This window comes from Phaethon aethereus, assembly GCF_964289735.1.
Source record: "Phaethon aethereus genome assembly, chromosome: 19".
In the NCBI taxonomy this organism is placed as follows: Eukaryota; Metazoa; Chordata; class Aves; order Phaethontiformes; family Phaethontidae; genus Phaethon; species Phaethon aethereus.
The window spans coordinates 3836857-3907985 of record NC_138595.1 but is presented as its reverse complement, the minus strand read 5'-3'; the positions used below and the strand labels follow the sequence as shown (position 1 = coordinate 3907985).

Here is a 71129-nt window from a genome sequence, read left to right as displayed (position 1 = left end):
TTTAGAGTTTGATCTTAAGAAAGAATTTTGGAGAAATACAAAAACCTACATTAGAAATTCAGCTTTAACCCAACTATGGAAACAAATCCTTTTCGTGCCACATCTTGTTTTACTCATTGTTTAATTCTCTTGCATAACCAATTAAAATCCCACCTTTGATTGATTTAGAAATATTTAAAATCTTAAAAAAAAAAACAAAACTGGAAAGGTTTATGATATTTTCCAAAAATGTTGGCTCCTGCTATTTAGGAAAAAAAAAACAACCAAAACAAAACACCAACAAGCAACTGAGTACTCCACCGCACTTAGCTTAGTTAGCCAACAGGGAGTTATAAAATTGCTGAAAAGTAGAGTCACAGTGAAAAATACTGTCTTAAATAAGGAAATCAAAAGTGGTAACTTTCAGTTAGAGAATATTTTGCAAGGAATACTGTGAAAAACAGACTAGGCCTGCCTTTCAAATCAAAGTTTCAGACTACATCCACAGCTGATCAAAATGAAAGAAAAAAAAAATAAAAACAATTACCTGTAACCTAGCTATAAACCCAAAAATTGATATCCAGAGGGAAGAGCAGCAACCAAGTAAACTTCAAAGTAATTTCTCTTCTGTGCTACAAGCACCTGGTTTTAGTAGATTGGCGTTTTTTCTTTCTAGATCAAGGGAAGGTGGGGGAGGAGATAAGAGTTGAAGAATAAAACCCTTACCCTAGAGCACCAACTTTTCTGGTCTTCTCTACAGCAGCTAGGCCATTTAAGCCAGAAACTCCCACATCAGAATCTGCACCTTCACAAGGTCTTTCCTCTGGCTTAGGCAGTGCCTCAGAAGCATTGCTGTTAGCCAGTGGCCTGGGCGAGTGATGCCGACTACTCAACTTTGAACTCCCAATGCCACCTGAGAAAAGAGGGAGAGAAACTTAAAGCCTTATTTCAAAGGACTAAACATCCAGTTGTTTTACATCACGAGTTCGGTTCCAAACACATGTATGCAGAAGCACACCTTCCCCACCCTCACCCTTTAAAACCTTACATTTTCAAGTCAACATACGGGCAACACATACCATTTGATATCCACTCTCTAAAAACACAGAGCTTCTGTTTCAGCTGCCATTTCTGATGGGAGACTCGGGTAAGTACAGATTAATCCTTTCCCATCTTGTGTAGTTAAAACTTATCTCCTAGTAGCACAGACACCCTCTACACTGTCCTTTTTCCCAGCTATAGATCCCAGCAGTCATTTGGCTGCAGGAAGGTAGCCTTTCGAGACTTGGACAAGGGTGACACTGGGCACAAAGGTTACAGTTACACTGTGTAATGACTTGATGGTGTTTTCCAGTTTCTCACCCAAGCCTTCTCTCTCTATTCAGCATTATAAGAAAACATTGCGATACTCCATTCCTTCTCTAACACTTGAGAGGGGCAAAATACCAATTCCTGTGTTAGGTATTTCATTTCATTACCACTTGAGGAAGGGCATCGTAAAACTCAGGAGCGGCAATATCATACAATTCTCTCAGCATGTGTATCTGGAGTTTTCTTGAATTCCCTTCAAGTCAAATCACAATTTAAGCCTGGGTCAGTGCTTTTTGATCTATGAGTATCACTATAAAGTTAGCTCCTGAAATATCTTCAGAGAGACCAGAAGTAACACATCAGAACGTATGTATGTGTGTGACAAGTCAACTGTGTGGCACTGTTTCACAGCAGATCAGCTATGAGAGGTACAATAAAGTTAACTAGCATTGAGAAAGGATCCAGTCAAGTGCCAGGGAAACTTCAGTTGCCAGTAAAAGACTTCTTGAGAAGCTTTTGTACAACAGATGCTAAGATCACACAAGTAAAGATGACCTTGTTTACCTTCAGAAGTTTGACTGTCTCCCTTTAAACGAAGATTACTGTCCCCACAGTCCATAGCTCTTCGCAAAGACAGACTACCTGCTGCTCCAGAGCGAATAGGTTTGGGTGAATTACTTTTCTTACTTGCGGCTGCAAAAATATTTTAAGATGTGACAAGCGTTCAGTCAAACTGCTGCAGTATTCTGTCTTTACACTTGTTTTAAGCAAAGTTAAACTCCGTATTAGTTTCATTGCTCATTAATTCCCAATCCTGCACAAAACTCCTTCCACATCCTTCCTGTCAAAGACATGGGCCGGAGGGAAGCTTAGCTAATTATGGATGCGGCCAAGTCTACACAAATAACGTTCGCTTGCCTTACTCCAAGACATCCTTCAGAAAGCCATCATCCAGATTCCTTCAGCCATGATGAAAGTGTGAAGGGTAAGGATAGCCAAAACCATCCCTTCAGCTCTTGAATTCAAAGTCCAACGTAACAGAGAACCTCGAAAGCAAGAGTGAAAGGCAGGTTATGGGACTCACATTGTTTACCACTTCCGAAATGAACCATTCTCTGAGCACGTGACAGTGTGGATCCTGCTACAGAAACTACTCTAGGTAGAGGAATGGAGGAATAGTAACTGGAAGAGCAAAACACCAAGTCCTGCAGTCACCACACCGCATAAAGGTGGGGGATCTAGGCTTCAATGCAAGTCAGGAGGTTGCTCCTCCTGCTTTACAGAGCACTGCACCATTCCTCTCCTTCCAGTGCAGAATGAAGTGACTGCCCAGTGACTTTGTAACCTTTGAGGGATGAGGCATTTGCTAAGGAAAGAGGTGGTATTACAGAAAAGCTAGCACTTCATTGGAAGTGGCTTGATCCTTCCATGGCTTATTTATGGCACAATTCAGGGCTCCAAACTTCTAACACAATTCTTTCTCTTAATGTGCACCATAGGGGGAAGAAATTCTCTGCTCTGTGGGAGTGATGAAATGCAAAACAGACCTTTGCTGGAGTTGCAAGAGCCCCATTTTGCAGGTCAGTATTCAAAGGGATGTAGAGGAACAGAACTATTCTACTGTTTCTTTAGTCCACTCATGTTTATAATATATTTCTTGCTCATCTTGGCTCCAAAACACAAGCAATAACTTGAATGAAAACCCAGAAGGCTAGAAAATCATCTCTCCCAGGCAACAGGGAAGTGAGAGAGGATTAGCAATCAGTGCTTTTATTCAGGATCATAAGCAACAAAGCACTTGCACAGCCTTCATGCTGGTATCCAAAAGATTCCACACCAGCTTACCAGTGCTGCCACAGGACTCGGTGACAGCACCTGAACAGACTGATACACAGGCACCTCTTTGAAAGGAGCCACCTTTCAAAAGGTAAAGTCTCTCCAAACAGAACCTTGGCTTACTTGAATTTTGGACTAAAGTATAGCAAGTCTGGCATTTTTAAATTTTGTTCACTGGCAAGCATCATTAAACATCCAAGTTCAGAGGGGCCAGATGCAGAGCAGCAGTCAACAAGAAGTGACCTTCAGCTAAGGATCAGTTTGATGGATTAAACTTCAAAACATTCTCACTGCATTAGGTGTGTTACTGGTTGTGGAGCAAAAGTTTTGGTGCTTTTTACCAAGAAGGGCTGAAACCAGTTTCAGTAACATTTACTTACTTGAAGGCAGTGCAGGTTTTATGTTTCTGGATTGTTATGGCTGAACTCAAGTATAAGTAACTACAAAAGGTCTATTTCCAGATGCCTGGATATATAAACCACTTACACAACTGACATCTGTAAAAGCAACATTTAAATCCTCCCTTTCCAATGTACTTACAATTCCTTATGTAACAACTGGTAACTGAAGACTTGGTCAGTAGTTCCATTCCTATTTCTTGTAGCTTGCTGCAGCTTTCCGTTCCACAGGCAGCTAAAGCACCTTGCTCAATGGAGAAGAAGCTGGGCTGTCCATCACATGAGCCAGCATTGCTGCTTCTCACTTCCGATAGCTGGTTTTTTACATCAGACATTTTGCTTCGAACTTCAGCCATCTGAGTTTTAAGTCTTTTCAGCATCTTCAAGTCAGGTGGCACACGCCACATTGCCTGGTGTCGCCGCTGATCTCGATCTTTTAGAGAATAGGATGATGCTTTTGCCAAAGAAAAAGTTAAAGAATGACAACAAATAAGTAAAACTGTTCTCAAATAAAAACAGACATCTATTTTTAACAGCTATAAGAATTCTACCTTTTGCCCTGCTATAAAAGTGAGGGACATAGACACATTCTTGTGTACTGGTATGACACTGGAATATTTAGGCTGCAAGCTCTGCACAGCTACTGGGACAGCAGATTGTCAGTCTCTGCCTGCCGTGGAAGAAGGCCCCAAAACTTGCTCCCTGGAAGAAGCAAGGCTCCCAATACTACTGCATGAATTCTGATGACACCTGAGCTACTACTCTATATTGCCAGACAAGCCCAAGTTCAACAAGCCTGGTTGCCAGCATATGTCAAATTTGTTACATGTTTTTATACAATTTGTTGAGTGTGTATACAAGGTTCTCATACCACCAACGTATCATGGTAACACACAGGACTCAAAGAAATACGAAACTAGGGAAGGAATTCCCTTAAGTACCTAAGACTAGAAGTTCAGATCGAGGAGCCAGAGCAAGCCTACATGCTGCTCAGCCAGAATTAGATCAACTTTGATGTCTATTGGAAGCATTATAAATTCTAAAAGTGCTTCACTGCAAATTCAGCTGTTCAAAACTGTAAAGCCAAGTGGCTCTTGGAAATCTTCACCTTAGGAGGTGAAGTTTGGCAAACTCCAAATACAACAGCAGCCTTCTCTTCGTTGACTGACTTGAATAAGCTCTGGGAACAGTCAAATCTTAAGGGAACCTCAGCAAGACAGATAATTTCAGCTGTGTACCCAGTAGCTAAAGATGACCAGAAAGCCATCCAATGCAATAGGAGAGCTTAATCTTCCTCGAGTAGCACAGCACAAAGTGCAATGCCCTCCCTTAAGTTTCTTTTGTCTAGGCCGTTTTCCAGGCAAAAAGAGTGCTGAGACTTACAGTTCATGTGCTGCCCTCCCCTTTTCATACTTATTGATGTGAATTCCATTTTTGGAAATATGGGTTACAGTCAGCTGAAAACTCATCTGACTGTTTATGTGACAACATTTAAAAAGCTAATCATTAAGGAACAAATAGTTTGGGCTAGCTTTCAGATTCAATAACACCGATGTCATTGCTGCAGCAAAAGCAAGCATTTATTTGTAGCAAATGGACCATTATTTCTCTTCTGTTCTATTAACTCACCAAATGGTTGTTTCAGAGTGACCTGAAGTAAGAATTTGCGGTAGTGGGCCAGCTAGCTCCAAATAAGTGTTAATCGTGATAATGTATTATTAAGGTTTGATTTAATTTTAATTCTGCACTAAAAAAACAAACCCAAGAGAAATGAGCAACCTTAAGTAATAGCCATAGGTATAAGAATTGCCAGCTATCTTGCTTCTGCCGCACATGAAGTTAATTGCTGGTTTTGGTTGAAGGGTCCCAGCTGAACCACAAATACTCTTCCAAGTCTTCAATTATTTAAATACCATCACTATTTTTTCCTCCTGACATTTCCACAAGTGCTTACATGTGCTTTTCCAGCACTACACACATTTTTCTAGTTCTGTTTTAAATGTCTTTTTCATACAAAAGTAGATTCCAGGATTTCTTTTCGTTAGGATACGCTGTGCTCCTAGTACTCTCAGCCACTAAGTGTGCAAACTGTGTGAAGTGAGAGGTGTAACTGCTTCCTCAACAGATAGCTGGTTTATGTTGTGCTGTCTCTCAGTGCTAACCCCTTCCAGAAAAGGGCCTTTCATTCATCTCCCACAGTCGTAGTCAAAGAAACTGCATGAACTGTATCTCTACAGTGTTGCTACACAAAACAGCCAGCCAGTTCAGCCACCTCCCCCAAGAAAGACGACCCTCCTCCATACACACTTCAGTTTTCATTTGAGTCATCCGGCATTCTCAAGCTGAGGTCAACCACTAAAACAAAGGATGTGTCAGAGCAGGCAGTACGATGCAGCATACTGATGAGCACAGATGAGGATACGGAAGTTTAGCTGTCAGTGAAAAGGACTGCCTGCCACCCGCTTTTCCCCCTCCCCTCCTCAAATCTGCTTCCAACTCTGAGACTGCGCTTTCAGAGACACTTCCAGGTTGCAATTAAATCATCCGATATGGGATGTACAATTACCTCTGTTCTGCAGAAGAGAGGCAGGTGGACGTGGCTGAAGGCCCCAAAGGTTTTCCATACCATTTCTGTCTTTTAGATCCAACAAGTGGATTAAAATTAAGGGATCTATATCTAGTAAGCTGCTACTGGCTGTTGAGCCTAGGGCACTTCCTCCTCGCCTTGAAGGTCTTCCACTTGCACTGGTGTAGCCATGGCTAGTGCCTAAGGAAGAGTTACAGGGAAAGAGTGCACACATACATGACACAGGTGATGCATTATTCCCCATAAAAACAGAGTTCTACAAGCAGAGGAAAACATTCCAAGAAATTTAACAAAACATCAGTACTATTTCATGGATTTATGGATTCTGAAAGCAATCGGATATGCTTCTAACTAGAAGTTTAAGCCAAAAGGCACCAGAGGGGAAAAAAGAAGAAAAAAAGGTTTTAACTTCATATCTTTTATGTAAATCTCTTAATAAATAGATTGGTAAACAACTCAATACAAAGAGCATTTATTCTGAAGAACTGCACATAAACTTCCTAGGTTTCCCCCGCTAATAAGCTTAAGGGGGTGATCTTCAGTTGAGCTCCGCTCTGTGTTATCATCTTCCCATTACATAGTGGCCAAAGCACTCAAAAGATGAAGAGAGTCTTCAGAGAAAATAGTTAGATCTGCGAGATTAAAATTGTACAGTTTAGTAGAACTCCCAACAGAGAGGTGACACTGCTAACATTCAGACTGCAAAACAGTGCAAGCAGGTAAATGCAAGAGGCTCAAGTGAAGAGGCTGTGTCAGCTTTTATAAACGCCGTTAAAAATACCTTCTAAAAGCTCCTAAATGGTGTTTCTACAGCCACTGTGCTCCTACTCTAAAGGCTCTCCTTTCAGAAGGAATCAGATGTGTCCCTCGACTTCCTAGCTCACGAGGAATTTTCAAGTTGTTTTGAAACAGCAGCTAAAAGCAGAAGAGTTAAGGAATTCTGTCTTTCAAGCGCTAGCAGACTCCCACAGCAGTCTAAATGCCACTTCTGATATCTTTGCCATGAATAAATACACCTATATTCAATATGCATGTATTTCTTTCAGAATCTTACTAACCTACGGCTAGTTTGGGCTATAATAATCTGTAGGCAGCACGAGATCTTAGACCACCTTTTCATTGTTGTCTTTGAAATGTATTTCTGCTTGTAAGGATTCTTTACTTCATTCTCTCCACGTACTTCAGGTTTTACAGCGCACTAAAAACCCAAGTGAATGTGTCACACGTTCAGAAGCCACACAGGAAAGCGTAAAAACTTCTTGTCAGTCTCATTTTGATCGGAATGAAGGGATTTCAAAGCAGCAGAAAAGCCTCCCTTCAAACTTATGTATCATTTTTAAACAAGCACGTTCAGAAGATTCCCCACCTTTTTTTCCTCAAATTGATGAAATGTTTCTGCCACACTGCAATAAACAGTACAAACCACATGATGCAGCATTTCCAAAAATAGAAATGCCTGCAGAACATGCAGCTTGGTGTTGCTTCCAAGAAGAACAGGGGAAGGAATCCTGCAGCATTTTGCATATACGGGAATTCTGAAGGCTGTTTTTCCTACCTGATGTGCCAGGAGTAGCGGCGGCTGCTGCATCCTCCATGAGATCTCCTTCTTCCAACTCCATATTACTGCTATATTCCACGTCATTTTCTCCAGACCTTAGGGGAGGATTGGGGCGGAAAGAGGAGAATACTATTATTAGCTTCTGTCAGCTCTTGCTAAACGTTATGGCACATACTATTCATAGTGCTTCATGTTGGTTTCAAGGTATTTTCTGCATTCCAAACTACACAAACTGAACAAATCAAAGTGTGTTGACTGACTCGCTAACCAAGAGTCCAAAAGTGCCATACGTTATCTAGACTGTAAAATATGATCCTGCAGACTTCTATATTTGTATGTGTTACAACACATTCTCATGTTTTAATGAAGATTCTAGGATTTGACATCATCTCAGCTAAGAACCTTAAATTCTCTAGTTTAAGCAACTGTCCTTATTATCACTCTCCTACTACTCCAACACTTCCTAATACCAAACCTCTCTTTCATTACAGTGTAAAAACAGATTTCTTCATAGTGTTTTTTTGGGAAAGAACCTTCACACACTATCACTTGTTAAAAATAAAATACAACACTGAAGTAAATTAAGAGATGAGAAAGATAAGAACTAGCTGACTGAAAAGTCAATGTTTAGTGTTAACTGTGTCAGTTCCAGCTCATGTTGTTTCCAGTACAGGAAACTCCCCTCACATTGCACTGGAATCCGCACCACCCCCACCCATTGTGATATAGCAAATGAATCCGTTTCCACTGGAATTAGGATGATTGAAAAGGCATTTTAAGTTACTTACATAGTTTCTTCATCAATGTCATTTTCTTCGGTGTTACTAGTTGCTGTCGAACTAGCTGAAGAGCTGCTACCATCAAGGTGGTTCACCTCATCTTCTCCAGGAAGATCTATATCCAGGTCACCATCAGAAAGCTCGTGCTACAGGAAAAATAGAACAAGTTTTCATAAAAAGAAACATTTCAGTTGCACTTCGATGCATTCACCAAAAGCTATGAACAGAAACTCTCTCCATAGAGTATCACACTATCATACAGGAGTTAGGAGGGTCTCAAAGCACAATAAAAGCTGGTAACTAACAGAGAAGTTGGATTTTTCAGCTGCAACTTGGGAAACTTTTTTGCGGTGGCATCTATTAGCTCTCTTCTGGAACATCTCTCTAGTGTCATCCATCTCTCACTGCTAGCTCTCAAGTGGCTCCTATTTCCACATAGAGGAGAATAAATCAAGTTTACCATGCAGAAGTTCACCTATGTTTCTTCTGCTATCCTATCATAAAAAGCTACACATAAACAAAGAGGCAGGAAAACGACAATTCCTACATTAAAGTCTTCATGCTGAATCTTTTCTTCCTCCTCTTCCTTGTTATCTCGCACCAATCCTGGAGCAGCAACATTTTCAAGCAGTACTTCAGTGCTTTGTCCAGATTTCTTTGATCTTGTTTCTGGACCATCATCATTCTGGGGACTAAGATGTGTGTCTGGAGGTGAAATGCCTCGTGATTTCTGAGTCCGGGAAAGTTCAATTGCAAGCCTCTTTAATATTAGAAGGATACACAAAAGCATGTATAGAAGATGACAACAAAGCATCATTATCAAATCACATAAGTTTGCTGACTTGCATATATACTAATTTAATAATGCAAATACCAAACCACCAATAGCAACTCAGGTAAACACAACTGTCAAACATTAGCTTTCTAACCTAAAATGGGTAATTACTGGTCAGTAAGAGGTGATTTTACATTAATATACATCCCACTTACTTCTTTAAGGTTATTTATTTGTTGGATATAACTTGTCTGAGCTGCTTCCAATTGAGCAATGTACCAGTGTTGATCTCGACACTTTTGGAAGAAGGTTGGTGAGCGCACTTGGAACCTTCAAAGCAACATTTGAAAAGTTTTGTTGTTTTGTGTTTTTCTGGTTTGGTGTGTCATTGTGTCCCGTCGTCCCCCCCCCCGCCCCAAATCTGAAAAGCCGTTCATAAGAACATCATCCGACCTGAAATGTAGTGATGAAATAAACTTAACAGACAACATGTACTTCTATACTCAGTATCCTGAATGCACCGAAGGGCAACAGTAAGTGTTTTGTAGGAGAGGCAGTTACCTTCACAAACCAACACTAACAAAATTAACACACTACAAAGCATTTAACAGGAGGAAGAGCAGGACTATACAGAGAACATCTGAAGTAGATGAAGAAACTTCTATATTTTGTCATGATATTAAGACTTCCATTGCCAGTGTTAGTTCTCTTACATTACAGACTTCCTTCATTCCCAAAGCCTCCTATGCCCTCTATAACTGTTTCTAAAGAAGGGGAGAAAACACCCATTTCCTTTACTATAGTTAGCTACGGATCTCCAACCCAGGCATGTTCGTGTCAAGCATAGCTACTTCTCAAAGAAATCGATGTACTTAAAGTTTCCACAACTCCCTTCAGCACATTTTCTTCTTTAAATCTTATGACAGTGAAATCCATTTATGACAAAACACATCACAATTATTTTAAATTCAACTACTTAATTATTTCCTATTTCGGCAATAGGTGTGACATTTTGTGAAATGATAGCAGAAAGGAGCCCCAGTAACTTGTTTTCCTTACCTCAGGATCACAGTGTCATTTTGCCTGTTTAAATAGCCTTCATTGGCCAGCAAGTCTAAACGAAAGAATCTGTTGTAACCCCAGCATTCTCCAACTTCAAAATCGGAGGCAAACTCTCGAATTATGTTTTTAGTGGGATCATTGGTGGACTGGTGAACCATTTCTACACGGTACTCGTACCTAGGCAGGGCAAGATCATGGGTATTAATACCAAAACAAAGAGATGACAGAATTGCTGAATGCATCAAGTTTCAGAACTCCACTTCCTGGGAGGCTTGCATGCCCAGCTGAAGAGGCGATTCGGTCTTAAGATGTTACTGAATGCTTACATAAACAGTACAAGGGGGAAGAAAGTAGTAACAGGGAGTAGAGTGGTAAACCAACTCTAGGATTAGAGACTAGGAGACAGATACTCTCATTGTTTGTTTTTTTTCAGTTAGCTTTTTATCTCAAGAGAGCCACCAAGTTAACAACTTTAAAACATTACCTTTGGGCACAATTCCAAGCTCAATGGACAACAGAAGTCCCACTACTCTTTTCAAGAGGGCTCTGCATCAGTCTCTAGTAACACTACAGAACCTGAGGTCATTCTTTGCAAACCTCTCCAGATGCTTTGCCAATAGGAAGGAAGAATGGTTGCCCCTACTACAGGTTTGCTTACTTGGATGTCTCTGGCAATCCAGCTGACAGCTCCAAGAACACAGACAGGTAGTAGCCCCGTACTACTCCATTTCCATCCTTGAAACAAACAAAATACAGATATAAATTAAATGAAGAAAGCAAAAAACAGAAAAAACCCAACCTAAAACAACAACACACCTCACTATACCCTTGAAGCTTAGAAAACAGCTTAAATCAATAAAAAATTTGCAGCAGTAGTCTTTGTATGCTACAGTTTTGATTTTTAGTCTTCTGTGACTAGAACTCTTAAGGTAACTCAAGTCAACATGGAGTTTGCATCTGGAAGCACATATGCAGTCTAGTATTGGTATCTCAGATCTAAAACTTAAACCAGAGCTTTAATTACTCTATTAACATTTTAGGGGTTCAATGAAGTGGAAGACTGACTAGACAAACATTTATCAATATATCACAAAACCGTTTATTTAACATATAGAAAAAGCAATGAAAAAGCTTATAAAATCTACTTAGCAGTTTATTACAATCAAATTCTTCTCCAACTCCCAACATGAAAACACCTCAGGTTAAACATTAGTTCTGAAATATTTTACATACAGCTGCATTTCAAAGTCACTTAATTTTTGAACGAAAGCAATTTCTTTAGAAAAAACATGCAACATGAAAAAGTTAGGTCAGTTAACTGAGAAACAATATTAGAATCACCAGAAATCAAGAAAAACCATGGCAAAACCTCCATCACACTCACCTTAAATCGAGGATGAAGAATGGCTCAACTTGAATCCTCTAGGTTGAAGAAACATTTCAACTTACCATTTAAAAAATAAGTTTCAATGCCTTCTGACAGCACATCTTTTACGTAGTCAACCCTGAATTTACAATAGTCTGAAAACTTACACAGGGGTCCACCTCTGCACTGCAAGAGTACAATTCTGTGCCCCATAAGCCAAATATGTGAGCTTATCAGATTAATCCAGTTCTCTGAAGATGCCACGCACATCACTAACAAAAACAAAACTTGTACTTCACCACCAAACACATATTTCTCCAAACAGAGCTGTAGTAGCAGCCAGAGCTTCCTGGAAGCACTGACCAGAACAACGGACTGTAAAAAGATCACACTTTGTGAGTTAACATTCCAACACTGACAAAAATATAGATTCAGAAATCTGAATATTCAGCCCACTGAAAGGACATTGGTACAACACACACGTTTTAATGTCAGCATCTGAGAACTGAATGCACAGTAAAACAGATTCCCCATCAACTAATACCTTGTCCTCCTCCCAACTTCCCAAATAAGTATTATTCATAAACATAAATATGGTAAGCTATTCTATACCACAGTTCTGCAAGAAATACCTGCAAAAACCACTCAGACAAAAAGGGTAAAAATATCTATTAAAGTTCCTATGGCATATTTGTAAGATCCATTTTTAATTGCTTTTAAATTAACCAGATTAACTAGAGTGAGAATATTCATGCTGGTTATCTGGAGGCAGGGAGGAAATACTCCAACGGCTGATGATCAACTCTGCAACTACATTCTTTTCATTCAGCTTTTTATATACAACATGAGAAGAAACTAACTGGTATTTCCTTACAAGAGAAGCGTATGAATGCTGGTTAAGTGTTTGGGATGGGACAAGAACTCTAGCTGAAAACATTACTCACTGGATAAACTTTCAACCTCCAGCAAAGTCCTGACACTTGAAGAGGTGGACTGTAAACAGGATCTGCTCGCTGACGCAACGTACTATTAAGAAAGAAGGAAAAAAACATTTATTAGGACAAAGCAAAACCCTCCATGAAACAGTAAGCTATATATACACTTGCACTCTGACACTCCAGAGCCATCCTTCTTGCTGCACACAGCATGCAGCAGCATGAGGCCCATGCAAAACGTTAAGTGTCCATACAAACACATGTAGTCCTTGCAAAATTATCCAATCTTTTTAAAAAAGAAAAAGTAGTTTGCCTTTATCACAGAAAAACTTTTTAGTTAGCAGTTTAGCTAGGGTTAATTGTTGTCCACCCAGTAAACAAGAGATTTTTGATTGAATACCTATAGCTTATAGGAATTAGTTCATATCTAACAGTTCTCTGTAGAGACAATTCTGTTTTTTTAAAGAACAGTACTCATGTACAGAAGAAACAGAAAAAGCTTCCCGATATTCACGGTAATTTAAGATACATTCTTACCTGAAGTTTTCCAAAACAAAAGTAGTTGAGTCATAGGCTGGAACCAATTCACTAGGAGGGGTGGAAAAAAATAAATATATTTGAGTTGAATAAAATGACATGAAGAATCCCAACTTTTAGAATCTTTAGAAGCACTTAGGATGGTTTAAGTCACCAGAGCCACTGAAATTCACTAGGACTACACTGGGTTATTTCAGCAGTTCTGAAAATTCCATTTATAAGCCTTCTCCCCAGTACCTCTCCACGTGATATCACACAATAAAACAAGTATTTTATGTTAGGAAGAGAACAGCAACCAGAATATTTAAGAGGATTTTCCCTTTTACCTGTGACGGCTAATAATCTCTTAATAGCGTGATTTTTTAACATAAGACTCCTTGGTAGTTCTAGAAAGGATGAAACTCTTTCATGGCTGAAAGGACAAAGCTTAAATGGTTTGTGTTTCAGAGCAGGAGATACCTTTCTGCCATTGGAAAAAATGAATATTCAGATCTAAACTCTCCTCAGAGAGGATTTAATTATTTTTTTCAGAAAAATATGCCAGGACAATAGTTTTGAGATTGCATTTAGAAGCAAGCCAAACTGATTCTTGCTAGAGGACACAAAATGATTTGAGGAATTCTTTTAAAAATTCTCCTACTTTCAATTTTTTGGAGACACTTTTCAGCCAGCTAGCCTAAACTTTCAACAGACTTCCTCAGAACGCAGCATTAGCAGCACTCTCTTTATGAAGAAACGTGTTATGAAGCGATTTTGGCTATATAGTCTGAATTAAGGTGACCTGCAGAGGCATCTCCTGAGAGCTTTGCAATTATATGCTGAATGACCCAATAATAAGAGAAAAAGGACAAATCGGTAAACTAAGTGTAAAAAAGAAAAAAATTGTCAGCTGGAACCCACTGTCCCGACTCCCCAGCAAGGACTACAGACATAAAATCAGCCCTGCTGGAACAGAAAAGCCTACTTGCGGCGTAGGTTACTAAGAGGAGTAAGTTAAATAGTTTGTCATTTTCAGTGTGTGGACCCAAAATCATTTTTGTGGACCCAAATTCAGTTAGAGATATCAAATTTAACACAGACATGGCCAGAATCACGTTATCCCAGATTACCATTGCTCATATAGCCGAGAAGTACAAGTGCCCTTTGCTATCGGTGGGTATCAGGAAAGCTCTCCAGCAACCTACTCATCAGCTGCCCATCATCCACTCTTTCAAACCCACATCTTAAAATCCAGTGGTAGTCTCCTGTCCTACTGTAACAAAAGGCTGACACGCATAAGAATACATCTACCTCTCAGACTCACTGAACATCCTCCTCCATACAGTGGTACAATAAAATGGGAAAGAGATACTCTCCTCTAAGTTACTTTAAGCATTTTTAACAAACAAAACAAACCTTCATAAGACAGCTTTCATGTTCAAACTACGACAGAAGGGAAATGCAGTGCTTACCTCGTGAAGTCTGGGGGGACAGGAGTAGTGACAAACGAGGCCATAGGCTTCCGATGAACTTGCTGGAACATCATCAGGATCTCTGAACTTTTGGATATCAACTCACTCTTACTGCACGATCGTAACTATATGGGGGAAAACAAACAAGAAAAAAAATCCTTATGTCACTAGTAGAAACCATAGATTTTGACCACTTTTGTTTTTAAAAAATAAATTGCCTGTCTGTCACAGCTTCAGAAAGATTACCCACAACACAATGTAAATGAAGCTTGAAGGTTGGTGATTTTGTTTGGTTTTTCTTCCCCATTTGTTTGGGTTTCATTTCCTTTGAAACTGTCAGCTCTTAAGACTAAGAATTTGCCTACAATAGCAAATGCTGACGTGTTACAAAATTTCTGTTAGGAAATTAAAATAAATTTTCTATTTCTGTCTTACTCCAAAATTTGTGCAACCCATTTGGGAAGTCCCAAATATTTAAAACTCTGCCAAATTCTACAACGAAAATTACAGCAGCTACCATGTACTTCACTTACGTTAAACTTATTTATATGTAAGATGTCTGATTAATACCATGTCACACCTGTTACTATGTCTACACAGCAATAACAAGGTAAATCAAACTGGAAAGGACACTTAGATATTGGGATAATTTGCTCAAATACATCCCACCACAGTGATACAAGCTCCTGTGACATTAGAGAGTTATTTTACATTTCAGTTATTACTTCCCTGCTGTATTGCCAAGCACTGTACTCTTTTTGTTCATCCAAATTTGAACAAAACAAAGTCTCTATTATATTAAATAGCAGGCCAAAAACCCCACTTCAATCCACTTCATTCGAGAGATCTTACAAAGCCAGTGTAATAACAAAGGTCTTTTCAAAATCTGGGGGGGGAAAAAAAAAAATCTAATCTTACATATTCCTTGAATAATCATAATAATACAGCTAGTACTGTATTTTCTAAACCTCCTTAGTAAAGGAGACAAATCTACTCTGCTTCTTATTTATACTTTAAGCATGGGAAAAACATATCTTAGACTTACAGTTCAAACTTTCTGTCACGCTTAAGTGAGACGAATACATACATTTTAAAAATTCACATTTTTTGCTATGAGTTCTTCAAATAATTCTATTACTTTCACAAAAAGAATATGAAATTTAAAGCCTGTCTTGACAAAGACATACATGGCGACAACTTTAAACAAGCAGTAGAGACCTACACAGTTGCCAGATATCTGCATCTTCTAGTTGTGGTTTTTTGTTTTGTTTTGGGGTCTTTTTTGTTTGTTTGTGGTTTTGGGTTTTTTTTAGTTAGTAAGCTTGTCCTATTTTGGAGGGAGGAGAGGTCATGCCTCACTAGCACCAATTTGTTATTATTTTTAAATTTCTTTTTCTGCAAAAGATAAACTGATCTGCAAAGTTCCATATGCACTGCTATTCAGGATTTAGGAGATCCCCATTTGGTCTGCAACATAAGTAATTTCTGAATGATTGATACACAGAGCTCTCAGCAAACAGACAAAAAAAAATGTCAGTGCATGGTATGCAGGAGAACTCATCCTCCTGATGACATCGATTCATCAACGAAAACATTCCATCATAGGTATGAAATAATTAAGTGCAAAAAGAACATAATTGCTGATCAGGTCATGAAGGCAGCTTAGCATTCTTACTGAATCAAAAGCAGAACAGGGAATGAAAAAGGAATACAGGACAAGAGGCATCAAAGAAGCTTAGTCCCCATCCCCAACCTAAAGTGTCAAATTCTGCTGAAAGATAATTACTGGATGCAGTAATGCTTCAAGGAAGAAAACCTTTCCATTTCCTCAGAGCAAGCAGAAATTGCTCAGGGTAATTACAATCAAGCTCTGCAGAACTTGAATATTTCATTTACAAAAGCTGAACATGTATAGCTAGAAGGAAGATGAAAAAGTGATACCATGTCATCCTCTTGGAAAGGAAAGTGGACAGGAGTAGAAGAACTAGAACCAGTTCAACCTTCCTCAAAGCACAAAAAGAAACAGAATGTTTTTGCTTATTCTCCACTTCTAGCCACCACCATTCATATGCACTTAGATACCCTCAAGAAATAGCTCTATCCATCAATAAATAGTTAAAAAAATAAATAAATTAAGAAAGGTCGACTAAGGAGGAAATCTATGTAACATAACATTTCAGCTCTTTTCATAATCACCTGATGTTCCACTTCTTGAAGCAGGGATTCCAGAAGTTCTGTTTCTTGAGTAAGTGATGTCTTTTGACCTGTTTAAAGAGAGGAAGACATGTATTAAAGATTCATATTCACTGGATTTTAAGAAATAGAGCTTTTTTTTTTTTTTAACCTGGAAGCTGCCCCAAAACCTACTAAGGTAAAGGATTTCTAAATATACCAAGGTTGATTGAGAAAGCATTTTAAAAGCAAGCCTACGTATTTAATTAGAGCTGTAGTGAAGAACTCGCTTGAGGTTAAGATAGTAACAAAACATTCTTTGTGTCCCAGAAACGGCAGGTTTTCTGGTTTTGGGAGCTTTTTGGACCAAAAAAAAAAAAAAAAAAAAAAGCAAGTTTGACTTCACTGAATTTGCTCTCATCCAGACAAGCCTCTAATATTAGCTGGCACTTTTCTCCTAAAGTCTACCATTTCTCTTGGCTTTGAGGTTTAACTGGTTTCTTCATAAAAAAGAACAAATAAGGTTTAAATGTGTTTGTGCATTTCAACTGGCATGAAGAACATGGTAAGAAAAAACAAAAACACAAAAGTCACATTAGTATGTTTTCTACCATAGGTATTTACTTTGTGTCCATCATACATTACATACCTGAAGAGTGTTTGGCAGTTGTCAGAAAAAAGGTGTTACATAGCCAAAATGTTAACCTGCACATACAAATAATTAAGATGTTCTACCACAGCTTTAAGACTGATCTTTGATCAGCACCCACTAAAACAAATCTTGTGACTGATTACTGTATTCGGTATAGGTACAAAATATGTACATGTGTATAAATCCCAGATTTAACTTAAAGCAAACATTTTAAAGTACTGACATGAATTTGAAGAGGAACTTGAAACATAGTTAATATACATTTACTATGTTGTTTTGTTTTTAATAGAAATGTACTAAGATAATAAATGCCAGCATTATCAACACTAAGGACATTTTCCAAGCATGAACATTTCAGGGTTTCTTTGGGTGAGTGGCAGGGAGGGGGGGTGTGTGTGTGAAGATTTCAAGCATCAGAAATACATTTTTAGCACAGCTATTTTATTGCCTTTCTTTTATTTTTGAGACAAGCACATAGATACAAGCTCAAGGATCTATTTGTCCGTGTATTTTGATCTACAGGTTGTATACCTTGAAAAACTACAGTCATAAGTATAATATTTCAAAAGTGTATGAAGAGGCTGATATCCCAAGAAGATGTCACCTATAATACGTGCTCCTGCCAACGCACATGAAAGAGCACATGGGAAAACCGAGGCAAAATTAGTTGAACAAAGCATGTAGAGTTATAGCCAACTGAGGAACATTCCATCCTTTTCACTGAAAGCTACTCTTAAGCTTACAGAAGCAACACTACTAAAAATTAATACCTGTAAGTGTACCACCTGCCTCCTGACCTCTATTTATACCAAAGGAGAGTCCCCAGTTAGCAAAAGTCTCAGGAACCAAACTAGCAGCTCCGATTCCAGACACCATGTTCTTCATTTGCAAACAAAGCTGCCTGTATGCATGGACCTTAACTGTTGCTCACCAGACATCTCACATAGACTTCTAATTTTTTAGAATTAGATCAAAAGAGTATATATTACAAAGATGGACTTCTTGGCTAACACCAATGATGGTGCAAAAACACTTTAGGTGAAAGGTACTAAACATCTTCCGATTAGATGGAAATGTTCTCCAAGTTATTATATAGGAATTTCTAATAGATGACAACCAGGTTACGTCTAACAACTTAAAACTGTATCACAATAACTACATAATTAACTAAAAGCTTTGCTGGAGGTAGAAGTTTTCTGTCAACAGTTAACTTAACACTACAAAGTGTGTAAGGAGTCATACTCCCAGGGCAAGAAAGTTTCTCAACACATTTACATGTTGTTAATATATTGCTCTACTCATAATAGATCAGGCAAATACCTACCCATTAATGTTATAAGCTTATTCTTCAGCTGCGTGTCTAACCGGGCAATCATCATCTCCACTGCATTTCTAATTTCCCGAACTCGTTCATCCTTTGCACTACGCACTGCCTCCACATTCCTCTCCTAAAAGAGAGTTCAGGAGAAAACATGCACAAAAAGAAAACCTTCACACTTCTGTGTGTTTCACTCATTTACACATTGGCTCCATTCTCTCAGCCCCCAGAAATGCCTAGGCCTCCCTGGAGTCTTCTCCAGCCCTATTTTACACGGCGGCGGGGGGGGGGGGGGGGGGGCGGGGAGAGAGCAGAATCCTGGTCTTACTTGCATGCTTAGAATAAGAAAATAGGAATGTATTTTCAGATGAGCTGTCTTACAGGCTATTCCTGTTGGCAGTTGCAAGTATCCTTTGACTTTTACTGAATACCTAAGCATGCCCTCTGGTGGGTGACCAAAGGTTAACAGTAGAGCCAAGCAACGTTTTCTCATTACATAGAGAATGGGGATTCTTCAGTATCGAATTTTGTAAATACGACTGCCAGTTTCTCTTCCGTAACTTGAGCAGCAGAAAAAAGTTACCGTCTTGGTAACAAAAATAATTTGATAAAAATTGCATCCTTCGCCCTGGAAGGTGAAGGCCACCATCCTCCCAACATTTTACAAATACTTACAAGTAGCCCACTTGGTGATATAACAGTAACATTCGAGCTGAAGCAGAACTAAGCTACCACTGCATTTGGCAAACAACTACCTGAACAACAGCATGGACAAAAGCCAGACAGAACTTGTTAAAAACCCCAAAACTTATCTTATTTGTGTGGAGACTACACAATAAAAGTAACCGCATTCAGCAGAACAAAAAAAAATAATTCTTCCTAGAACACAAGAAACTATATTGAATTGTTGGAGTTCCCACTGAAACTGCCAAAGCTGAACATGTCGATATCTGGATGTCTAACACATTTACCCCATGGGGAAGAAAAGGGAGGCACACAAACTTCAAATCTCTAACTGGTGAGCTGCTTTACAGCCCATCCTGTAGGTCCAAATATACTCATAATTTATTGTCCTACAGAAACAAAAATAACCTCCATCAGAATAAAGCATTTTTATACTTCTTTAGCATGGCAGACTGCACTTTCGTAAGTGTTGGCAAAAATACATCTTTCAGAGAACTGCACAACTCCATCTTTTAAATAGCATACACCAAAAGAAAAATTCCCTGTTAGCTAACTCACATCTTTTTCTGTGTGGCAACTACAAAGACAGTATTGAGAATATGTTGATCTTTCCACATTATATAAAAAGAGTATAGCTAAAAAGTAAAAGCATCTCTGTGGTATAATATGATTACCTTCACAGAAGCAACAGCTTTTGAACAGGTACCGAGAACATCAGGAGCATATGAAATGGTGTACTATTTCCATTTCCAACTTTAAAGCTATCTTTTGACAATGGTGTACTACAGGAAAACTTAACTTTATCTTGGATCAATTTCTTACCACTTCTTGCACCAAACTGATCAATTCCATGAGTCTTCTCCTAAGCTTTGCCACTTCTTCATTTACTTTTGTGACATGTTGCTCATAGATTTCTGCCAGTGGCTTAAAAGTATGTCCTCCATGCTGTTAAAAAAAAAAAAAGTGTGTGTGGAGAATAATAGAGCATCCCATTTTAACTTCATTCCATTCCTATTAAATTACTGAAAGAAAGGAGAAGAAAGCCTCCTACTGTATCACTCATTTTGGAAAAGTTCCAAAGCAGATTGTATGTAGGAAGTCTGTCTTTCACTTCCCTTCATAAGAAGCCATGAATTTGGCTTTCATACCATCAAAGCTTCCTGTCAAGAGTTATTTGAAGTCTCAATAGTCCTTGAAAAATAAACTGCTTCATTCACTGTGCAACTGACAAATCAAATAAAGATAGAAGGGTTAGGTTTTTTCTAAAATTATTATTATTAAAACACCCTTCCCAAACAAAGGCAGCACATAGTTAGCCACCTACATTCCAAACACTAACAGCAGTCTCCTCGAGATATTCAACTGAAAGGATAACAAAGTGTGGTGAATTGTGCTGTGAACAGTGTTATCTATATGCTCTGAGAAAGACTTCTTCCTTTGCCCATAAAATTCTCAGCACCATCTACAGTTTGTCCAAGACATCATGAAGTTTTTGACAAGGAAGGTAATTCTGACCTCCTTTCAGCAAAAAATTCAACTTGCTTCTCTAGCTATAAACAGAAGGTATCACCTTTCACAACCAATGTTCACATTAAATTATAAATAAGCACACAACTACAGTACTTGCATAGCAATTTGATAGCCGTAACAACAGCTTCATAGCATTTCTATTTCTTCAAACCGCTGTCAAACACAATGCTTGCAGTCTCTTATTGTAACATACCACGTGCACATAAGCAAGTCTCTTCTTACCATTCCTCCCCAAAGCGCACACTGGTGGCAGATACACTTCTTACAGGTCCAGCAGAAAACACTGAGCTTTTCATGATGATTTTCACACCTTAAGCGAAAAAATACATATATCATCAGCAGAAAATAGCTGTGAATTTTCTGCAAACTCAATTTAACATTTCCACTTGTTTTGCTACCTGATACTGAAAGTAAAGAACAAAGTATCAGCATAGTTTTGCAACAATGCGACCTATACTCAGTGAAAAACTTTTGTCAAATAAATGTTGCTCTTAGTATTCTCTCAGGAAGTTATTTCAGAGAGATAGAAAGAAAGTACATTACCAAAATTGGCTTTCTACCCAGCAGATAAAGGATATCATCAATGAACCAAGCTCGGAATTCCAGCAGTTAATACTTCACATTATTAAAATCCTAATCAAATGCAACCTAAAGTAACCACAGAGCTATGGCTCTCAAGCTTTTTGGACAAACTGATCTTTGTCATTTCTTAATATTTCAGGAACAGCATCAATCAAAAAACCAAGCACAGACCAGGCCAGACCTCCAAGACACGCCTCTCCCTTCCCCTGCCATTAGGATTCAGGAACTTGGGGAGGAAGCAGGTATAGAAGACGTAGTTAGTCCCTGTTCACTTCTCAATGCTGCTTCTCACACTTTTCTCCTCCACATCTCCAGAATATATCCGAAAACACATAATAGCACTGATAATGGGATAAAACCAGGAGAAAAGCCTGCTGAGAAAATACTGACAGTTCTTGCTGGGAAAAGAATATATCAGAAAATACAGGAGGCTCCAAAGACAAGGAAGGAGAATGAACAGCAGTAACATGACAGATACAGCAATAGTAGTGCTTTCTGTGGAACTTCATATATTTTCTTTGATCTCAAACTGGTTTATCAATTACATTTTCGCAAGGGACTAGAAGACATCTTCTCAGAAGAGCTTCTCTGCTTTTATGTGCAGAGATACCAAATCAGCACCCACAGTCTTAATGCGACTGCTAAATGAGCAAGCCATTGAGAGAAGACTTTTATTTCAGATGTATGGTCACTAAGAAGGGCTAAAAGCCCTAAAGAAGTATTGCTACCCTTCATGTTTCCCATATCTCTCATTTTAAATATATTGAGTCAAACCAGAAATAGCAGTTCTCCAGGCAAAGACACTGAAGAGCTTTTCTCATTCCATTAAGTATGACAGAAATAAACTCCAACTTCTAGTCAGACAGTGAGCACAATTCAACTTTTAAGTAAGTAAAAGTTATCAGCTTGTTTCCTGATTTTAATAATGAGCTGAAATTAAAAGCCTCATAGAAGCACCCATAGAAGGCAAACCGCAAAACTCTTTATGTGAAGAATGCTCCATTTACTTGTCTTTTTCATTTTCTTCATGCTTTGTGAGATTGCACAGCTGAAGCGTATCAAGCTGTTGTGTGACCTCTTCTGCCCAACGACAGTTTACAAGCTCTCGTAGCTGCAGCGGGGCTCTGCAAGAAGCATTGCTAGAGTTAGAGCAAGAACTCAGCTCCAGGAGCTGAAAGAGAAGCACTAAAGTGAATTCAGTTCATCAATTCTACGCTATCAGAAAAGTCACAGGCAAAAAGCTGAAGTTGTACTAGTTACTGGGAGAGAGTGGTGGTGTAATGTTTTAAGACAATTTGCCCATTTGGGGGCTGTTGGAAGGCAGGAGCCACAACGAACCACCCCACACTCACATACAGAATAGCTATATGGGGAACCCAAGAACTATTTCCAGATTTCTTGATAGGCCCTGGATAATGCTGGGCAAATAATTTCATTTCTCAGTACTTCTTCAATTTCTCCCATTGCTGAACTATCTCCTTTGTAAGACATAGATATATTGACCTCCTTACAAGCATTTTTGAGCTATTGATCAAATACTTTAAAAGCTGAATATTTAAAAAGTTCTGCAGAAATGGTTGGTTAGTTGTTTTTAAATACTTCCCTTTGGGGGAAAAAAAAAATGCTACCTTCCAATTTTTTGTCTATCAAGAGCTAGAATTGCTAGGTACTCAAGAACCAGATGTGCTACAGGGTACCAGGGCTTGAGGGGATGGGGTGGGGCATTGCATTAAAAAAAACGCAAAACAAACCACAAACAACACATTGTAGCTCCTTCTCGGACAAACCTGCAACACATAAGGTAAATCTCACAAATTATAGGTATAAAGAAAAGCATACTATCGGTCCAAAAACTGAAGTTCCTGGTCTCCTGACTCTTGCAAGAATAATGTAAAGACTTCTAAGGGGAATACCATCTAGTTACTCTTATTACACCAACTACATGCACTGAAAACAGCAGCATAACAGAGGAAGAACAAAGATCTTGGCTTAGCTCGTCATAAAAACTAGAACATATTTTAGAATAAGTATTACACCAGGGTAAATTTTTATAGTAACAGCAGGCAGGTCTCAAAAAAAAAAAAAAAAAATATCAAGCTTACAAATTTAGTGCAACCTGCACTGAAAAAAGACCGCTCTTAACAGGAAAGTACACCTAATTCCTGATAATTTATTTCTGATATTAAAAATATCTTACCTACAATGAGGGCACTGAGCTCTTTGTTCAGTCAGCCAACGCTATGAAGGGAAAAGGAAAAACATTTTTTAAAGAGACCGTAAGGAAAGAACTGCAAGCAAGTACATTCTTTTCTTAGGAGTTACCTCCTTTTATTAGCCTTCTTGTATTTCCCCCACCCCTTTTTTTCTTCTTTTACAGATTTGTAACTTAACTGTTCAACCACTTAGTCACAGAAGCTGCTATTTGTATCTTGGTTACAAAGCAACCACTTTTCTTTAGAGGACAAAGACACTTCAGTTAAAATTATACAGAGAATTTTGAGGTACCAAATATTCCATTAGAAACCACACACCTGGCACAGACTTCCATAGTTATAGACTAAAGAGCATGTTTCAACAGAAGAAAGCAAAAGATACAGCAAGAATTTTTCAGGCTAAATTATTAGTCTTCAAGGTAACTTATTTCTTCCTCTCAAGCTATTTATACGCAAGTTAGATACCTGCAGTTCAATGACCAAATCCACAAGGACCCTTTGAATGTTTCTCTTCCAAAAAGCTCCAAAGACAAGTAGCTGAGGAAAGAACTTCATCTGCCCACTACAACTTACAATGTAAAAGCTCAGCGGTTGAAGGGCTTATATTTGTCAGCTCACTGCTACATTTAAAGATTCTCAGGAATAATCTCTCACCACCCAGTAACAATATGTCACCTTACATTCTTAATATGTAACACGAATCCTTCACCTATAGTTCTTGTCACAGCTTTCAAAGTGAATGACGATTGTCTGTTCCAATTTCTGGAAATGCTACCCCAGGTCTGAAAACCTCAGCCGAACCCTCTCCCACTGCACTAAGACATAACAGCATCTGGACTTGTGGTACATGTTGGTAGCCATGACCTGAATAAATATATTGAGGTATTTCAGATGCTGCTTCAGCCTGCTCTACCAGACTCCCCTGAGAAAGATGTAGCCCGTATCTGATCCTATCACACTAGTTTGATAAGCATCTCCAAGACGACAAGAGATGATGTTACAACATTCCAGTGCTCCATACTGACAAATGCAAAGTCAGCATTTGATTCCTGTCCCAACTTCTGTCTTCCATACAGGCATCACTGACTCTCAAAAGATGCTAAAGAAGGGATCATTATACGTCTGTTTCTTAAAAGCAATTATTCCAGGTAGTCTCTATGATTAGCACTACTGAAAGTAATGTACAGCCTGCCTAGTTTTTCCTCAGGATGTCATAAAAGATTTTGAAAGGGAAGCTAAAGAGCACAGAGCAGGAAAAAGGAATCCTTGGAACTCCAGGAGAAGGGGCAAGAAAGAAGCAAGAATAGTAGTTTTTAAGTTCATACATTTGCAAGAATAAACTATAATAAGCCAACTCACCCGAATACAACTGAAACAGCACAGTTTGGAGCAATGAGGACACAGACGTGCATCACGCAATTTCTCCATACAAATAAAACATCGGAATACTTCAGCAATGCTCTGCAAAGGGTAGATTACCGCTATTGTTAAGCCACATACTTCAAACATATCAGACTTGCATTTATTTTCCAGGCAGAGGGCCAGGTTTCATAAATGCAGTCCCATTCCAAACAGCTACAGATAGCTCATCTCAAAGTGAGATGCTAAGTCAAACACCATCACTCTCCTCCCCGCTTTCTCCTACACTACACCAGCTCCTTGCACCCATTTTATAATGCCATTCTTCTTCAAGGAATAGTTTCTTTGTTGGGTTTATCTTTTCCCAAGTGGGCCTTCCTGTAGCCAAGACATTATTCCTACTTGTGTTCACATGGGCCTGAACAGTTGCCAGAAGAAACTCTGCTGTAACTGAAGATTCTGAATCCAGGAGTTTCAATGCACTGGCACTAAACTAATTCAAAAGCATGGTAAGTACATGTATGCATTGTACAGAATGATAATGAGAGGGGTTAAATTGGACAAGGCTTTTTTTTTTTTTCTTTTGTAAACTTTTATACGACTTATATTCTTTTAAGGCCTACCACTAGCATTAGCTCCACAATTTCTACACACTCTCACACCCCACTGAGCCAATCTCTTGGGCAATAAAAATGTAATTTAACTTTTTGTTTTAACTATACATATTTGAAGAGAGAAGCATTTTGTTCTAGAATGCAATCACCTCATCTCTCTCCATTCTTAAAATGGGAGAGGTATACTGCAATGCCAAGCAACGTTTGCTTTCCTTATTGATAGATTTTTTCACTGACAAAGAAGTTTTACATTCTGTATCGTACAGAAGTTAGACCCCTTCTTGCTTTAACTGTGGAGCTTCAAAAGATTCTTCAGATGGGCTCATTTTTGGCCCCCTCCCCCCGAGTTAAAATTGTAAACCAGCACAAAAGTAAGGCATATCTCCTATACACGAGTGTCTTCTTTAATGGCTGCAAACCATTAAAATGCAATACATGCATTTACAGGAAGTTATCACACAGGGTCTTTTACATTCCTCTCCTGTTCGGCTGCTACTAGCGGGGACCACAGCAGCGTGTGGAAGCTGCGCAGGCTACAGGCAGACACCACCGCGCGTTCTGCCTTCACACACGACACGACAGGCTCTGTCGGCGCCAGGTCTCCATCCACCTTCGTGTCACCGGGAAACGCCGGCTCCTCACACCCCGCTTCTTTTCTGCCCAGCTCATCAGGGCACGTACGAGCCAAGCGCCGTGCTCTGCGCATCCCGGCCCACCGCAGAGCTCCAACCCGCTTTCGCGGTTGGCTCGGCCCCGCTTGGCCGCTTTCCCCTCGCACCTGGGAGGGGACTTGCGGCGGGCCCTGCAGCCGCGGCGCCGCCCGCCAACCCTCGCCTGGCCCCCGAACAGGGCAAGGTGGCCTGCCACAGACGCCGGCTGGAGAGACCCCGTCCCGCCGCTCGCCATCCCCCGCCGAGGAGAAGGCGCAGTCCGCCTGCTCCCCCGCGGCCTCGGGGATGCGCCCCCGGGGAAGCAAGGCTTCCCCCGCACCGCCCTTCCCGCCTCCCTGAGGGAACGCAACCGCCAACCGCCGCCCAACGGCTCACCTCCACGCTCTGCTCGTCCATGGCCGCGGCTCCAACAGCGGCGGGCTCTCCCCAGCCTCTCTCCCTACCGCGCTGCCCGGGGTGGGAAGGTTTAGGAGCCACCGCGGAGGGACTGCGCCCCAACCCCCCGCACCCGCCGGGCCGGGGCCATCTTGGCGGGGAGCGGGGCGGCTCCTCCCTCCGCGAACCCGCCCTGCGGCCGCTGAGGGGAGGCGGGGCGCAACCGCCGCACCCTATTGCGCAGGCGCAGCGCTGGTCTCCCGCGGGCCTGTGGCCGCCCTCGCAGCAGCTGTTGTAAGCGGCCCGGTCGCTGCTCGGGGCCGGCGCGGGGCCGTCAGCGTGGCGCGGAGGGCCGGGGGCTCACCGCGGGGGTCATCGGCGCTCCCGGGCCGGGAAGCAGGCGAGAGGGGCCGAGGCGGCAGCGCAGCTGAGGAGGCTCCCGCCGCAGCCCGGCTCCGCCGTTATTGCGGCAGCCGCATGGCACCGCTGAACACAGATGAACGCGAGAGACGCTGTTGCTTTCTCAGACGAATTTGGGTTTCGAGACAAAAAGCTTTGCATTCAGTTTTTCAGTGCTGACGACAGATTTCGGGAGTAAGCGCAAGCAAGGCAGCGCTAAAGAAAATGTAGCTGCAGGGAGGGATTTCCACAGCTCGCGTGGCTTGAGAAACGGGCGGTGACTGTCCTCAGGGCTGCAGCTACAGTTTCTTCCCCACTCGCAGGTATCTTTAATTATTTGAGCCAGATTTCGCTAATTAACACCGTTGAAGGTAGTGAGAGTAAGGATCAAGTCTTGAATTGAAAATGATCCACTTGATTAATTTGATTACATATTAAATCGGTTTGTGAAGTGATAGCAACCTTGTAGGTAAAGGGCACTGCCAGCAGCAGACCTCATAAAATCAAGTTACCCTTGCCCTTGCTCCCCCTTTGATAAACAACCTGTTCCTTTTCCCAAACTCTAAACAGACCAACCAGGTCACCGATGGTTGTGGAAATCAGCCTGTCCCTTCCTAGGGGCACTAGTTTGAATTTATCGCCTTTGCCATCATTTCTCACAAAAAAAATGTAGGAACTTAATAAAATTTCAGGTACCTTGCTCTCTCAAATTAGGCTGAAATAGACATAAAAACATTAAACTTAAGAAAAATCCCTTTTTTTGTTTTTAACTATGAGGGCGATCAAACATTGCAACAGGTTGCCCAGAGAGGTTGTGAAGTCTTTATCCTTGGAGTTTTTTCAAGACACCAGCCTGAGCAACCTGCTGTAGTTGACCCTGCTCTGAGCAGGGGCTTGGACTGGACTGGACAATCTCAGAGGTCCCTGCCAACCTCAGCTATTCCATGAGTCTGCAATTTTGCTGGACTGTAAAAAGAAAATACCAAGCCAAGACAGCTGACATCAAAGGAAAATTAAAGAGGTCATGGACCAGGTTCAGGGGTTAAGGCAGGGCTCACGGTCAGGAGTCATGTAAACAAAAGCGTAATAAATCTATGGCCTCATCTCCTTAGCTTTCATCATTTATTCAGGAATGTTAAGTACAATTAAGTGGCTCGGGTTATTTGGCTTAGAAACCCACTGAGGAATGTAAGCAAGAATACGGAAGCGTCATGTGGCTAACAATACTCTTCAAAAATGCATCGGCTGTAGTCCTATATCTAAGATACAATACCAATGCTTTTTTAACTCTCCGATGTTAAATGTTATAAATAGAATTTGTATACATTAACAGCTTTCCAACAGTAGACTTGTAACTCCTAGACAGCAGAGAAATACTTGCTTCTTAATAATCCAGGAGCTATGACCGAGATGCTTGTGTGTCAAATGGGAACGGACTGAGCTTTCATTTACACAACTAATTTAACATTTCCTTGTTTGTCAAGTTCTACCACAGCAAGTTCTTTCAAGATTCGTATTCTTGAGTCAGTGGCTTTCATATTCATCTTGTTCATCTGTGAAACACTCAGTGCTGCTCTGTAAGACAAAAGCAAACTATTTAGCAAAACAGGGTATTGAACATCAGATCCAGCAGAAAAAGGCTAAAAAGCACATACTGTTGAATGAATTATTTTTGTGACAGCTCTAAATCTCGTGCTTATTCAGATTCTCAGCAGTTTTTCTGTGCTACCTCAAACTGAGAGCAGTCACTTGCTAATCCGACCTTAAGGTTAAAGACGCAGAATTCCTGAGTTAAAAACTTCTTATTTTTAACATCAGCCTGCAATAAATCTGCAGCATGCATCCCAGACAGGGGTGAGAGCTTGAGGAGGCAGGAGGGGTTGGTACGGGTAGGGCAGGGTTCAGGGGTCGTAGTTTAGCATCAGGGCTTTGCTTTTCCACTCTGGATGCAGATTCTGAAAGCTAAAAGGGTTTGGCAGCATGGCTGTATCAGCAAAACTTGCCCAAACAGACCCACTTTTGGACATCTGTGCAGTGAAACCAAAGTGAAAAAAATCTGTTTCTGAAGAACCTGACCTGCAGTTTTGAAAATGATCAAACCATACAAGCCATTTTTATACAAATTAATTTAGGGGGCTTTGTATGATGGCCTAACATTTTGGGGTGTGTGCCTAACCAGGAAGGATGTAGGGGAATAAAATCAAATTATGAAGTTATAATATAGCAGTGAATGGTTAACTACCTGTTTAATTTGAAAAGGTTGAATTTCTTTACCGCTTACAAAATTCTTACTAATGGATGGCTTTAAGTCTTACCTGTTCTTATTTACAATGAAGTGGTTAAATAACTCCCTGTAGAAATTGTTCAAGTCTGCTAGTTTAACAGTACTTCTGATACTCCTTGGTACAGTCATAAGTACTTCCTCAGTCAATGGTTTGAACTGCAATTCTAAAAAATTGGAAAAAGAAGATATTTGTTTCTTTAGAAATTAGGCCAAAGATAGAAAGAACTTTCATTACTTTTTAAGAAGGCCCCTCAACGGGTCTAAAGGTCACTTTCCAGCAAGAGGAAGGAGAAGAGGAAGATATTCTCTCCAAACTGTCATTATATCTGCAGACCCAATGAAAAATCATTCAGTTAAGATCTGATGTGGATTAACAAGTTTGGTGTCTCAATGAGTAGTTGGTTGTTTTGTTTTGTTTTTTAAAAAAAAAGAACTAGAAAAATTCCTTTCTATAAGTAGGGATAACTGGATTAAGAAAGAGCTATTTCTATGATAAGACTAGTACACCATTTTTTCCAGACCATAAACACAACAGTATCCACTTCAATCCTACCAAAAGCAAGAAAAACTCTCAGACATGGGAACTATATGTGGAATGTAACTGAGTCAGTTTCTTATATTAAAGTCTAAATTCTTCACATAAAAGTGTATGTAGTTACTAGTGCTTGAGAATGGAAACAGTGAATTTACCAAGCATCACAGGCTCTGTTTTTTTTTAAATGACAGTTAGGTCTCAGCCTATTCCTACTTACTGTGAGATTTGCCCCTACTGTACTAGGGGTAATGCAGCCCTTATTTGTCAGCTGACGTTATTTACAATATCTGCCCTTTTCAGAAAGTAAAACAGTTTAATTCATTACTCCCTGGATTCTAGATGGTAAATTCATATGCTTAAATAGTACAGAACTATTGGAGTTCAATATTAGAAATGGAACTCTTGAGAGATTGATACTATTCACAAAGCTTACTTACTGGGGCTGGGTATGTGGGGGGATCAGTCAAGGGGAGGGGAAAAAAAAAAAAAAAAGAAAAAAAAAGAAAACAGCAGGAAGATTATTCTTTCAGCACATACCTTCAGTTGAGCCAGGGACTGCAGATTCTGACCAAAATGGCTAAAAATAAACAAGAGATAACATCAGGATTTGTTGGAATTTTGTTTAGATTTTTTTTTTTTACAATTTCATTTTTTGCACGAGTAATTACATTTTACCATTGGATAACCAAGGATCTTGCAGCCACTGAAGTCAACAGCAAAATCTTAGGCACTAAACAAACCATGCTTTCAAATAAAATTAAGAGGCACAGAAAGATTTATATGCAAGGCAGACGAGCCTGTTCAGCTTTCTCCATTACATTCCGGTATGGATCTAGCTGAAAGCACTGCACATGCAGCAAAGAAAAAGATGGTTTTCCTATTCCCAAGCAACCTTCAGAGGCTGACGGCTCTGACAAGCTGAAGGTAGCTATATCTAGCTCTCCTCGGCCAGAAGTACCAGCACTGATGAAAACATCCCAGGACCTTTGTGACACCTTTCCATTCTTTCTGCTTGCAGAAAACACCTTCAAAACACATTCAGTGACAACATAGCGATTGATACCAATTACACTGGCCTCAGTAGCTGTAGGATAGAGCTACATTTTGCATTGGGCCTATTTTATGCTATCTGTATCTTAAGTGCTTTAAAATTAAATAATGGCAAGACAGAAATTAAGAGTGTTTATCAAGGTAGGAGAAGATATTTGCAAACAAAGAGTAAACGAAGCTGCAAGATCCCAGACGGCTTTCATGCAAACTAACCATGGCAACAAAGGGACAGAAAGCGAGGCATTCTTTGACAGAAGAGTAGTGGGCAGTGAGCAGACATGTAGAAAAAGATATGGACAAGACGATAATTACACTTCATGAACCTTCTTTAATATTTTGCTTTTAAGGTGAGACCCAGACCAAATCTTCACAGATAATTATATTAGAAGTTTGTGCTTTGAGCAGCTATGGGAGAACATCTAACTTTATAATAAGTTTTAGTTTAGACCTATGTTCAGCTGCATTACAGTTAGAATATACTTATTGTTACTCATATTCCAAAACTTATTTAATATTTTACAGGAAATTAAATTTCTCTCCATTTTGATACACATCAGTGAATAAATTACATTCATCACTCCCACCCAAAGGCTTCTTATATAATGAGTTAACAGAACAACAGGATCGACAAAAGCAACCAACTGCATCTCTGAAAAGAAACATAAAACATATCCAATTGAAAAAGGGGAACAAAGTCTTCCATCAAAGCAAATTTTTCCTTTGTGGACAACTGAATTGGAACAAATCATAATGAGTATACAATAAAAAGGAAAAGGTTTGTTAGAAACTTCAGTCCCATTTCTGAAAAATTCCATTCATTTGAGAGGTATTAAGTCACAAAACCAGCCCTTCTGACTTCAGTTGAGCTACTTAGGATTAATGGTTTCTGGAATACTGACACTCTGTGGCCTAATTACCTCTTCGACTAGCGATTCCATTTCTTTAACAGTTTGGCAGGTTAACTGCTGTGCTGCAGTCTGTTCTTCTTCTGAGAGAGGTAAGCGCTAGGGAAAAAAAAAGACAAACACAGAGGACTCTTGATAATTTCAGTTCCTAGGGTGATGATATTTACAGAAGAACTCAATGTTTGTGTAGCCTTTTTTTCATGGAAACTAATAGTAGACTCCTACTGTCCTTCAAATTAAAGTAAGTTTACAAGCTAAGTATTTCTGAAAAATCCAAACCTAATATTCCTTTAACATCAATACTATAAATGATTCAATGGAAAGAACATAAATTATTCAATAAAAAGAAGTATTTCACCTAAAGACTTACATTTTTCCATAACACTTTAATCCATCTTTGGTTTAGGAACTATACAAAGTACAAGAAAATCTTTATCTAAAAGGTCTAAATATAACTCAAGAGTGAAGAGTCTTCCACTTTAACAAAATCCAAATATCCTTGGAACACAGGGAAAGAAAATATTTTTTCCTTTCTGTGACATATAGCTACTGTCTGTTAAATCATTATGCAGTACATTTGATCTATAAAGACTTACCAGTAACTTGGCTAGAGCTGTTCACAATCTTGAGGCACTGTCATACGAATGTTAAAATGAGAGACAAGATCTGGGAATATGTTTTAGTCCCACTAGTTCTGTCTTTGTCACTAGACTATCTTTAGACAATTAGCTTTTTTAATCTAAATCACCTTATTTGTAAAGGGACAAAATTAATGCTTTCACCACCTCTTCAAAACTGTAATGAAGCAGTGTCTGAAGACCACATAGGAAAATGTGTTGTTTGTTGTTGGGTTTTTTAAATTGATAGATATTATCATACTGAGAAAAACTTACTTCTTTGCACTAACAGTAATTCCACTGCATATGTTATAATGTGTTGGTTTTAACTTCCGCACTTTAGGCAGTGAAAATACATTTGCCATTTAAAAGCTTTTTTTCTTTTAAAAATTGTTTTAATTTTCTAATTTCTTTAAAGGTAGCTACTTTTAAAAAATGTCAGTATAGAACTGGGATACAGCTGGGCACAGAGGCATCAATTTTTATGAAACTATTCAAACCTGTGTCACCTTATTCACACTATTATGGTATTACTTCAACTCCAAAACTGAATACCGCTAGCCTAACTGTTATGTGATGAATCAGGGTTTTGATTTACAAAAAAAGCTCCAATCTTGCAAACATTTCTTCTGGTGAACAGTTGTCTTATCTTCTAAGAGTCTACACATATAACAGTTTCCAGTGAAACTACTCACCATCTACATAACGGTTACACAAATACATATTCATATACAGGAGTGAGACCCAAGTGAGTAAAATGAAAAAACTACCTCAAGATCAGTATGTTGCTGCAATGCCTGAACCATCTTCATTGTGTTCTCTAGAGCAGCACGGATGCCCTTCATGGATTCTCTCTGCTCTATGGAAACTTTTTCCAGCTGCATACATAAAGTTTTATAACGAGATTTCACCACTGAGAGTTCTTCCAAGAGAGCAACTGGATTTTCCTATGTAGAAATAAATGTACATTTAAACTATTTAAGAAGAGAAAATTAATGTGGCCACATACCAGTTAAAAGCATAGGCATTAGAGCCACTAAAATACAACATGAAAGAACCGTTTACAATGAAAAGCACAGCTGTGAGCATGTTTCATCTATAGATTTAATTCTTCATAAGCAAAAATTATAGATAGTGTTAATAAAACAGCACAGCAAATACAGGAGGATGGATTTATGGTGTTGTTGAATTTTAATGGCTTTTCTGAGTTGGAATAAATTATGCACTTCTAACTAAACCAATTATTTTTCCACGATACGTCACAATATACATGGATACAACAGCTTATTTATAAAATCATTTACATTATGCCATTTATTGTTTTCCTCTTCCTCTCATCTTTCCCCCAAATCTGAATTTAGTCATTGCTTATTAGGAAGATTATCTTTGATCTCAGTGCAAGGGTGCATTTTAGCTCAGATTGGAACCTGTCTCTTAAATTCAGTGTTAACACTACTCACTTCTCAAGGCAGAACATGGGAGAATTTCACTATACCGAGAAGTTAGGCCAGTTGTCTTGATACATGATACAAGAAATGTATAATAATAACAACAACCAACTAACAAACAGATAAAAGAACAGCCACATACATTTTAGGGTTAAAGAAGGTTACCCATTTATTACCAACTTTATGCAAAATGCAGTAAAATGTATTAATTCAATCTGAAAATACTACCTCTGCTGCTGGATTATCAGGAAGACTTTTCATTATTTCAAACTCCAGTCTGTGTTGAATATAATCCAGATCAGATTCTGCCTTCTGGAACTAAAACACTTAAGATCAGCCACAGTATATTAAAAAACAAAAATTGCAGACAAAACCCAACCATTCGCCTTTCCTGTATTTCAGGAAAGCAGAAGCCAGATGCCTCCATTTTACAGGTTCATGTACTATAAAAGTAAGTTTTCTATTCCTCCAATCTATTCCATTAGTTAATGTTTGCCAATTATGCTGACACACTTCTAGCCTGAAAAATATAAAGCAATAAGCTTTCAGACTTTAAACATAACCATTTTCCTCTGATGTATAAGAATTAAATGTGTGTACACACACATATATTAACTTTATCTTCTTTCCATTTGCCTAACCCAAATTACCAAAACGTTCTCTCTGAATCTTGACATTAGTACCTTTTTCATGCAGCTCCCCACAACGCATGGAAACATTTCCATCTCTTCCTATGTTATATGTGCCCTTGCAATGCGAAACATACCCAGATGAAGTTTTAAAGCAGCACACCAAAGAGATAAGTTCTATCACCAGAAAAGAACATGCATCTTTTTTAAACCGATCTCCACTGGATGCAGGAGATGTTTGAATTTTTTTGCTGAGATATTAGCATATTTTCTATAATTTTTTAGAGCTTTTTCTTGGCTAGTTGCTTCTCTTTTTAAACATTAAAAGCTCTGTTAGCAAAACTGCAATACTCAGTTATTTACACAACAGAGATTATGAATAAGTGTTCAGGATCCAAGCATATCAACAGAGATTTTATTATTAATTATATTAGGAATGAATTCTCTCAGATGGGTGTAATACCCATCACACATTTTATTATTCCCCAATAAACCAGACTGACAAATAGACAATAAAATTGATGACATCATTATTTCTTTCCTTGGGATAAATAAGCCACCAGAGAATTATCTAATTGTCTTGTGAAACAGTCTGCTGATAGCATTATTACCTAATTAATTATAGTCTGCAATTTTAATATCTATTAAGGAATCCTGCCTTAAAGAAAGGCAGTTTTCCCAGTTCATGAAAAACTCATAAATTTCTTAACGTGATAATTTGGGGATTTTACAGTCACAGAAGAGAATGATGAAAGCAAGTTAAAAATGCTTGTCACTTACTTAACTTGGTTTTTACTATTTATATTAAGATTAATCATGAGGTAACCAGTACAGCTTTTTAAAGGATCAGAACAAGTCTTTGTTAGCTGTATCCGAAAATACTAACGAGCAGTGCTATAGTGGTAGCTAAAGTGACAAACATCAGTAGCCTTTGAATGTAGCCTGTAGTCAGGCCTGGATACCAAAATGATGTTTATGTTTTAAACATCAGCCTTGGCATCCACCTAGAGGAACTGCCATTAAGACCTCTGAGGATCTGGAACTTCAGATAGCCTAAAGGAATAGTGTCCAATCCAAGATACTCTACAAGGAAAATTCCCTTTCTGACATAGTGAAAATGTATGATTTCATACACATACACACCTTCAGTAAATTTTCAAAGAGTAAGAAAAGGAAAATTTTCTTTTTCTCTTAAGGAAGATAAATCTAGTAAAGACCTTAAGCATCTATAAATCAAAGAGAAAGTTTTCACCTGTTACGCCCATGACTTAACCATCTGCCCAACAACACTCCTTCACACATTTACCCCAGAAACCAATGATGATAAAATGTGAGAATAAAATACTTTTTATTACCCTGTGTATTTTTAAAGAGTTCATGAGGGATTTTTTCCTAGCTGCTCAATCATTTCTGGCCTCTTCCACCAGCAAGTATTTTTAGGTTTTAATTTCTGGGGGCAGGCACCCCCAAAAGATTGGTTTTTGCTTTTCTCCACTCCTTCATCTGATTATTAATTATTGGGAAAACAGACAATGAAAATGGGTGGCTTTTAAAATTATCCATGAAGCTGAGTTCCTGAAATATTCAATATTGATGATTTGAGATTTACAGAACGACAGTAAGCTGCTAATACCATGCTACTACTATGATTCAGGACATCCAAAATTGAATGTTGAAGCTGAATGCTTATCCATTGTGTGGCTATAATTAAGATTTGTGCTTAATGAAAATATTAACACAGTTCAGTATCACTGCTTTCTCCTGAAAGCAGGCTAACTCTAAAAGAAACAAAATTTGTTATCAGCAATTTCAAAGTATGTTTATAAGCACTGCCATATGTTCCTCCATTATGATCCATTTTTATTTTATAAGTATTTGTTTCTTGCTGTATTTCAGGAAACATACATGGGCAAAAATCTCACCTGGATGTTATAGCTTAGGACCCTTCCTATGATAAGTATTGTACAACAGTCACACAGAAAATGCAGTTTTTGAAATGTAAATTTTTAATTTACTCACAAGCTTAGAAGAAAGTGTTAGAAACTCTGAGGCAAGACTCAAGCCATTGCTGCGTACTCTGCTTTCAGATGCTTTGACAATACTATTGCACTGCTAGCTGTAAAGTACAGTAGTGCAATAAAGTCAGAGCATTCGTTAGCAGCAAGAATTCTGTACACATAATCAATACACTCAAAATATGTATTGGAAAAAACAGGTCGAGTCAGATAGTGGTTTCTGTGGATCATGGAGAATTGGATAAGGTTAATGTTCACCAAGTCCTGATACAGACACACAAGAACTCATATCTTTCAAGGCATTATTATTATTATTATTCATAATCCCTGTCATTCCACTGACCAAGAAGGAAAAAAAAGGAGAAAAAGACCCAACAAAACACTTAACAGATCTGTCAGAAATTCAATTTCAAAAAATTTGCTGCTGTTTTAACTGGAAACTACATTCCCAAATTTATTTATTTCTTAGATTTGTATTTGCAAGCAAAGATTCTAAACTGCTGTCAGACAGATCTTCTTAAACTTCATTACAGGGAACATTTTCTGGACACCAGAGTTTATTCTTCCCATTTGATGGTGTTCAATCTCTTTAAAATGCACTCAAACACACACTCATTTCCCAACATTGTGGGTGTGCATTACCACATGCATGTTAGAGCACCATCAAAGTGGGGGTGTATTTCATAAATCTCAATAAAGGTATTTCTTTCTAACAAAAACAGTAACTCCACATAAAAAGTTTGAGAACTCTTAGGGTTTTGAGGCTCCAAGATTCTTAACAAGAAAATACAAACTAACAGAGGAATAGAGTGGAGCGATATGGATGATTGCTGATGCACACGGCGCAACAACCTGAGTCAACTCCACACCTGTAACATTTCTCTAGAACACATTATAGGAAATAAGAATACTACACAGTGTTCCTTCCTCTTTGTAGGGCACTTATTTCTAAGGAAACACACACATAGAGCTGATGGCATTTGTCATTTAAAAGACCAGTGAACATTTCTCCTTGGCAAATAACTACAAGACAATGAGTGCAAAAAAACCAAACTTGTGGCAATTCCATTTTACAGTTGTTTTTCAAATCACCTTCTGGTCTCAGATATATAGTTGTGACATTTGACAATAATAACAACAACAACAACAGAGTAATGCAGATAGTATTGCTGGCCAATGCCCTTTTAACATTGCACTGCTTTTTGTGCATGATCACTAGTAGTACAACATAAAAAGGGCACTGGACAGACACTATTCAAAGAAAAAATTAGGTCCACTATACCAAAAAAATACAGAAATTAACTAAATTGCTCTGAATGAAGCACTCCCAGCTCATCTGCCAGTTTATCCATTTGTTAGCAAATTTTACAAAATGGATGTCCACAAAATTTCTCTCAGTGACGTTCATGCTGGAAGCCACTAGCTCACTATGTGAAGTTCTGAGCACTAAAGGTTAATGAAATGGTTGTTGTACAGAAGGATACATTTATCACCAGCAACTACCATGTACTGTATTTTCATTAGAGGCCTGAGTCTGTGTCTGTTGAAACTGCTGGAAAGATCTCCAGTCACAGTCTCCAGACTTCAACAAACACTTGTGCAGCACAGTCTCAGGTGCCTAAGTCCTAAAACACAGCACCCAGTGTTCTTACTTAAATTGTTAGTAAGTCAGCTTTACAATCTTTTGCATAATGAATCTCATCTTATATTGTAGATGTTGTGGTTCATTCAGCTCTTCTTGTTATTGTACTTTGCACAATAGTCTCAAATAACCATCGATTACCTAGGTTTTTCATATACATTGTTCTTTTTAAACTCCTACAAATTAGCTTATCCCTGGTTCCATGAGACTAAAATGAAGCTTTCCATGAAATGCCTGTCAAAACCTCTGGGGAAATAAGAAGTGTGATTTTATCACACTTCTGTGGAGAGAGCTGACTTCACAGGAAATCCAGGAAGAAGAAACAATAAGCAGAAGGAAAAGCAAGAGACACAAAGCTGCAATATGAGAGACATAGTTGCCAATGTACATGTTCTGATTAACATAAACTATTACAAGGAAAAAATAACACACTTTTGAATGAGGTTTGGATAGAGGAAATTAGGAAGTGAAATTGTTTGAGGTATATTTAACAAATCACCCTTTTCTTAAAAAACAAAACAAAAACCCAAAAGAAAACAGGTCAAGATGCAACTGCCTTGTGCCACCCACCCAACAGTTTTAATGGAAGGCAGCAACAGGCATACTATCTCCCATCTTCTGCTAGAAGAAATTAATAGAAGAATCAAACAGGAAAATGTAAGGCTAGCAGGGCAAAATCAAAATCAGTTTGGTTTTCAAATGGATTACCCACATGATTTGGGGTAATTAGAACAGGGTAAAAGAGCAAGCTGTAATCTCAAAACCTTTGGAAGTTGTTATGCACCCTCTGTGCAGATAACTGACCCGAACGAGCCCTCCACCTTGAAATTATTTGTGCAATGATCATTTTGGTCTATTTGTAAAAATCGTAAGACAGTGTCCCATTACAGTCTTCTTCCACTACCATATATACAAGTCCCTGCTAACTTTAAGGGGGCCAAAATACCTCTCTGACTATTTACATGTCCCAAAATGAGAATCACTTGAAAGTAAAACTTTCAATAAAACACATAAATAAACCATAACATTAAACAAATAAATAAATATCAACATCTAACCTAGGTATCTCTAAACAAATTTCTAAATTATTATTTCTAAACTAGGCTTTAAAAAAAATAAACCTAACAAAAGATATGGGGAGATCAAGCTTGCACTACAGGCAAGGCTGATGTTTTGAATTTGAAATTAGAATAACTTCAGAGCTCTGACAAGAATGTAGTATGTCGCTGAATTAAAATACCGTATATTATCACCACTGTAAGTATTCAGTATGATGACTGCAGTTCAGTAGCTAAAGGGGACCAAAAATAACACCACCTCCTCAAAAGCATGGTTTCTTCAAAGAAAAAACACCACACCACCTTGTTTCTAAAGTGCAGTAAAAAACCCGAGAATTAGGTAGGATAGCTTGAATTCTCTGATCTCTCAACTGATGCAGGTATTTTGACATTTATTCAAATTGTTGCTTTTCATCTCTTAACAGAAATAGCATTGCAGCTTAAAATACTCAGAAGTGTCTTACTATTGCAGTGACATGCAGGTCACTCGCTGAGGTGACAAAGGCATGTTACATCAAGCTCACATTTAAACAACTTTCAGCCAGTTGTTTCTTTTCAGACAACACACACTTGCCCACTGTTCCTAATGCTTTAGGGGACACATTGTGCTGGTGCTGCAGAAAAGCAACTGAAGAAGCAATGAAGTCAGTAAAAGTAAACTAAGCAAGTTTAAGCACAGGCCATTAAGCAGCACAGCTATTTTGTGTATTAAAGTCTAGCACTCACTAGGTTAAGGGACAATGTGGAGATACAATATTCCCTACCGTGTTGTCCCAGTGCTCTTCCTATTCTTAATTTCTCCTGAATATTTCACTTTGGTGATGTTACTGTGTACAGATAAGAACTAGCAGACTATTAAACTAATTTTTATTTAGTTCTTAATCAGAAATTGAAACCGAGATTGCCAGAGGAGGAAAAAAACCCCAAACCAAAGACAAATTTATTGTATTATTTGTCATTGTATTGAATAATGTACTTTTTTGTCCATGAGGACACTTGTGGTTTATCAATTAAGTTACCTAACACTGCTGCTAGGACAATTAAAATTACAAAGAACTTCTGGAAGTTTCCAAGCAAAAAACCAAAGGAGCATCGCATTTTGGAGAATTATGTCAGCTACAAGCATTTTAATTTGTGTAAGGATTTAAGAATATAAGTTATATTATCTATTAAGCATTTGGATGCATAAAATATTCCCAAAGCGTTTTAACTAACAAAAAAGTGTAAAGAAGATTACATTATATAGAAGGAAAAACGAAGATCAAGATTTGAAGGATGCCACAAGCAACTTGGCTGTTTAAAGAGAGTTTTCCAGTGCCTCTCAATATGTGAAAGCATAGCATAGCTCTTTTTTTTTTGTTTGTTTGTTTTGCCTTTTCCATGATCGGGGCAGGCAGAAAGGCGGCTATTACATAAGGTAGCTCCGGCTTGCTTTCAGGGGCTGGCCCAAAGAGCGCTGAAACGAAGTTAAACTCGGTGAGTAACTACGCGAACTTGAACGGCTGCGGGAAAAAGCCACCCTCTCCTCAAGACTGGTTACACCCCAGGCCCTGCGAAGAAAGCCGGGCCGCGAAGGGCCGCCGCACTCCTCCCGGGGCGCCGCGGGCTGCCGGCCCGGCCGAGGGTCGCGCTGCCGCCGCGGCCCCCACACGCCCCTCTCCTCAGGGCGAGCGGCCCGGCTCCGCAGCGCCTGCCCGCGGCGAGGCGAGGAAAGGCGAAGCGAAGTGAGGAGAAGCGAAGCGATGGGGGCGGCTCCCCGGCTCCTCTCCCGCTGCCAGCCCCGCTCTACCTGCCCCGGCCGCCCGGGCAGAGGAGAAGCGGAGTCCGAGGCGCGGCACCGCCGCAGCCCCCGGCGGGAAGCCATCCCGCCGCACCGCTCTGCTCCCCGCCTCCGCTACCGCCGTGAATGAAACAGCCCAGCCAGCCTTCTTCTCCCCGACCACCCCCCGCAGGGAAAATGGACCAGCCCAGGTGAGAGCTCCACCCTCACCCCCCACCGACAGAAAATGGACTAGTCCGAGAGCGCTCCGCTCTAGCACACCCCCCCCCCCCACCGCGACGGGGAAATGAAACGGATCGGACCGGTCCGGCCGCGCCCTGCAACAGCCCCGTTTCCCCCACAACGGAGAGCTGTAAACGCGCCCGGGACTGCGCGGAACCCGCCCTCCCTCCGCCCCAGGTGAGAGGGAAATGGCCGGGCCCTGCCCCCGTGCTGAGGGGGTGAACGGAGCAGCACCGTCAAGCCCCGCCCCCTCGAGGAAGGTGGGGGGGTGGTGGGAGCAGAATGGACCGGCCCGGCCGAACTCGCCTGACCCGAACGGCGGGAGGCGGGCGCCCCATCGAGGGCCGCGCGGGCTCCGCTCAGGGCCCGGATGGGGCGCGGGCGCGGCTGAGGGCGCGAGGGGAGAGCGGCCGCCCCCAGCCGCGCCCGCGCCCCCCTTTCCCTCCCTCAGACGACAGCCCTGTGTCCTCCGAGGCGCTCTCGCCGCCGCCCCGCCGGCCCCCGGCCCGGCCGCCTCTCAGCCTGGCCGCCGCCCGGACTCACCATGGTCTCGAGCCTGGTAACCGCCGTCTCCATGTTGAATAGTTGACATTCCTCAGGCGGCGGCGGGGAGATACCCACCCCCCGCTCCGCAGGATGGGAGAGTCGGCCACCCCCATTGGGCAGCTGTCACTCGCCGCTCGTCTCCCATTGGCTCTCCGCTGACAGAGAGCGCTCGCTATTGGGTCGGGAAGAATGTAAACCCTCTCCGAGGTAGAGGGGAGCCCATTGGTTGGTAGAAAAGCTGCAGGCAGTGATTGGCTGGGTGGGGGGGCGCCGCGAGCCGCCATTGGTCCAGAGTGGAATCTAGCGGTGATTGGCTGGAGTAAGGAGTGCAAGCGCTGCAATTGGCGGGAAGGGGAGCGGCGGATTAGCTGCGATCCGTCTCCGGTAGGGCAGGGGAGCATCGGTCACCTCCTCCGGTTCCCTTTGGTGGGTCGGTGTTCTCCCACATTTCAATCCTATTGGCCTTTCCCGGCCGAGCGGGGTCCCGCAGCTGATTGGCGGGGCTGAAAAACCTTTATCCAATGGCGCGGCTGAACTCCTCAGTGCGCCCCAGGACGGGGCGGGGCAACTCTCGGCCCGCCATTGGCCCTCTTCGCCGCTCCCTTCGAGCTCGGGCCCGCATCTGTCCAGCGACCAATCAACAGGCAGGTAATACGGGCAGTGGGCGGGGGACGGCAGAGAGCGGCGCTCCCATTGGCTGCGCGCGGCGCGGGGAGCGGTTTGAATCGGCGGCGCCGGGCTGGGAGGTGAGTGGCGGCTGAGGGGGTGCCGAAGGGGGGGGGGGGGGGCAAGGTCGCCCCTTGTCACCCGTGACACCCCACCACCACCAGCCCCGTCTCGGGTGGGCCGGTTGTGTTTGAGGGTCCACCCGCTCCTCAGTGGGGGTTCCCCGGAGAGCGAGGAGTTCCCCTCCACGCGGGCGCAGGGAGGCTGCTGGGCGCGGCGGGGGTCGCGCCGCGGCAACGTGCGGCGGTTGCTGAGGCAACGCTTGAGCAGGCACCTACGGACAGGGAAGTCCCGGGCCCTCTTTCCTTGGTTTCTTCGAGTCATTTGCCTACGTTCTTCACCAACGTAATTTCCCCAAACGGCACTATTTCAAATGCGCTTCAGGATAAAGAAAAGCTGTCGACAAAAGCGTATATAAAATGGTACTTTTTACGTTGTTCACCCCTCTCATGTACAAATACATTCCAGTGGATCATAGGAACTTGAGAGAAGAAGGTATTTTTTATCAGTTGTATGAAATGCTTCTAGCAAGACAACTGTGAATAACTTCTGACTGGATTTTTGAGATCCAGTCAATGTTCTTCCCTACCTGTTTGGTGATAGCTCTGTCCCCACGTGAAAGTGGGTACATTTCTATACATTAATTTAAATGTGTGATTGTTAACAGTGATGGCGAAGTATAAGAAACGCCGACGAAAACAGAGAGCCAGAGCAAAATTTCTACCTGAAAAAAAAGGAGATGCTTCAAACCCCCAGGGCTCAGGTTGTTCTTCTCCATGGTAAGAGGCTCAGTTTGAACTTTTCTTTTTAACACAATTTCTGGTCCACTGTTTGCTCTGATACGTCATGGAACTGATGCAATAGAATTGTGTTTGGAGCCTGGCATGGATGCTGTGGAATTCTTTCATCTTGTATATCTTCTAGTACTCTGTCGTTAACTTTAATGTGCAGGAAAAGCAATTTGGATAAAAATGTGTTGTAAATACAGGATTTTTTTCCCCTCTTTATCAAGATGTATCTTGTCTTTCCTGGTCTCTGCTCACGTTCACACTGCCGCTGGTTGCTTATGATTTCCAGATGATTGGTGAGTTAATGTTTTTAAAGGCTGAAGTGATAAATATAATCATGGCCTCATTCTGAAATGTTCTGTCCCAGGTCAGCAGGTGATCTTCCTCTGAATACATCAATTGTCCCAAGCCATCTGTCCTCACTCTGGTCATTAGCATTGCCCAGTGTAAAAAATATGGTAAAACCCTTTACGACAACTGCATCATTTTTGTATTGTTGGTGCCAGAACACGGTTGCACAGGTAAGTTTTCTACCTGTCTATTTTTGCCAATGCATGAGGTTGTTCCTAGCGCTCAGAGGCAGGATATACAGTCAGATTTGAGAACTAAGCTGTAAATTTACGTTTGTTGAAACAATCTAAAGTATATTTTATGTTTACTGTCAAAGGAATAAATATGAGAAGACTGTCAAGGCAACTGTGGACATTAAAGGCATATGTGCAATTAGAGTTTTTTTACTGGAATATCATTTGGATTTGCAGTGACAGAGAGTGCAGTCTTTCTTTCATAGCAGAAATGATTGTATGAATTTTTCAGGTCAACTGTGAATTATACTTTAGAATTCGTAGATGAAGTGAAAGTTGGTTGGGGTTTTTGGTTTTTTTAGAAACTCATTCCTTGGATTCCTGCCAAGGAAATATTTGGTAAAATTTTGTATCTTTGTGTTGTGCTTTTCCATTGACTACAGTGAGAAGACCTTGCGATCGAACTTTCTATAGTAATCATAACCCTGTCTCTGGAAACCTAACTTGGTGAAAACACTTACCCAGTTTCTTTTTATGCTTAGAGTTTTAAGGTGGTTAAAGACACCATATTTCCATCACAAATCTACTTAAGGGAGTTAAATGCGTTCAGAGAGCAGCTGGAAAAGTTGGAAACTGAATTTTCCAGACTACAAGGAACACTCCAGGTTAGTCTCAACCCCAGTGGGGTCGGGTAACGTTTGCTCGTGTAAGCATGTAAGGAACTTGTGGTCAGTGCATGTAAACTGAAATCTTAAGAGCGTCTTGTTGGACATTGTTTCACTTCTTCTAACTTCTTAGCGTTACTAAACTGCAGTTACTTCGTAGCTAGAGGGAACTGGTTTGCTAGTGAGCCTCCTAAGAGACTTTTTATGGTTTTCTGGATCAACTGAAGCCAGAACCTTTGTTCTCTGAAATTCCATCTACTTTTGCCAGTGGATTTAATATTCTCTTATATATTGTTTTCAGATGAATGGAATTGCAGCTTTGTCTTCAGAAAATTCTCTTTGTCAAAGGTGTAATAAACCAGTTCTGGGTGCTCCTGTACAAATGCAGACGGGCCCGCCACCATCAGTATCTGGGCCTTCCGCAGTACAGCTGCAGCCTGTATCTGCACCCCCTCCATCTCTTCCTCCTCCTCCTCCACCACCACCACCACCACTGCCCCCACCAAAACTGCCTCCAGCACCTCTCCTCCTCAAATGGGGCAACGGCTCTAAAGCACTTCTGGTAGGGAGTAAGAAGGTTCCTCTATTTTTTCACTCATGGCTGGGTTCTTTGGACCTGGTTTCATCAGGAATGTGTGTCTTTGTGAAAGCTCAGTCTCTTGTTGATCCTAATTTCCTTTCCAACCACCCTTGTTTTCAGGAACCATCACTGGAAAAAGATGGGCCGATGCAGATCACTCTCAAAGATCTCCTGAATGTAAAACTGAAGAAGACGGACAGCAACCTGAGAATGGACAAGGTAAACCAGAGGACACATGGATAAATGGATGATGGTGTATCACTGGAACTGGTATATTGCCTGCAACGCTTGTCTTAGCCCCTCATAGAATTTTTTCAATAGATGAATTCTTCTCCTCCAAAAACCCAGTGATCACCTGTAAGTAATCCTTCTAATTCTGCACCTGGGCATTTGAGGTGAAGAATTAAGTGACTAACTCCAGTCTTGGCTGGCATGCAGGTCAGTTCTTCTAATTTTACATTAAGGGCATGTAGCTTTCATGTAGCTTTATGTCTGTATGTTATCAATGGATTTTAGGCTTTCTTTTGCCTGGCCAAAATCTTGTTTGCAGAAGTAGGTTTTTTTAATAAATAAACGTATTTTTGTCTAAGGCACATTAAAATCTTAATTATTCAAAAAAGCATAAAACTGATTAACAACAGAAGTCTTCCAGAGTATAAATATTAAATAGATTTAAGGTCAGTGAGGCCTTCTAAAGTTTATTTGTGATAACATTTATTTTCTCACTTCAGGCAGAATCACCAGTGAGGCCACGCAGGGCATTAATTACAGTCTCAGATTTACAGAGTGTTAGCCTGAGACCTAAATCCAAGCCATCAGCTCACGTTACAAACCCCTTAATGTAAGATGCTTTCTTCTTTTCTTTGATAGTAGACTTTCCAGTTCTAAACGGTGATTAATGTTGTTTGCAGAGTGGAAAATGTTTTAACAATTTGTTTTGTTCTTTCAGTACACCTCCTAAAAATCAGTTAGATCTTCGAAAACATCTGAAGAAAGTCAATATACAAAGGTAAGTTCCTTTCTATTCTCTTGTTTTGTTTTTCTAGAAAAAATAGAGAACTAATCATAACTCCCCTTGTTTTCAATCTTTTCAGAAGTCCTGGTGGCACTCCACTAAATAGTAAAGAAAACATTGAATTTGGGTCTGGGTTGACACCAATAATGACACAGGCACTACGGCGCAAATTTCAGGCAAGTCATGGTGTTTCTCTTTTTGGAACGATAAATTGGCTTTAAAATCCATAGAATTTCATACTGATTTTTTGCCCTACAGTGCAGTGCCATTGGTATTTATTACACAAGTTACAGACTCTCCATAATTCTCATCCAAAAGCCCTAAATACCCACAAATAAGCGTGCTTGTTTTACTGATTCCCATATTAATGATAAGGAAACTGCAGAATGGAAGTGCCATTGCCTGTCTTCCAGCAGGTTATTTGACAATGGTATGAGGAAAAGCTGCTTTTTTGATGGCCATTCTAGTGCATCAATGCACGCTCTGGCTTCATAGTTCCAGTTTACAGGAGAACAAAATCTGAGGGTTAATAATGTCTTTTATTTCTTGCTGTGTCTGTTTTATTTTATGAATGTCAGTTAAGAATTACACTGTATTTTGTCTTGGTCATAATTAGTACTAAGTTCATCTTCCAAGATCTGGCCTTTTTCTTATTTTGACAGTTGGCTCATCCAAAGAGTCCCTCACCAGCCCGGCTGAGTGCTGCAAGCAGCTTTGATGAACAAAAGTAGGTTTATGGAACAATGTATTTTTAAGTTGTGGTCAGGAAACCACTTGAATCTCATTTTTCTCTCACTTAGGCACATGTATTTGTAAGTAAATCTAGTGCATATGAGAATGGGGCATTACGGCAGATTCCTGCCTTTTAACGGCTGCATCTATTGTGTCTCAATCTGGTTGCATCTTCTCTGTTAATGGAAAAAAAAAAATTAAATTTCCTGTGTCTTTTGATACCTGGCTGCTGCTGAAGCACAGACTATCATGTTCCCAGCACTGGTGCTGCTTGTAATATAAATTGCATGTGTTTGCTGAAATTCAGTATTGTTTTTACTTTTTTTTTTAACAAAAAATATCTTGACAGTAATTATACACGCTCAGAGAAAAGCATCAGTTCAGCACCCTGATGTTATTAAAGTGAAGGGCTGCAAGTTTCCACAAACAATTGAATTGTGTCATACGTTCTTACCCACATAATTGCAGTGTGTATCGCTTTTGGCTGGTGTTGGATCACCTGTCGTGTTAAAAGACCGCACCGCTTAAAGATGAGTAGCTGACACCCGTCTTTAGAGGTCAAGTTCACCAAGTGCTGCCGCAGTGCGCGGGCAATGGGCCCATACCGCAGCATCAGGTCAGGACGGGGACCTGCTTTCGCCAACCTTTGAAGCCTCTTTCCAGAGGGATGAGGCTAGAGGGTGAATCCTGGCACGGTGGTGGTGAGCCGGCACTCCGGCATCGTCCGCCGGGCGCTGCCCTCCCTGCCTGCCCTGGGCCCTTCGGGGCAGTCGTGGCACCCCACAGCCGAAACCCTGGGCTGTCGGGAGGCTTCCACGGCTGATAGCGCGGCTGTTCACCGCGGCTACCACGCCGCCTCACTGCCCCGGGCTCGCCGCGCCCAGCGCCGGCCTCCGCCGCGCCCAGCCACCTCCCTGGGGCGGGGCTGCGCATGCGCGGGCGCCGGGGCGCCTCCGTTTCCGGGCGGGCGCGGCGCTGGCGGAGCGCGATCGGGCCATGCCGCTGCCGGCGGGGCCGCCCGGAGCGGCGGCAGGAGCCATGGGGTCGGCGGTGGGGCCTGTGAGCCTGCGGGAGCTGTTGCTGTCCGCCACGGCTGCCGCCGAGGGCGGTGGCGCGGCGGCCGCCGGCGATGAGGAGGTGTGCGTGGTGGGCATCTTCGGGAAGACGGCGCTGCAGCTGTGCTCGGAGAAGGCGGCCCTGGTGAGCACCGTGTGCGACCGGCAGGTCTTCCCCCTCTTCGAGCAGGAGGACCCCGAGCTGGCGGACGGCGCCCCGGGGCAGGAGGGCGAGCCGGCGGCCAAGGACTACAACCAGCTGCAAGCCTACTACAGCCAGGAGAACCGGGTGCTGTACCTGGTGCTCACCTCCATCTGCGACACGCCGCAGCTGCTGCGGGCCTGCGGGGACCTGGCGGCGGCCGAGAGCAGGGAGGCCGGGCCCGGCCACCCCTCCGGTGGCCCGGCCCCGCTGCCTCATGCCGAGGCCCACGAGTTCTGGAAGCACCAGGAGAAGCTGCACTGCCTGAGCCTCCTCTACCTCTTCTCTGTCTGCCACATCCTGCTGCTGGTGCACCCCACCTGCTCCTTTGACATCACCTATGACCGTGTCTTCAGGGCACTGGATGGGCTGCGGCAGAAGGTCCTGCCCTCCCTGAAGGCTGCCATCAAAGACTGCCCAGTCGGCAAGGAGTGGAAGCTCAACTGCAGGCCATGCCCTCCACGCCTTCTCTTCCTCTTCCAGCTCAACGGGGCCCTGAAAGTGGATCCCCTCCCGAGCAGGGGCCAAGACCCCTGTGGGCACCTGGAAAAGCCACCCCCCAAAAAGCACTCCCCCAAGAGGAGGTTGCAGCATGCTCTGGAGGACCAGATCTACCGCATCTTCCGCAAGAGCAGGGTACTAACCAATCAGAGCATCAACTGCCTGTTCACCGTGCCTGCTAACCAGGCCTTTGTGTACATTGTGGCTGGTGGGGCCCAGGACGGAGATGATCCGGTGGCCATGCTTCTCGACCAGCTCAGGAGCAACTGCACCATGAGAGAGACCGACTCTCTGCTGGCTCCCACCCTGTCGGGACCCAGGCGGTATCAGATGATGCGGCATGGCAGGCAGCAGCTGTCCTTCCATGCAGAGAGCAGCAGCTCCAGCTCTTCTGGACAGCTTGTGGACTGCACCCTCAAGGAGTTCTTGTGGCAGCATGTGGAGCTGGTGCTCAGCAAGAAGGGCTTTGATGACAGTGTGGGGAGAAACCCGCAGCCCTCTCACTTCGAGCTCCCAACCTACCAGAAATGGGTTGCTGCAGCTTTAAAACTCTATGAAGTTACCATTGAAGCCAAAGATGATGACCCGACCTCACTCACTGGGGAGCTGAGCTCAAAAATCATGGGCAGCATCAAAGTCTTGGAAGGCTATTTAGATATAGACACCAAGTTCTCTGAAAACCGTTGCCAGAAAGCTCTCCCCATGGCCCACAGCGCCTATCAATCCAACCTGCCCCACAATTACACCATGACGGTCCATAAGAACCAGTTGGCACAGGCCTTGCGTGTGTACAGTCAGCATGCCCGCGGCCCAGCCTTTCATAAGTATGCCATGCAGCTTAACGAGGACTGTTACAAGTTCTGGAGCAATGGGCATCAGCTTTGCGAAGAGCGAAGTTTAACTGACCAGCACTGTGTGCATAAGTTTCATCTGCTCCCAAAAGCAGGTAAAGCAGCTCACTTGTAATTGGGTTTCATGGTTTAATGTTGTATCTGCTTTAAAATGGCTTGTCTTAGGCTGAAAACAGTGACTTTTGCATGTTTATAGAAGATGAAAGCTTGTCAGGTTTAAAGCTTCATCTTTGTACAGTGGGATTAATGATAGTAGAGCTGTTGTGCAAGTTTCCCTTATGTTGAGTAATGTTCAGGAGTGAGTGCATTGTTAGTATAACTTTGATTTTAGTAGTAACTTTGATTCCGCCTTGCTAATTAAAGATATTTCACTGGAGTCCTAACAAAAGATGTATAAGAGAACAAAAGTTCGCTATGAAGTGTAAGTGACACCCCCCCCCTTTTTTTTTTAAATAGCTTGATTGATGTCAGTCAAGGAATAGAAACTGAGTTACATTTATTGCAGGCAGAAGAACTCTTTATGCCTTTTAGGAAGAGATGGTAAAAACAAAGAAGATTCAATTTAGTGGTGTAACCTACACTGGAACTTCGTATTCAAAGTGGGAAAGGGGGGGAGTTGCTTGGCAAACTAGAATTACTGGCAAATAATTTTGCATCTGTATATAGCAAGGAGGAAGCAGTGGATGAAGGGAATTAAAGAATCTGTAGAAAAGGTGAGCGATTTATCTAGGGTTTGATTTGACTATTGCTTTCAGGGGAAAAGCCAGAAGCGGACAGAAATCCTCCAGTTCTGTACCACAACAGCCGAGCTCGTTCTACTGGTGCCTGTAACTGTGGAAGGAAACAAGCTCCTCGGGATGATCCCTTTGATATCAAAGCAGCTAATTATGACTTTTACCAGGTAACTATTAGGTCTCTATTTTTGCTGCAAGCAGTGCTTTTGCTTCAGCAACAAAGTCTGTATTCTGAAGTGACTAAAGTTTCCTCTTAACGTTATCAACTTGTAAATGTTGCTCGGGGAGATATTTCTGTGAGAAGAAATTGTTTGTGTGATGGGCAAACCAAAGTGGGCAGTTCCAGTCTTCACTTGTGCATGCACACAGGAGCACCTATTTACACGTCAAGTGTGTTGGTTCATGTGAATTTTAAATCCATCATGTCTGTGGGCTGTATTCCCATCCCTGCTTTGGTTCTCACGTAATGCAAACCTCTTGAATCTTGATTGTAGCTGTTGAATGTTATGACTCTGAACTCCCTCATCTTAGAAAGGGGAGATAGAAAGTTAATCATGTTTTGTTTCTTGTAGCTGCTGGAAGAAAAATGCTGTGGGAAACTGGAGCACATCAACTTTCCTGTATTTCAGCCAAGCACACCTGATCCGGCACCTGCTCGGGATGAGTCATCACCGGCCCCTCCTGAAGGCGAGATTGAGAAGCTTAAAGAAAAAGAACCTCAGACTCAGGGAGAAAGCACAGGCCTGAGCTTGGCCCTCAGCCTGGGTCAGTCGACGGGCAGCTTGGGCACTTACCCTCCTGAGGCCCAGGGTGGAGGGGAGAATGCAGAGAGTCATGGGCAGAGTGGGGACTCCAAAAGTGAGAAAAGGCCAAGCCTGGTCGATCGCCAGGCATCCACAGTTGAGTACCTCCCTGGGATGCTCCATTCTAATTGCCCCAAAGGTCTTTTGCCCAAATTCTCCAGTTGGTCACTGGTTAAGCTGGGGCCTGCTAAAGCTTATAACTTCCACACAGGCTTAGATCAACAAGGCTTTATCCCAGGAACAAACTATTTAATGCCCTGGGACATTGTCATCAGGACAAGAACTGAAGATGAAGGAGACTTAGATACCAATTCCTGGCCTGCGCCTAACAAGGCTGTTCCTGGAAAAAGAAGTGCGGTTGTGATGGGAAGAGGAAGACGCAGAGATGACATAGCTCGAGCTTTTGTAGGATTTGAATATGAAGACGCACGTGGTAGGAGGTTCATGTGTTCAGGGCCTGATAAGGTCATGAAAGTGATGGGAGGGGGGCCGAAGGAATCCGCCATCAAAGCCCTCAATTCTGACATGCCGCTGTACATTCTGTCATCGACTCAGGGACGAGGACTTAAGCCACATTACGCTCAGTTCATGAGGCTCTTTGTGGTGGTTCCTGATGCTCCACTGCAGATCACGTTAACGCCTCAGGTAAGAAATGGAAGAGGGAATCCGGGAACTCCAGAGAAAGGATTGGTTGTTGCAACATTAATTGCAGGACTAGAAGGCACAAGGGTGATAGGCACAAAGTGTGTCAGAGGGATGCTGCAAGAAACTCTTTCCAACTCAAACCAACTTCAGTCACGTTCTCTCGGGCAGCAGTTGCCAAAAGTACCGGTTCTGTAAACGGGTTTGGGTTTTTTATGCTTAAAGATTGGCTTATGCTTTGTACTTTGTGCAAAGTAAGTTTTAAAAAATATTTTATCAAGGATGAATTAATAGCACTCCATACTGTAATAATTGCTTCTTTTTAAAAAGATAACCAGTGAGTAATGACTGTGTAAGAATGAATTTATCATTTTTAAATGTCATAGAGAAAAGCAGTGAGTATTTATTACTAGTGACTTTTTGAATTGAGGAGGTGAAAAGGTGTTGGTTTTTTTTAAACTGGAGATTTTTTCCCATTTTCAAATGTGTATTTTTAAAAATGGAGAAATAGCTCCATTTATACTTTCTTACTTTTTAAGGTAGTAGAATATGAACAAGTGTATCTTCTTTCAATTACTGCTCTATGAAATAATGTGTGCACAGGAATGCTTAGTTTTTATTAGACTATGGCAAGAAAATTGGTGTTCATTGTATAGTAGTGTCCCTGAGTAACAACAGTCAGCAGAAAACACATCTGTATGAGTTAGGGAGGAGGCGGATTTGGGATGTTTTGTAATCCTTCCAGGTGTTTGAGAAGTGCCACAAGATCCTTAATGCTGAATCACAAACCAACGAAATTGGCTTCTTTTATGGGACACCTTCAACTACTCAGATGTGAACCTGCTTTATTTTAGAAGTTAAGGGAAGAATACTGACTGAAACCTGACACCAACACCAAAATTTCAATGTGGTTTGCAATTTATCATGTTATTGTTTGGAACTGAGGCAAGAACTGAAGGTTCAGTTTGTGCTGATACTGAGTTTGCTCTTTGTTCCTGGCTTACACCTGTATCACAGCTTTTGACTCCTAAGGGTGTGTTTTTATTTGGAAAATCCATTATGCTTTGTGTTGTGGGTTCTACACATCAGTTTCTTGTCTGAATAAGATTTTCTGAATCTTTTAATATGAATTATACAAAAACTATATTAAACATTGCTAAAATTGTTGCAAATTCATATTGATGTAGAGTGAGGTAATAGCTCAGGGATATCTGTGCTATGGTGTTGAAATCCACTGTTAACACGGGGTTCGCTACTGCCTGAGAGGTGAATGCCTTGTGTTTGTATTGTGGATCTCTTTGGTAGGACCTAATCTACAACCTTAAATTCAGCATCTTCACTGTGATAAAATGGGAAGTTCATGGATGTCTCACAATAAAGGCGCAGTGGTTTCCTGGAGTGTGCTAAAGTAGCTAAGAGCGTGGTTGTAGGCAGGGCTTAATAGACTTCCTTGGGTTCAGTTTGCTCTTAAGTTTGGTTGTTTTGGGTTTTTTTTTAATTCTAATGATATTTTGATTATCAGCTTATTTCCTTTTCTTTCCAGGTTCAACCAGGGCCACCACCTTGTCCTGTATTTTACCCTGAGAAGCAGGAAATAACCCTTCCATCTGATGGACTCTGGGTGCTTAGATTTCCTTACGCATACGTGACAGAACGTGGGCCCTGCTTTCCTCCGAAAGAAAGCCAACAATTAATGAGTTACAAAGTTCTCCGAGGAATACTGAAAGCGATTACACAATAAGAATTATTCTGGTAGACTGAGTTTAGTTTAAAAAGACTTATCTTTCATCCAAATCATGGCTTTTCATTCATGTTTGTTATCCAACAGCTATCACGGTGATCGTGTGAAGCCGGCTGTATTTTGCTGGAACAGAGTGAGATTGAAAACCAGGTCTGATATCAAAGTGGAGAAAGGAATCAGACACACGTAAATTTTCTGTTTATTAAATCTTCCTGTAAAAAAATAAAAGCTGGTTATGGCAATATACTGAGCCTGTATTATTAGATGCTTTGATGATAGTGCTTTTCTCCATGATGTCTTTCTATGCACATATTTAGGAGTATTTAAAAATTATCATTGCCTGAAATGAAGAGTTTCCTTTGTCACATTGAGGCAATGATGGGCAGAATCTTTTCTCTTTTTCTAAACAAGCTATTTCTATGTAAACCATAGATGCTTTTAATACGGTGATGTGAGAAATTGTTTGGCTTCGATCTTGTCTTTTGGGGGGGGGGGGAAGGCATTGCAGCCCTTATTTGTATTAACACCATAGCCAGAAACAGTGCTTACCTATATCAAGTTGAAATATTTTACTGTATTTGTATTCATAGATCAGATTTTGTTAAAAGGCCAGCTTAATTTCATATTTTGGAATGACAAATCTCTTTGGAAACTAAACCTGCTGGTGAATTTGTAGAAAATGTAGAGCAGTTTAAGTTTGTTCACTATAAGCAACTGAGGCTTAATTATCAGTATGGCTTGACTTGTAGTGATTAAACAGACTTTTGGTTGCTAAAAGGAGGATTTTGGCCTAGTTTTAAGCTCAAATTGAGGGAGTTTGGGTAAAATATTATACTTTCCAAAAGATACGCTGTATGATGTATTGAAAGGTAGCTCAAAGTCCTTAGAGTTTCACAAGTGCCAAAAAATTAACCACTGTAACTCAACTTCTCTTTGTCGAGGTAAGATGTATTAGTGATATTGGCTGTATACTGAGACCTAATTTAATTTCTAGAATATTTGTTTTTAATTAGCATGCATATGCAATTTAATTTGGTGATTTGTTATAATACAGTAATTATACTGCATGACGAGAGCTGAGACCTGGTTTCTGTTTGGCATACAACGTCTCTCATCAGCTGGGTGTGGAAACCACCTCCCTCTGTGAAGATGACAGTATCTCCCTCTGCATGGCTCAATGAATTTAGCTTTACCAAGCGCTTAGCCCTTTGCCCGTGCAATCAATAAAATGAAAAGCACTACCGCGATCAGTTGTCTCCGAGAGATGTGGCTGTGGTACAGGCAGCGGGGAAAGCGAAATGGGAAATTAAAGTGTGTAGCTGGGAATCGCTCGCTGCCTTCGTTAACCGCTTTAAAAAAGTGCGAGGCGCAGAGAGCCGCGAGGGGCGAGGCCGCGGCCCTGTGAGGGGGAGCCCGCCTCGGGGCCGAGCCCTTGGCGGGAAGGGCGCGGGTCCGCCCGCGCCTGCGCGCTGATGCCTCCTCCCGGCTCGGGGGCGGAGGGGAGGCGGTGCGGCTGCGCGGCCGCAGTGGCAGCGGCTCCCGCAGCGCCGCCGCCTAGCTGGAAGCCGGCGGCGGGCCGGGCGGGCGTGGAGCGGGGTTGCCGGCGAGAGGCGCAGGATGTCGGCGACGCTGTACGTGCTCTCCACGCTGGGCGGATACGTCCTCACCTCGGCGCTTCTCCTCAAGTGTCCGGGGCTGCTCCACCGGCCCAAGCGGCAGCGCTTCCGCTGCCGGCACATCTCCCACCGCGGCGGTGAGTGAGGGGGCGCGGGGGGGGCGGGCGGCGCTCTGCCCGTCGCGGCCCCGGGGGCGCCGCTTCCCGCCTTTGCCTCAGGCGGGCGAAGGGCTGCGGCCGCCCGCCGCTCTCTGAGGGCTGCAGCCCTCCCCGGCTGCGGGCGCTGGGGGGCTCCCCTGGCCCCCGCGGCCGCCCCCGCGGGGCGATGCCTCCCCGCTCCCTCGGGACGCTTCTCTCGCTGACGCCTGGTACGGGCGGGCGCTGGCAGAGCCCTGTCGGGAGGGTCTGGAGGGGCTGCCGCGCCGTGCCCGTCGCTCGCAGCGGGCTCCCTTTAAAGCTTTCTGCCGCAACCTAATTTTAGGTGCCACCTGCTGACCAGTACTTGATTACAAAGCTGAATTAATCTCCGAACTCATAAACGCGTCAGCCGAAATCAGCTTGTTTTACGTGGGTCGGGATGGTTTCCCTCTGAAACGTAGACGTTTCTTCTTCCTGATGATTCTGTATTATGGTATTTCTCTTCCTAATGAGAGAGGTGGCTGACTGTTGCTTAGGTCAGGTACAAAAGATCAATCTTCTTGCCTCTAATTGCCTATTTGCTTTGCTTTCTGGTTTCAGAAGAAATGCAGTTTGCTGTGAGACTGATCTTGCTCCCCTTGCTGTTGGAGACAGTTAATGGTTCAGTGCCGTGGTAAAACCGATCCCATTTTGAGAGTCTTGTCTCCTCTGTACACCTTGCGCCAAGGCCTTGTGGGTAGGCTGGTTGCTTCTGTCTAAAATAGCTAAGAGATGTTTATAAAGTTTCTTCTACCTTTTCCAAAGCATTGGGAGGAAAAAAATACAGCAAATCTTATTTTCATGCTCTGTGAAGATCAGTTCTGCACTTTTCCCTGCTGCCTCATTCAAGTCATGAAAATAGCCAGTTGTTTTTCTACTAAATATTTTTCCCAAAAATGTGTGGGAGATACATCAGATGCTGAGTTTAAACAGTTTTCAGTGTTGTCTCTAGTGCCAGTTGGTGTAGTGTTTGATCATTGTTCTAGCCAATGGTCCTTAACTACTGCTACTGCCTTTTGTTATTAAAATACAAAAACTAGAGCTAATCTCTTACAGCCTTTATTTCTTGCATTTCCTTCATTTAATTTATCCAACAGATGAAGTTTCTTTATAACTACAGTCTTCAGCATAGCATAAATGGCACCTTTTAGTTTGGAATGCGTATATTAGCTATTTCCTGGTAGGTTCAACAAACAAAGGTTCTCAATTTTGGTTGTTACCTGTTTGTTAATTTGCAAGCTATTAAAAACTTGCGTATGTCTTTGTTGGAACATGGTTTGATCTCCTTAATCTTCTTTTGTTCTCACTTCTTTGCAATGATCTTAACTAAGATACACAGCCCTAAGCCTAGAATGCAAGTGTTTCACCCAGTTGCACTAAGCACCATCAGAACAACAGGAAAGCCTTACTCAGTGGGAGGATTACTCATTAGGTGTTCAGAGACAAAGTCCACAGCCTTTGAATTGTTTTGTGTCCGCATGTATACTGTGAATTGCACCTACGGTAGAAGCTCAATGGTTAAACATCATCTCAGCAGCTTTTTGCTCATTGGGTACTATGAGGCTGAAGATCACTTACTTTTTACTGTCTGTAGTATTTACCTTGTAACTTAAATTCTGTGGGACTTAAATTCAGGCTTTAGTCATGCTGTAGCTTTAGACTCAGTGTCAGGTTTCCTATTGCATTACTCCTATTAACTTCGGAGATCAAGATAACACTTGTTTGGCTTTTTCCTCTCTGAGATGAAGCCTTGTATGTGAAGTATTTTAGGTCTGTGTGTTTTGATTTCACTTCTTTCTTCATGCAGGAACTTTCTTATCTCTGTTTATAGCTTATCAGTGGAAGCATTCCTGAATTATTTCTTCACTCCTGCATAATTTTAAAATTGGTAATTTCCAAGATCAATAATTGAGTCTTGATATTCTGTGTTACAGTAGTCTGTCAGTGCCAGCTGCATGATCTGGATTGCAGAGTCTTTGAGACAGGGTAATGTGATGAATTTTACAGAATCACAGAAAAGGGACCCCTGGAGGTCGTCTTGTCTGACCAGAGCAGGGGCGACTACAGTAGGTTGATGAGGACCTTGTCCAGTTAGGTTTTGAATATATTCAAGGATGGAGACTCCACAACCTCTCCAGGCAGTCTATTCCAGAGCTTGATCACTCATACAATTAAAAACCACATGTTTTTCTTATGTTTATAAACTGAATGTCCTGTATTTCAATTTGTTTGCATTGCCTCTTGTCCTTTCCCTGAGCACCACTGAGAAGAGTCTGGCTGAGTCTTCTCTCCTCCCTCCCATCCGGTGTTTATACCTGTAGATAAAATCCTCCTGAGCCTCTCTTCTCCAGGCTAAACAATTCTAGCACCCTCAGCCTCTCATTGTATGCAAGAATCTCTCATCCCTTAATTTTTCATAGCCCTTCTCTGCACTTGTTCCAGTAGATCCATGTCTGTCTTGCACTTTGGAGCCCAGAACTGGACACAGCTCTGCAGATGTGGTTTCACCACTGCTGAGTAGAGGGGAACACGTCACCTCCCCTGACCTGCTGGCAGCGATCTTCCTAACGTGCTTCTTTGCTTACATTGGCGGAGGGGAACCCAAGACAACAGAACATCTAAGGGCCATCTCCTTGAGCCAGTGGTTGACCTTGACTCCATCTTGTCCCATGGTGGTGCTTTCAAAGTTAGAGTATGCCATCATGTTTGGATGTGGCCATTTTGGCTCACAGGGTGCTAAAGTATGAGCATGCTGAGGAGGGCAATTTCTGCGTGGGAAATGCAACAGCGCAAATGGACAACGCATGAACCTGGAGGTGCATTTAAGTAAATGTCAGAAGCCCTTCAGTCAGCCCAGCCTTTTCATTTTTAAGGAGGGAAGATGATGTAGTACATCAAACCACTTGCTTGTCGTAGTTCCCTTTTCTGAGTGTGGTTTGTGAAAGCAGTGTTGCCAATTTAGAATTCCTGTTTCAGCTGATCTCTCAACTTTCTTTCCTCATTCCCCCAAAATGCTACAAGTCAGGCATTTTGTTACCAACTGGTTTGACTCGCAGTAGGTACCTCCCTACCATACGACTTGTTAGATCAGTCACTTAAAGTTCTACTTTTGGACATTTCTTCCCAGGGCTGTTAGAATACTGTTGTTTTGTTTGCAAATTGAAGACTGACTCAGGTTTTTTCTCCTCTCTTACCATTCAGGATGTATGAGCTGTATTGTCCCAGTTGACAAGTTATCCAAAACCTCAATTTTTATTGCAGTTAACTTACAAGTAATCATCCAGTTCCTGTGCAGGTTTTTTGCATCTGTTAGGCAATCATCAGAAGTATACAATGAGACTGTCATGCTCTCCTCTATCCCTAGGTCAGTTTTGCCACTCAGCTTATTCCTGGTTCTGCAATCAAATTCCATAAAACATTGGTGAATGTCTAATCACAGAAGCTGCTGTGGACTTACCGTATTGGTGTTTGTTAAACCACACAGATTTTGTCAGTGTGATTCTAAGTCAGTTAAGTCTTTCATTTTGTAAACTTAACAACGCAAGCTAACCTGATAACAACAATTTTAAATTGCTAGTTGTGCCTGCATAGAATTGCATTGCTTTCATTAAGTAACTAAACACAGACTTGGGTAAGTATGTACTGGTGAGGTCTTTTTTATAGGCAAGGCCTTAATTGGGGCTTTTATAATTGTTGTTTACAAAGTCTGTCATTCATCACTGTCAAAGAGTAGTTACAATTTGCATAGATATCCTCATCAGTACATGTATCTTCCTGAAGCTGTTTTGGTTTTCAGTATATAGTATTGCCTATTTTCTGGGGGAGGGAGAAGGCACAACTTTTTCCAGTCCCTTAACCAGGCTGATTTTCAAAGATTTTTACATAGAGAATGACGGCTTAAGAGTTGCAGACTTTACTGTTCCCTGAGAGTAAATTTAATTTGCTTGTCCTTTCATTTCTTAGCTGGAGTTGTGTGTTTCATTCCTTGTGTACGAGACCTCCCTTTGCCAGCAGCACAAACCTTTATTGACACATTCGGCCTGTTTCAGGAAGTATCTTGTGCTGAAAAAAGAGGTTGTCACCTCTTTGAGCATCAACTAGGTTATGCATTTAGGCAGTATCAGCTTTAGAGAGTCTTGGGAGCTTTTTTCCTTGGTTGTTTCTCCCTCCCATCCCTCTCTAGTTATTTTTCCTCTTACTACTCCTCCCACTAACTCTGGAACAGACTTTTTGTATCTACTGTTCCTCTGCCTGTGGAGCATGTTGTCATAGCCAAATCCAGTGCCTTTAAGGAAGAATGGCACCCAACCTCTGGTAGAATAAACACTTTGTTTTGTATATTCAAAGTGTTACACAAGTCCAAGATAACAATTTTACCTTGTCTGTTGGATCTCCCCAGTAGGTTAGCGGCAACAGGGATTTCTGACTCTAGCTTCATACTCATTTCCTCCAAATATTTCCTCAAAAGATGTATGTTTTAAAATAAATTTTTTAAAAAATTATTTCCACTGGGATTGAGGGGAGGAAAAGAATTTTGTATATGTTTTAGTTTTTGTTATTTTTGTAGGTGCTGGAGAGAACCTGGAAAACACGATGGCAGCCTTTCACCAGTGAGTACAAATGGAACCAATAATGCCTAAATCAGCGGTGTTCTCATTGTTTTTAGCGAGTGAAGCAGTCAAGAAAGATAGGACTTCCATCAGCTGTTTGGGGTACAGTGTCCTATTTCTGAAAGTCACCTCTCCTTTGGATGACTTCTGTGGATTGCTAAATGTTAGTCCAGTTTCAACGAGAAAGAATTGGGATACTACGAACTATGACTTGTACACGATAACCTGGTAGGCTGGCATTTGGAAATAAAATCTGAGGCCTGATTCTTCCTGTGCTAGCTAATAAAACATGAAACTAAACTGCTTCCATGTTTAATGGCGATTGCTTCCATTAATTTATTTATCATTATAAAGCTATTTTTCATAACTAACATCATACACTGTTTTTTTTCTAGATACATTCATGTTTCTCAAAAGGTATTTCAGATCATAGCCTATACCAATACGCTAATTAGCATGTGAGGCTGGATTTCAGGAAGTCTCGACCTGCTAACTGCTGTTATGGCTGTAAGCAATTCTCTTAGATATTCCACGGTTTCGTGGTATTCAGTTCCCTCCTCTATATAGAAGGTTAATAATTTGTCTCCTAGAATTGTTGTGACCGCAATGCTAATGTTAACTAACTTAGCTATTAAAAATGTTTGTGTTACGTTTTTTCCCTTCATACACACACTTCATTTGCAGAATGTGTGAAAGCCCCTTATCTAGGGGTTTAAAATGGAGTTGGTACTGCAAAGCCTTTTAAGCCTCCAGCATTTAAGTAGTGAATTCTAACAACGTTCTTAAAGGCATTTGAAAAAGAATAATATCTAAAACTCCAGCTGCCAATGAGAAGTGACTAAATTACATAAGCTTCTCTTCGTTTTGTTTGTTTTTTTTTAATTTGCTTTGTGCTAAGTAGCCTCATCAGTTTGCGCATTTCCTTGCAGACTGAGGAGTGCCAGCTTTCCCAACCAAACAGTGCTATTGAAAGTACTGCAGTATTTTCTATCTCCATGGAAGCTTAGCATAGTTTTGTGGCTTTTTCCTTCTGGCCTGCCTTTTTTAAAGTCTGCCAGCACACTTTCTGACAAATGCTTCTCTTTTTTAACCATTTCTTAATTTTCATTTAGTATCATACTGGTTTTATATGTATGGGACTCTTATAAAGAAGGTTATACCATAACCTATTTTCATTTCATTCCTGGAAGTAAGCTGTAGTACTTAAAGTAAAGACCGTGCTAGGAGTCAAATAATGTTTTGTGATAATACAGACACTTGTCCATCTCTCTTCTAACCATTTTAAATATTTTATGACTATAGTATAACAAATGTGGTGAGGTCCACTTTTTGAACTCGTCGCAACTGCCAGTAGCAAAGTTCAGTTACTTGTTTTGAAATTGTCTTGGCTGAATAATAAAGGCAAATTGCTTTTGCAGAAAGCAGGGTCAGAGAGATTACCTTGCATTAGACAGTAGAAAGTCTTCTGGCTTCCTCTGTGGAGGGGTAAAGGCTGTGTCCTTCCCATCTGCTCATTCCCATCGCCACTGGTAAGCTAGCAAAAGGAATTGGGTAGAAAACTGGTAGAATACTGCATGGTGAAAAATCAGCTGGGTTGTCTCAGACGGCTGGTATAAACTAATCAATTTATAATCCATCAGATTTTGCATGAAGCCAAATCGGGCGTCCTGCCAGAGCTGTTTCTGCAGGTTTGGACAAGCAGGCATATTTGACCATTGATGTAGTTGAATCCAAAAGAGATTGCTTGTCTGCAACATAAGACCTACCTCCTTGTTTTTGCTTTGTTGACAGTAACTTAAGTATTGACAAGCAAATAGTTTTATTTATGCTATTTACACTTTAATCAGTGACTGGAGAATATTTAATACTGTTGCATGATAATGAAGAAATTATTTTAGTAATATATAAGCAAAGGGGGGGGGGCCTTATTGGTAATTTCAAGTTCTATATTAGCTTAACTTACAAGTATTCTGGAAAGCAATTATATGCTTTTTGCACCAAAGACAGTATTTTTTTTGTTTGCATGGTAAAATACCAAATGGATTATTTTATTTTTCTGTAATCATGTTATACTGTATTTAAATGCTTCTGTGGTGGTTTCAGATTTTAAAATAATTGATTTTAAGCCAAAAGAGACACTTGCAGTGTCCTAAAGTATTTGGGGATCTGGCATAAGAGATGTCATAAGAATTTAATTATGAGTTTAATTGTTGCTTACACAGCTGTGTACTTCAGCATTGTCTTGACAGGAAGCTGCTAAGTAAACTCTCCAGGTATTTTTTTCATTGTATTTCCTTTTCTTTTATGAACATACTTGGTTTAGAGAGACGGCTTTAAACACTGTAGTTTCAGCAATAAAAGTACGTGGTCAACTTAGTATTTATAAACTCTAGACATTGTGCTATATTAGGCCTTGCCTAATGGAATTTAGTTTCCAAGGTAAGGCTTTTCTTACCTGTTTCCTGGTATGTCCTTTCACTTGAGAACAGCTGGAGTTAAACGCAAGCGAAGAGCTCTGTCATCCTAATTTCCAAATGTGAGCCTGCTTCACCACTTGAGTTCTGGAGCAGTTGGATCTGAATCCAACACGTTCTTCTGAATCTGGAGAACATCTGGGGTCTTCTCTGGAGCAGTGTAGATTTGATGTGTGATTACAGAGTTGCAGAAGAAACTGCTTTCCAGCTGAAAAAACCAGCACTTTAAGGAAGCTTATTTAGCAGCAAGCTGCTAGTAAGAGCCTGGCTAATTCTCAAATTTGTTAAGAAGGAAAGTTGTTCTCCTTTTTCCACGCAGCATTAGTCCTAAATTTCTTAAGCAGTAATGTTTCTAATAAATTTTGCTGGTTAAATGATAATACGTGGTACTGGATGGAAACATCTACGAAATTGGAAAATCTCTTGTAGCATATTTGGAGATGCTTTTCCTCAGGAGGGAAAATTATACACAACATGCTGTGTATCTTCCACGTGTAATAGGATTTTGTTCCTCTCTTAATGCTTAATTAGTGGCACTGGAAAACAGTTAACAAATTGGTTCTAATTTGACAACCCTCTCCTTGATCATTATCCCAGCTGGACCAGAAATTGTGTTAAATGCTTAGGGGCATATGTTCTAATTTTTTTTTTGTGTTGTTACTGCATTTGTGAATGCTTATGGCATGTCTGTGCTTCAGCAGTCAGTAAGGCCCCTTTTTTTAAGGAAAAATCTGTTACTGAAGTTGCAGAGCTTTGGATTCAGCATAGACTGTACTCACAGGTGTTACATGTTTGTTTGTAGGTGGGTAAAAAGAACAGCCCAATGTTTTGAAGGAAGTGCTCAGACTTCAGGCTGAGACTTTTAGCTCTCTGCTGGAGTGATACCTCCTGAGTATCTTTTGTAATGAAGTGAGCAGTTTGTTTCTTGGAGTAAAGCTTAGTTTTTCTGTACTGGTGTGAGGTATCTTGTACTTATTTTTCATCAATATTTTTACAACTTTCTGCTTTCTTTACGCCTCCCATGAGCTAAGCTTTTATAGAGTGTATTTGGGATTGGATTAGAAGTTTTCAAAGCAGCTGGTTGGAACAGGAATAGCTAGTTTTCTTTGAAAAATATGACTGGGTGTTTTAGTGGCTTTTTTTTTTTAATTTAAAATTAAAAATTGTATTAAACTAATAATTTTTTTTAAAATGTGGTTTTACTAGCCAAAAAAGCCAAAAGCCTGAAAGCCCCATTGCTAATTTCCTGATCAACTTAAATCAAGTAAAAAAGGCTTTCACATCCCTGTCATTTGTTGTTTATGCTTACCACAAAATTGATTACTTTTAAAAAAAAAAACCTCGCTTCTTCCAGTGGTAAATGTGCTGATACTAATGAACATCACACACAAAATTCTGAAACAATACTTTGGAAGTAGGTTTCTCAATACTGAGGCAGTAGCCTGCAATCAACAGGTGTGCTACTTGATTTCTGTGGAAGACAGAGCCAAAGCTCCTGAGTTCCAATCCCATCTCTGATTCATGATATATTGTTTATTCTTGCATCAGCTTTCCCACTACAGCAGAGTTATTTGCTTCTTGCTTTGCAGCAAGATTGTGAAGATTCATTGCCTCATAAAGCATCTGGAGTACCTCCACTGGGATTAGTTTAATTGAACAACATGTATGAGTAGGGTTTGGACCTGTACGAAATACATGTGTGGTTCAAGGCAGACTTCTTTGCTTCCAGTGCGGTTAATATAGGAACAGACATGTTGGAGCTAGATTGTCACCTGACGAAAGATGAGCAAGTGGTTGTGTCCCATGATGAGAACCTGAAGAGGTCAACAGGAGTTGATGTCAACATATCCGACCTCAAATACTCTGTAAGTAGTAGAAAAAACGTTAGTGCTAGATGACGTTTAAAAATGTGTTTGTAGGGTGGCTGAGGTGGGCAGGAAGGGATTCATCTTGTCTTAATTTTAAAAAAAAAAGTTAACTACACTCCCTGTGCGGTCAAGGGAGAAAAACCGGCACGTTTCCAGAGGTGATTAACTCTGTCCAATAGTAGGTTGGATGAATAGCTTTCTGGAGGTGGGCCTGTTTTGCCATACAGATGACAAAGGAAGCTTAGTCAACAAGCTCCTTCTCGTATGACCAGCTTTTTAATGGGAAAACCAGTAGATGAATCCCACCTGCATTGACAGTTTTAAAAGCCTGTTTTACAGAAGTGTCTTTCCATTTGATACTTAAGTGGAATTCTCAGAATTTTCAGACAGGTGCCTGGAAACATTTTACCTTACTGAGCTATAGGTAATGCAAGTCTAAGAAATCCAAATAGTTCAAGTAAGAATGAACACAGTGCTTCTAAATCACATTTTGGGCAAGAAGAGTTAAAAATAAAATATTATTTTTGTCTTCAAAGATAACTTACATGGCTTATGAATTACAATTTTTTGGTCTTTTTCGAGAAAAGTCATTATTATATCCCTGCATGTGAATTAGTGTTCCATTTCCCTTTATTTTTAAGGAACTTCCACCATATCTCTGCAAGTTGAGTGTCACATTTCAGAAAGGTAAATTTTTTGTCTTTTGCTGTTTCAATTTACAGTAACAGTAACTCATTTTCCATTATTGTAGTGTGGCAATTTCTTATTTTGGCAAAGAGAATAGAAAAGTGGATTTGCTTCTATCAGTGTCTTGATAAGAGAAGTTTTAAAAGGAAAATACAATCCTAGCTTTAGAAACAATTTTTTTTTTTCATACTATTTGGCTGTGACTAAGTTTAAGATGTAAGATAATTTTTTCTAAGTAAACCTTTCAATTGTTTGCTTGTCTACTTCTTGCAACTGCTTTCCAGTTCCCTTGTGAGCTTTTCAGAGCACGTTGATTGAAAATTTGTTGTTCCAAGAAACAAAGAGAAAGCTGAAGATGGTTTCTCTATGACTCAAATGCCATTGTTCTAGTGCACTCTGGGCTTGACGTGCTACGAGATGTCAGATCATACAGACTTTTTCAGAAGGGTGAATGAAAAGAGTATTAGTTACTGTATGTATGGCTTAAAGTTCAGTACCAATATTGCTGCAAAAGAGGAAAACCTAGAAAAAATTAGCCCATTTTCTTGTGAAAACTGATTCGTGGGACTGTAGTTTGATTAAAGCACACAGGCCAAAACTGAGACCCCTTCCACCTGGAAAAGGCTACTGGAGGTTATATCAGATGTGTTCACTCAAGTGCCTTTGTGACTATCTTGTGTAGCCTTTCCGTATTTGAATTGCCCAGCAAGCAAATAGTGTTAAATTTTTCTGTTCAAAATTGCAAAAATACTTAAAATGCACCAAAATGAGATCCATGATGTTGTATTTCACGTGTATGTATCTGTTTTTTATGTACAATAATACAAAGAGATGGTGAGAGCCGTCAGTTAACTCCCTACAGCCACAAGCAGTTTCTGACAACAAATTCGGTGGGGATTGCCTTCTGTGCCCTTTACTCATTATGCTCGTACAGTAAATTTTCCTAGAAGGAAAAGTTTTTCTCATTTGGTCTCGTTTCATTGTAATCTTACTGCATTTGGTATGTGGTAACTGAGCCCGTGTTTGCTGGTTTGGGATTTTAATGGTGCCTGCACTCCTCCTGTTGCTAAATAATGTCTGAATTTACAAAGTTCAAAGATAAATGTTCAATATGCTGAAGTAATTTTCATTACAGAAGTGAGCTTGTCATAATTGATTACAACTGAGTGAAGTAATTTTTTTTTCCAGTTAAAAAATTTGCTAATTCTAGGAACTATATATTATTTTTAGTTTTAAGATAACAAGTGCTCTGACATCTCAGCTTTTATCTGCAGTGTATTAAAAATGGTCGTAGCAGTGTATTAAAAATGGTCGTAGCAGTGTCAATGTTCTTGTTTCCCCAGAATGTCACAGTGAGGGAAAAGACAACCGTATTCCACTCCTGAAAGAGGTGTTTGAGGCATTTCCACAAACTCCTGTCAACATTGACATCAAAGTGAACAACAATGTGTTGATCAAAAAGGTACGTGAAAATCTACGCTGAACTGAGACTGAATGGCGTGCAATGATGTTGAAATTCCAAAGGAAAAGTTTCTTGGAGCTGCTAGCAGTCTGACACTGAAATCTGTGTTCTTGGACTGCTTTATCCTTCACATGTTAGATCTTGCTCCATGTATGAGGTAATACAGAAGACAGAGAAGTGATCTCATGCAAGATATTCAGCAAACAGCTCTTTACTAACCCTTTATCTTGACATGAAGCTGATGCTACACTGCTAGAGACATGTTTGTTTTGTATTTCATATGAAGGGTCTTCTTATGGACTGTTGCCTACCAAAGCAGCATAAAAACATGATGTCATGTAAAGAGAAGTGTTCATCACAGAAACCTGCTTTCCATCAGATACTATTTTGCCATCTAGTTTTCTTAAATTATGCAGGGGTTTTTGTAGGTATAATGGTCCTTCCTTTTACCTATTGACCTGAACATGCTTCTTTCCAGTCAAAGCAGCACAATCATCTTAAGATGGGAGAGTGTACGGAAGAACTATCTTTAGTGTAATGACTTGTGTAGTTGAAAAGTGGCAAGTAGAGTTTCACTTAAATAATTCTGCTTATAATTTTCAATGAATACATATTAGGGTTCTGCTTTTTTATATTGCAGGTTTCACAGCTCGTGAGTCAGTATAAGCGAGAGCATTTGACAGTATGGGGGAATGTCAATTATGAGGTTGTATCAAAGTGTCTTAAGGAGGTAAGAATGGGTCTAGTTAAGCTTTGTTCTTCTTGCCTGCTTGTTTCTGTGTGATGACAAAATGTACAGAAAAGCACCCTGTAAATCAAGATCTAGCCAGCTATGCCAGACTTTCAGATGAGAAATTTTGCACTTTGATTGTATTCTGCTTTCTACACTGTTATAATAAGTCAAGCACAGTTAACACCCATATACCCTGCAGTAGAATACTTGAGGAATTAAGCTTAATCATGTTTTAATCTTGCTCTATAAAATAGGGGGTGTTACAGTTTTATGCCAGGAACTCTTAGAGCCTGTTTGGCACATCATACATCTGGTACAAAAGCATTTTTTCTAAGGATTGCTCATTGTGTGTTTCTTTTTAAGAAAATAATGGATGTGGCCACTAGCTGACACACAGTTATGTTGGTATAAGGCTGTTTTACAGCTACAGATTCTATTCCTTTTTGTGCTGCAGAATTGTACAATTTAGAATTAAATTAAAATTATGCTTAGTCCGAGGGAGTTATGCACCTGAGTGAAAGCGATCTGGTTGAGAGTACAGATATTGTTCTGATTTATCTGTGCAGGACAACACACCATTTCCTACTTGAACAGCAGTTGTATTTGCTCATTTTCATAGCATCAATGTCCAAATATTTTTTTTTTTCATAAACTAGCATTTTTATAAATGTGTTGTGAAGTGAGTTCATGTGATAACAAGCTGTAACAACTCCTGTACTAAAGCAGAGCTTGTTTTTTGCAGTAATACTAGTCTAAGACAAAATGCTGTGCAGTGTCATGCAGTCTGGAAAGATGATGATGGCAGGTAACAAAAGCAGTACTGCAACCAGTGAAGTTTCACCTTTTCAGGTCCCAGTGCCCCTTCAAATTGTGTAAAACTTCCACTTGGATTACAAGCTACCAGAAGGAGTAATTTAAACTCAGTGTCAGGCATATCATAAACAGTTGGCAGCCTAATTTTTAGGTGCAAATGCTAAACTTTAAACATGTATTGATGAGTAAATTTAATTGCAACAGACTCAACAGTCTACAAAGATAATTTATAATCTTTCTTTCCTGGTTCCTGCAGAATGCTGACATTCCCATCATCTTCTGTTTGCAACGTGTCCTCCTGCTTCTTGGCCTCTTCTACACTGGTCTGCTGCCATTCATTCCTTTCAAGGAAGAATTCTTGGAAATTCCCATGCCTTCAATCATCCTCAAGTGAGTTAGAGTCCGTTGGTGGGTGCTGCACTGAAATGATAGTAAAACAAGTGAATGATAATGCCAGCTTGAGCATTGGGTTTGGTCAGTGTCCTCAGGCTAAGGGTACTGTTTTGTTACTTCAGGCACTTTTGCATGTTCCTAAGGGAAAGCTGTGCATATCTTCTGCTCCTGTATATTTACCCTGCCTCTAGCCAGCTCTGAGCTACTCGGTTGTTAGTGTGGGGTGCCTGTGTTTACAGCATCTCCTGTAAATACTGCCTTCATGCAGCTGCCTTTACAATGCAGCTTGTGCTGATGCCATCTAGATAGTAACACGTAGCAGTTCTGTACAAAGAACTAATTCTTGGACTTTTTTCCTTTTTTCTTGAGAACAAATTAGTCTGATTAAGGACAAGAGGCAAGCCAGTAATAGGGTGGATATGAGATTTCACATGCTCTTTGATTCTCATACTTTACTGAAAATGCTGCTGAATTCCCATCTCTGCTGCTTCTCTTAAATGTAGCACATTTCTCTTGTGTAACCTAATTCTAAGTCACTGTCTTAGTGAAATTACTGCTCTAATTTGAGAAACTGCAAGATTAATTCTTCATGTTCCTTTTGGAGGAACATCTCAAATAATACTTTAATCTGTGCTCAGGTAATTTTTTGTTTCCTCTTCCTCAACAGGCTGAAAGAACCACAGAAGATGACAAGAAGCCAGAAATTTATTATCTGGCTAGCTGACACGTAAGATTTTAATCGGATTAAATTTTTATTCGTATTTTGCCTGTATATTAACAGTTGGCACAAGCAACCGAGACTAGCTATTGCTATAGCTACTTGTTATGTTGGGGGTTTTTTTTGTTTCTTCTATTTTTTTTTTGTCAGTGCACCTACATATGCAAGTCTTATGTAGGTGTTCCTGCATGCTTTTATTTTTCATACACTAAAACATACTGAGGTACAGTAACAGTGGGCATTATTTTAATTTAGTCTATCTAGTTTCTGTCATTAAATGTGTTCAGCTAGTTAGCATGCAAGTAGATTCAGAATGCGGCTTTCACGCTTCATGGGATCGTAAAGTTGTCAGAGGAGATACTGTTTGGCCTACATGGAACACTTTGCATTTTAAGAATATCTGCTTCAGAGGAAATTTAGTTATATGCTTTCAGAGATGATTGCAATAAGTGTTTTCTGGCTCTTGCTTCTGTGTCTGACACCTGTTAGTTTGATTTCTTGAGTGGCCAGTAGAGTTTTCACATCATCTGGTGTGAACGATAAAATCTCTTCTGAAAGCAAAGGGAGTGATTCATCGGACATGGTACAGGGTACCTGTATGATGCAGGAGTCGTCTGCTGGATTTGGTCTTCAGAAGAGTTGATACCCAGAAATTTGCATTAGCTATGGATATTTGTATCTGTGTTAACCAGTCTTGAGTTGCTTAACTTAAAAATTTTCTGTAATTAAGTTTCTAATCGCTTTCTTGTGGAAAACATTGCATCAAAATGCTCTATGGAAAATTTATTACAGAACATCAACAGACATTGAAAATTTAGTATATACTTCAAGTTCTTAAATAACATCTTTCTCCTTTCTGCAGATTGCTAATGCGGAAAGCACTTTTTGACCACCTCACTGCTAGGGGCATTCAGGTACAGTGTGGCAAAGCTAAAGGAAATGTGCTTTTAGTGAGAATTTGAACCAGCCAGATATGGCCTTAAGATGGGCTCATGTTCTCCCCAACATGTTTTGTTGTGTTGCTAGGATTATAAGTTGCTTTTTGGTTCCTGAGCAATAGCTTATGCTGTTATAGTTGCAGTTCTGTAGTTGCAAAGGAAGAATTGTATGCTTGGAAAAAGACTCTTTAATTTAAAACCCTTTCAGATGATTTTATCCCACTTCAAACTTAAGCCTACAAAATCTGCTAAACTGCTTACCTATTTTGAGCTTTTCACAAAATAATATTTTGACTGTTGGAAATACCTGAAGTCTCAGGTAACAAAATGGAGTTGGAGTCACCACTAGAAAATGCCCCCTTTTGGGTGCTGGCGGGGAAGAAGTTGAATATGTTTGTGTGCATGTCTTTGGCATTACAGATAATAAATTATTATTTTAAATATATGCAGCATCATCTCTCTCACATGAAACAGTTAAAGTCAAAAGTCACCTTTTTTAAAAATCTGAGTATTTCCTGTAATAATTTGTCTTTCTGTCCCATGTTACAGGTGTATATTTGGGTACTGAATGAAGAACAAGAATACAAGAGGGCATTTGATCTGGGAGCAACTGGAGTGATGACAGACTATCCAACAAAACTTAAGGAGTTTTTACACAATTATCCAGCATGAAGGAAGAAAACCAAGGAAGTTCTTGCAGAATAAATTGTGAGCCAAGGATTTTCTTAATTAAAAAAAAAATAATTTGACCAGCATACACAGATCATTTTGTGTGAAAGATGTAATTGGGTGATCTATTACCTTGTCAAGTTGCTACCTAATGTAAAGTTTGTCTATTTATTTTAAAACTTCAATTACGTAGTTTACATTTGTAAATAGCTCATTTAGTACCTCACAAATCGGGATGACTAGGAGCAAAGTTGCTGGATGCCTGTAGATAATAAGTGTTATTTTATCTGTCACAAGTGTTCCTAAGCAGATGTCAAGACATGTCAGTTATTCCAATTATATTCTAGTGGGCAGAAGCTAAAGAATTTCTGAAAGTGTACCCTGTGTGTATGCAGTTCTTGTGTTGCTTTTAGTTGTCAGATAGCTTGCAGGGCAAAACAGAAAAACAACGCACAGGAGAAATAAACAGCAGAATCTGGCTAGCCAGACAGGTTAGCCCATGAAGTGTAGTCAGTGAAGGTGACCACTTTTTTACCAAA

General features: G+C 40.8%; 5 protein-coding genes across 6 annotated transcripts in view; 3 read left to right on the top strand and 2 right to left on the bottom strand.

The window, feature by feature from the left end:
- Positions 1 to 26765, bottom strand: part of TRIM37 (tripartite motif containing 37) — a gene marked incomplete at its 5' end in the record, with an annotated part of 29607 nt that extends 2842 nt beyond the window's left edge. For both annotated transcript variants that reach the window (XM_082008625.1, XM_082008626.1), the window contains 22 exons: positions 1 to 13; positions 706 to 892; positions 1855 to 1983; positions 3667 to 3978; positions 6091 to 6291; positions 7667 to 7764; positions 8458 to 8594; positions 8996 to 9208; positions 9439 to 9553; positions 10283 to 10462; positions 10944 to 11020; positions 12596 to 12677; positions 13124 to 13174; positions 14575 to 14699; positions 16771 to 16838; positions 18723 to 18846; positions 20223 to 20345; positions 21153 to 21240; positions 22520 to 22636; positions 23710 to 23750; positions 25085 to 25186; positions 26745 to 26765. The exon at positions 1 to 13 is cut by the window's left edge and continues 106 nt beyond it. In XM_082008625.1, the coding sequence (XP_081864751.1) occupies positions 1 to 13; positions 706 to 892; positions 1855 to 1983; positions 3667 to 3978; positions 6091 to 6291; positions 7667 to 7764; positions 8458 to 8594; positions 8996 to 9208; positions 9439 to 9553; positions 10283 to 10462; positions 10944 to 11020; positions 12596 to 12677; positions 13124 to 13174; positions 14575 to 14699; positions 16771 to 16838; positions 18723 to 18846; positions 20223 to 20345; positions 21153 to 21240; positions 22520 to 22636; positions 23710 to 23750; positions 25085 to 25186; positions 26745 to 26765 (2604 nt within the window). The remainder of the gene's footprint in view (positions 14 to 705; positions 893 to 1854; positions 1984 to 3666; positions 3979 to 6090; positions 6292 to 7666; positions 7765 to 8457; positions 8595 to 8995; positions 9209 to 9438; positions 9554 to 10282; positions 10463 to 10943; positions 11021 to 12595; positions 12678 to 13123; positions 13175 to 14574; positions 14700 to 16770; positions 16839 to 18722; positions 18847 to 20222; positions 20346 to 21152; positions 21241 to 22519; positions 22637 to 23709; positions 23751 to 25084; positions 25187 to 26744) is intronic.
- A 1826-nt stretch (positions 26766 to 28591) lies between these two features.
- On the bottom strand, positions 28592 to 41928 carry SKA2 (spindle and kinetochore associated complex subunit 2; the record flags this gene model as incomplete). The annotated part of the gene is made up of 7 exons (XM_082008465.1): positions 41872 to 41928; positions 34211 to 34300; positions 33305 to 33481; positions 31930 to 32016; positions 30500 to 30539; positions 29459 to 29591; positions 28592 to 28718 (listed from the first exon to the last, which is right to left on the bottom strand). The coding sequence occupies exons 1-7, from the start codon at positions 41902 to 41904 to the stop codon at positions 28592 to 28594; spliced, it is 687 nt and encodes a 228-aa protein (XP_081864591.1). The 5' UTR covers positions 41905 to 41928.
- Positions 41929 to 43269: 1341 nt separating this feature from the next.
- Positions 43270 to 46903, top strand: PRR11 (proline rich 11; the record flags this gene model as incomplete). The annotated part of the gene is made up of 9 exons (XM_082008445.1): positions 43270 to 43379; positions 43756 to 43909; positions 44455 to 44577; positions 44879 to 45139; positions 45278 to 45376; positions 45889 to 45998; positions 46107 to 46166; positions 46252 to 46348; positions 46835 to 46903. The coding sequence occupies 9 exons, from the start codon at positions 43270 to 43272 to the stop codon at positions 46901 to 46903; spliced, it is 1083 nt and encodes a 360-aa protein (XP_081864571.1).
- A 997-nt stretch (positions 46904 to 47900) lies between these two features.
- Positions 47901 to 53433, top strand: SMG8 (SMG8 nonsense mediated mRNA decay factor; the record flags this gene model as incomplete). The annotated part of the gene is made up of 4 exons (XM_082008394.1): positions 47901 to 49608; positions 50269 to 50414; positions 50820 to 51695; positions 53236 to 53433. The coding sequence occupies 4 exons, from the start codon at positions 47901 to 47903 to the stop codon at positions 53431 to 53433; spliced, it is 2928 nt and encodes a 975-aa protein (XP_081864520.1).
- Positions 53434 to 55050: 1617 nt separating this feature from the next.
- GDPD1 (glycerophosphodiester phosphodiesterase domain containing 1) lies at positions 55051 to 70593 on the top strand (the record flags this gene model as incomplete). The annotated part of the gene is made up of 10 exons (XM_082008773.1): positions 55051 to 55186; positions 59793 to 59835; positions 64039 to 64174; positions 64819 to 64864; positions 66208 to 66326; positions 66967 to 67056; positions 68129 to 68262; positions 68933 to 68992; positions 69846 to 69897; positions 70471 to 70593. 10 exons carry the CDS (start codon positions 55051 to 55053, stop codon positions 70591 to 70593), a joined length of 939 nt encoding a protein of 312 aa, XP_081864899.1.
- Between the last annotated feature and the right edge of the window lie 536 nt (positions 70594 to 71129).